Raw genomic sequence first — 72,089 nt, 5'->3', positions numbered from 1 at the left:
GAAACCAATAAGAATTAAGTGTCCTAGAAGACTATTGGGCAGTCTCCCAAGGGGTCCAATGAGCATTCAGGAGCCCCATGGCTTGCCTGATTCCTATTGGCCAGGAGGCAAAGGGGTCCAATGAGAGTTTAGTTTAATTATTTAATTATCTAAAGCTCTCACAAAAGGGGAAAGGGGGACACATGTCAGAAGGCTATCACTTATGCTGCTTAATCCCTATTGGCTTGACCTGGGGAGGTCCAATGAGGCAAAAGCCAGACTAACTTAGCAGCTAGGGCTCGCCCAAGAGAGAGAGGGGGCTGATTTTTGCTTGGCATTGACACACACACTCTCACACTTGACCATGTGTGAAGGGAAAATACTCTATCTCCTCCCAAGCTTTAATGGAGAGCTCATCACCTACTCCAAGCTTGTGAGATAGAAGCCTACATCAACACTCTCTTGGCATGTGGATGCAAATCCAACCAAGAGCCAAGCTTCAATGCATGCTCATCTTCTCTACCAAGCTAATTACTAAGCTAAGCTATGCTAATATGAGTGATTATGTGAGGAGATGTACTTCTTTCTCGTAAGATACTTCTTTTTCCTCTCAATCTACTCTCATACCCTGCTAGCTCTCACCATCTTCGAAGGTGTGTGAGGTCTTGGGTCTGAGAACGGGGATAATTCAAGTTGTGTTTGATTAAGTGTTTTGCTTGGTGTATGAAGCTTCCATCTTCATTGCACTAGCTCGTCTTGAAGGAACACAAAGAATTGTATTGTACAATGTCTCTCTTGATGGGAGAAACCATAATACAAAGCCTTTTGGAGGGGGGACCGGCTCCATGCAAATCCGGTCCTCAACTGTTGTCAATAGCTTAATTGCTCTCTCTTTTGAAAGTATTGTCGATGCTATCTAACTAGGTGTTATGCTTTTTGTTGCTCTCTCCACCCAAGCACTCTTGTAATTCTCATTAGGAATCAACTCTAATGAAATGCTCACTATGTTCATGCTAAATTCCGCTACACATAAGATTTTAGGCCATTAAATGTTACATTGGTATCAGAGCTCAAGGTTTCTCTTTTCTTGCTCAAGAAGGGAGGTCCTCAAGCTAGCTACAAATGGTTGGTATTATTAATTGCCTGTGAGTAAGTAGAATAGGGATTTTTCAGCCTTGCAGTGCGCCTGCCTTTGTGCAGTTAACGGGGCATCACCGTCGAGAGCTATGGTCTTAATAGTGGAGTCCTACGGGGCTTGCCTACGGCTTAACCACTATTGAGCTATTAGAAGCTTGACAGGAGCCGGTGCTGTTTTGGTGTCGAAAGACCCTCTCTTCTATTCCTTGCAATTAATGGTATTCGAGCCGCGGGTACAGTAGCTTGAGTGCTTTTTCTAAAGGGGTAAAGAGGAGTAGCAACTAGGGCTTGAAGTGCCAAAGTACACCTAAAAGTTGTTAGAATGGCTGACAATATTAAAGAGAGTGAAATTAATGTTGATAACTTTGATTTTGCTCATGAGCAAGCTACTAATGATGCTTCAATGCTTGTTAATTATCTTGTTTCTAGGCTTCAACAAGCCATGGGCAATCCATCTCTCCAAAGTGAAGTGCAACGGCAGCTCCGTGCTCACGGGATTCTCCAAGCTCATCACCATGACGAGAGAACACCTAGGAAGCCTCCTTGTGAGACTACCAAAAGAGGTCTCTCTCCGATTCGGGAAGAAGAAGAGAATCCATATGAAGGGCTCAAGAACTTACTTCTTGATGATGCATCTCCTTCCCAAAGGAGAACTCAAGAGCCTCCACCGAAGGAACGAGAAAGAAGCGAGTCTCCCGCCACCTCGGCGGAGATGGCTCCACAAAGACGGCGGGCTAAATGCTCTCCATCACCACCAAAGCGGAGAAGACCATCACACTCTTCTCCACGCCATAATTCAAAGAGGGATGATAAAAAGCAAGAGAAGAAAAAGGCGAGAAAGAGGACACCCTCTTCTCCATCTTCTTCATCCTCTTCCTCTTATGAAAGCTATGGTGAAGACGACAAAGATCAAGACAAGAAAAAGGCGAGAAAGAGGTCACCCTCTTCTCCACCTTCTTCAAATTCTTCATCTTCTGAAGAAAGTGATGGTGCAACTTTTGAACCATCAAAAAGAAGAGGCCATAGGAAATCCTATGCCGCATGGAAGAGGTCGTCCAAGCTGAAGAAATTCAAAGAGGGAGGGAAGAGCATCTCTTTCCTTACCTATGATGGCACCTTCGGTGCTACAGACAAAGTTTTGGCCTTTATCCAGCAATTCGATGCGGCGTTTGGAGATGAGGGCTTCACGGAGTCCTCTAAGCTACGCCATGTAGCTGTGCACTTTCAAAAGTCCGCCAGACAATGGTGGTCTAGCCTACGAGCCAACGGTGAAGCTCCACGAACATGGAAGGCTTTAAGAGCTTCCATTATGAAGCAGTTTTTGGCCACCGATGCCAAAGACAAAGTACTCACCGAATGGCGAAGCTTAAAGCTCTCTCCCAATGAATCCATCCACAAATATGTAGACAAGTTTTGGGACCTACAACTCAAAGCCACTGTCTTCAAAAAGTTGGATTTTGGAGAGCAAAAGCAACAATTTTGTGCGGGCTTAACCGAAGAAATGGCGGAGTATGTCAACTCCCAAAGGCCACGTACCATATCGGCGGTAATACACCATACTATGGTGGCCTCGCGAATCAATTTCCAAACAGGGGGTAAAAGAAATAATAAGCCCCCGAAAAACAAAGGTTCCAATGAGCCTAAGGGGAAGGACAATGTCCAAAAGTCTCCTAAGGGAAATTCCAACAAAGCTAAAGAGAAGGGAGTTTACAAAGGAAAGAATAAACTCTCTCCTGAAGAGCTTGAGCGTTATCGTAAAGATAACCGGTGTTTCAAGTGCGGCGAACAAGGGCATGCGTACCGCGCTTGTCCCCAAAAGAACAACCGCCAAGATCCTCCTAGAGCTTCTTTGGTTGAAATCCAAGAGGAGGAGATTCACCAAACTCACCACAAAGGATCTCCTCTATGCCATGCTTGGGGAAAGGTAAGAGAACATGATGCTTTTATTCTCTTTGACCCTGGTTCTACTCACAATTTCATATCTATGGAGTTAGCCACCAAGCTAGGCATACAATCCTACGAGATGGGAGATATCCTACCCGCAGACAGTGCCTTCAAGGGGCAAGAAGCTTCAGTCACTCCCTTAATCGGGAAATTGAGGCTTCATGTCCAAGGCTATGTGGACAAAGAGGATTTCTTTATCTCTCCTCTCAAGCATGAGGATGTAATCCTAGGGGCACCATGGTTTGACCGTCTGGCTGCCCATGTTAAATTTCCTGAAAGGAGAATCTCCTTTAAGTTCAGGGAAAAGGACATGTATATAGATGCTAGGGAGATGGGTAACACCATCCCCATTGTACATACACCAGCTTTCAACAAGTCAATAAAGAGCTCTATTTCCGTGTACATGATTTTTGTTAAAGATTCTCAAAATGAACCTAATGCTTTAGCAAAAGAAAATAAAAGCAACCAAAAGGAATTAGAGTTATCCAATTTTCTCAAGGGGTTTCAAGATGTCTTTATTGACGACATCCCTTCTGAGCTACCTCCTAAACGAGGTAATGACGACCATGCAATTGAACTTCTTCCAGGAAGTTCACCGCCTAACAAACCTCCTTATAGAGTTTCTCAAGCTCAACAAGAGGAGATTATGCGGCAAGTGCATGAGTTAATTGAGAAGGGCATGGTTAGGCCTAGCTCATCTCCATTTTGCTCACCTGTGCTATTAGTGCAAAAGAAAGACGGCACATATCGTATGTGTGTCGACTATAGAGCACTAAATAGGATCACTATCAAGAATAGGTTTCCCGTTCCACGGGTAGAAGACCTATTTGATAAGCTACAAGGATCGACCTACTTCAGTAGGATTGACCTAAAAAGTGGCTATCATCAAATAAGGATAGTTGATCAAGACATTGTAAAGACCGCATTTCGTACTACATTTGGTCTTTACGAATACATTGTCATGCCTTTTGGCTTGACTAATGCACCAGCCACATTTAACCGCTTGATGGAGAAGCTGTTCAGACCTCATCGAACCTTCACTGGAGTGTTCTTTGATGATATTATCATCTACTCTAATTCATTAGAGGAACATAAGCAACACCTCCAGGTAATATTTCAAGTTTTAAGAGAGAATAAACTTTATGTTAATCGAAAGAAAAGTGAATTTTTCTTGCAAGAGATTCAATATTTAGGTCACATTATCTCTCAAGATGGAATCCAAATGGATCCATCCAAGTTAGAGGTAATAAAAGGATGGCCTAAACCAAGGAATCTTCATGAACTAAGAAGCTTTATAGGTATGTGTGCATACTATAGACGCTTCATAGAAAAGTTCTCACAAATTGCGGGACCATTACATGACCTAACAAAGAAAAATGTTAGGTATACGTGGTCTGCTAAGGAGAACAATGCTTTCGAAAAGCTTAAAGAAAAGCTTATCTCTCAACCTGTGCTTACACTACCGGATCTCTCAAAACCATTTGAGGTCCAATGTGATGCTTGTGGTGATTGCCTTGGGGCTGTTTTGCTCCAAGAAGGGCACGCCATAGGCTATGAGAGTCGAAGGCTCGACCCTGTTGAGCAAGCTCTAGGCATATACGAAAAAGAACTCCTTGCAGTTCTACATGCCTTAGACTCATGGAAGCACTATTTATTGGGGACTCCTTTCATTCTGCGAACGGATCACCAAAGTCTTAAGTACTTCATGACGCAGACCAAGCTCTCCGACAAACAAGTGAGGTGGGCAAATTTCCTTTCGCAATTTCATTTTCATATTGCTCACATTGCTGGCAAGCATAATCAAGTAGCCGATGCACTCTCAAGACGACCGAGAGTGAATGCGGTTTCCATAGCAACTCACAATGATCTATCTTTAATGATAGATGAGTATGCTATTGATCCCGATTTTAGAGATGTGATTTCAGCCCTTGCCTTAGGGAAGAAAGAAGAACCATTTACTTTACAAGATGGTTATCTTCTCTATGGCAATAGACTATGCGTTACTAACTCACTACGTGAGAAAGTAATGTATGAATCTCATGCTCCCCCATATGCGGGGCATAGAGGAATTCAGTCTACCCTAAAGGGAATTGAAACATATTTCTATTGGCCTACCATGAAAGTGAACATACATGAGTATGTTTCCAAATGTGTGGTATGTCAAAAGACAAAATTTGATAGAGGGAAGCAACTTGGATTGCTTCAACCCTTGCCAATCCCTAATTCACCATGGGAGAGCATATCCATGGATTTTATCTTTGGATTGCCTAAGTCTATCCATGGGAATACGGGAATATGGACGATAGTAGACAGGTTCAGTAAACAAGCTCATTTTATACCTGTCAAAAAGACTATCAAAGCCCATCAAATGGCAACCCTCTTCATTTCACAAATTTTCAAGTACCATGGCTTGCCAATGTCCATAGTGTCGGATAGAGATCCTAGAATGACCAATAATTTCTGGAAGGGTCTCTTTGAGAATTTAGGAACAAGGCTAAACTTCTCTTCGGCCTATCATCCACAAACTGATGGCCAAAGTGAAATAGCTAACCTAACTATTCTCGATCTACTAAAAGCCTATGTAACGGAAGTAGATCAAAGATCCCAATGGGAGAAGTACTTACCCTTAGTAGAGTATGCTTACAATAACACTGTACATACTTCTACAGGAAAAGCACCTTTCGAGGTAATTGAGGGAAGATCAAAAAGTCCCTTGCTACTTAAGGTACATGGGAAGATCTTCGCTGCAGATGAGTATAGCCGAGACCTACAAGAATCTTTCCAAAAGATTAAGGATGCTATCTCTATCTCACAGCAAAGGCAAAAGGCTGCTGCTGACAAGCACAGAAGAGCCCAAGCCTTTAAAGAAAACGATTGGGTCTTGTTAAAGTTTCCCAAGGCTCGATTAAGGCACACGACGGGCAAGAATCCTACGGGCCACCAAAAGTACTATGCTAAACTAGCAAAAAGGTACTATGGTCCCTCCCAGATTCTTAGGCCAATCAATGAGATGGCCTATCAACTTAAGTTGCCCAATCATTGGCTCATACACAATGCTTTTCATGTGAGCCTCTTAAAGCCTTACAAAGGAGAGCCACCTCAAGAACCAACTATTGAAGACCCACCGGAGATCGAGGACCACGAGGAGGTGCTGCAGCCCGAGTCCATTCTCCGACATGAATACAAGGTATTAAGAGGCGGTAAGACTATCCGACGATATCTTATTAAGTTTAAGAATTATCCTTTTGAAGATGCTAGATGGATGCAAGGCATACAATTAAAGGATAACCTAAACCTTGTCAATGCTTACAATGCTTCCCAAGAGTAAGCAAATGTACAAAATGTTAAAAATGAACAAAAATTTTTGTCTTATAAGACTCTCTTTTTCTTTATTTGTGCACAAAAATGAAGTAGTATGCATGCTTAGATCAAGTTTGCGGAGACGACGTCTCCCGAACACCAAGTAGAGCTTGTCACTCTACTATGGAAGACTGATAGGACTAATGTGCAGACATGCTTGCGGCAGCCTCAGGCTCTCAAGCGCCAAATGGACTAGTCATCCATTATGGAATGATGTCGTAGGGTAACATAGGGATCCTCTACCCGCTAAGAAAAGGACTCATGCATATGCTTTATCTTCTCTACACCATAGTCGAGGACGACTATGATTTCAAGAGAGAGGTAATGTCATAATAATCAATATCTAATTCTCCTAAATGATTTTCTCATATTAAACTGATCATTTAATGTGGGGAAGTGCCAAGGGAGAAAAAGCTAGAATATTGGTTAAGTTAGCAGACCGGCCACAGTAGGGATCCAAAGGAGGGAAAATAGGGATCCAAAGGGGGGGCCATCTGCAAAAGAGCCATGTGAAACAATGGGCCAAAAAGACCCTAAGGTTCAGCCCATTAAGACTTCCAAAATGCTAAGGTTCCAAAATTCAAAGGTTGTGTCCAAAGGTCAACCCTAGGGAAAATTGGATGCTTAGTGTGTGCCCAAAAAGTCTTTCTACATCCCTACATGGGAGGGGGCGAGCCCCAAAGCTAGGGGATGAGAGAGAAAGCCACACACACACACACAGGCTCCCTTTACACAAAGGGAATGAGGGACACATGTCAGCTCCCTAGGCCAGATGCCCACAAGGTATGCCCAATTCCTATTGGAAGACCCTTGAAGTGGACCAATGAGAATTAGACTAGAGTAAATCTAGTTTAATTAATTTAAAAACATTTAATAAAAGAAACCAATAAGAATTAAGTGTCCTAGAAGACTATTGGGCAGTCTCCCAAGGGGTCCAATGAGCATTCAGGAGCCCCATGGCTTGCCTGATTCCTATTGGCCAGGAGGCAAAGGGGTCCAATGAGAGTTTAGTTTAATTATTTAATTATCTAAAGCTCTCACAAAAGGGGAAAGGGGGACACATGTCAGAAGGCTATCACTTATGCTGCTTAATCCCTATTGGCTTGACCTGGGGAGGTCCAATGAGGCAAAAGCCAGACTAACTTAGCAGCTAGGGCTCGCCCAAGAGAGAGAGGGGGCTGATTTTTGCTTGGCATTGACACACACACTCTCACACTTGACCATGTGTGAAGGGAAAATACTCTATCTCCTCCCAAGCTTTAATGGAGAGCTCATCACCTACTCCAAGCTTGTGAGATAGAAGCCTACATCAACACTCTCTTGGCATGTGGATGCAAATCCAACCAAGAGCCAAGCTTCAATGCATGCTCATCTTCTCTACCAAGCTAATTACTAAGCTAAGCTATGCTAATATGAGTGATTATGTGAGGAGATGTACTTCTTTCTCGTAAGATACTTCTTTTTCCTCTCAATCTACTCTCATACCCTGCTAGCTCTCACCATCTTCGAAGGTGTGTGAGGTCTTGGGTCTGAGAACGGGGATAATTCAAGTTGTGTTTGATTAAGTGTTTTGCTTGGTGTATGAAGCTTCCATCTTCATTGCACTAGCTCGTCTTGAAGGAACACAAAGAATTGTATTGTACAATGTCTCTCTTGATGGGAGAAACCATAATACAAAGCCTTTTGGAGGGGGGACCGGCTCCATGCAAATCCGGTCCTCAACTGTTGTCAATAGCTTAATTGCTCTCTCTTTTGAAAGTATTGTCGATGCTATCTAACTAGGTGTTATGCTTTTTGTTGCTCTCTCCACCCAAGCACTCTTGTAATTCTCATTAGGAATCAACTCTAATGAAATGCTCACTATGTTCATGCTAAATTCCGCTACACATAAGATTTTAGGCCATTAAATGTTACACATATCCTCTGGTTGCACATAGCATGACCATCAGATTCCAGTCAGATCCCATCAGTAGCATTTTTACAATGCATAGACCTTTTTTCCCTATTTTTGACATTTTTCACTTATTATTTTTAAGTGACTTTTTTGGAAAGTAGGTTGGGCAATTTTGCTAAGTTTGTATAAATAGAAACCTAGTGCTAGCACTTTCTAGCAGAAGAGGCAGCAGGAACTTCACGTTCAACAGGCACCTTCTCAGCAAGACCCCCACATCAGCAGAGCTAGCGTTTTTGCATCTGTAGGGACCTAGTGTTTCCATCCACAGGTAGCCTAGCATTTGTTGCACAGTAGATCAGCCCTGGCAGCAGCAAGACAGAACAAGAAGCCTAGAGTTTTGCATTTGTAGGACAATCGGCAGCAGTAGGACAATTTTCAGTCTTATTGTTTTTTATTTGCAGATCAGCCCCGACGTTTTGCAGATTCACTACAACGGCACACCAAGAAGCAGCAGTGTTTTCATATTTCAGCAGTCAAATATTGCAGCACAACACTCAAACCTCACAAATCTCACCTTCCCGCATCAGATCCTCGCCGCACGGTCAGATCCCTCGAAGTTTGTAGATTCAGCCCGAAAAATGCAGATTTCATCATTTGCATTTGCACCGCATCGTCGTTGCATTGTCGCCATCGACATCGTCATCGACATAGAGTCAGAATTTAGCAGCTAACAATTTGCAGATTTCAGTCCTTAGCATTTTCAGATTTCAGCCCGTCTCGTCGTCGTCCTCACAGTCGTCGACATCGTCGGCAAGTCCAAGCATTGTAGAGATTTGTGCAATCATAAGTAGACCGCTCTCACCATATCAAGTGGGGACTTCGGAGGAGGGTTTGACAACATTCTGGTGTCATATTCTTCTCTCTCTATCTCTCAATCTCAGCACTTCCATTCAGAGTGTCCATTCACTTTGTTTGTGTCCATTGCACTGTCTCACTAAAGGAACGGAAGGCTCTCCTTGTAAGTAAAAGGAACCCTTGAGCACAGTTCGGAGCACTCATCTTGAGCAAAGTTCAACATTCACTTCCACTGCACCTTACAGGGCAATTTGGATAAGTCAGTATATAAGGAAAGCTAGCGCTAGTACTTTCTGACAGAAGGGGCAGCATGGAACCAAGTTCTGGCAGTACACCTTCTCAGCAAGACCGGCAAGGGAATATAGCATTTTCAGCCAAGACGAAGAAGAAGACCTAATCAGCCCTAGCGTTTTTTCACATTGCAAGACGTGCTAGCATTTTTCAACAATAGAGCCAAATCTGTCCTAGTGTTTTTGGATCAGTCTAAATCCCTAGCATTTTGCAGATTTCAGCCTTACGACATCGCGACATGGTCCTTGCAGATCTTCACCGCATCATTTCCCCCACGACATATCAGCCCTAGTGTTAGCAGATTCTTGCAGATCTACAACGACAAGTTTTCAGCCATACAACAATCCATCATTTTCAGATTTAGACCCCAGATTAGCCAGTGTTTTGCGTTTTCAGTGTGTCATCGTCGTACCGTCAACATTGCCATCATCACCAACACAGAGTTAGAATTCAGCAGATACAAGATTTGCAAATTTCATCCCTTAGCATTTTCAGATTTCAGTCCGTCTCGTTGCCGTCCTCATCGTCGTCGACATCGTCGGCCAGTCCATTGCATTCAGACCATTGGACGAGATTTGTGCAATCAATAGCAAAGACTTCTCTCACCATCAAGAGAGGGGCCCTTGGAGGAGGGTTTGACAACATTCTGGTGTCATATTCTTCTCTCTCTATCTCTCAGTCTCAGCACATTCATTCACAGTGTTTACCACTTGTTTGTGATCATTTGAACTCTCTCACTAAAGGAAAGGAATGCTCTCCCTTCCGTAAGTACAAGGAAACCTTGAGCACAATTCGGAGAACTCATCTTGAGCAAAGTTCAACATTCACTTCCAATGCACCTTATAGTCTTGGTATGGTGTATTCGGTCAAGAAATTCAAACACTACTTGTTAGCTAACAAGTTTTTCTTTTTCGTCGACCATCAAGCCTCACTCTATTTGGTGAATAAACCGTGCAATACTGAAAGGATAGTGAAATGGTTCATCATCTTACTTGAATTTGACATCACAGTTGTAGTCAAAAAAGGCACTACACACCAAAGAGTAGATCATCTTTCAAGACTAATTACAAGGAAAGCACCAAAAGGGTAGACAATGATTTACCACATGGGTATTTATTCTTTGTAGAAATGTTTCCAAGATGGTCAGAAGATCGTATATCCTTAATGATCATAGCACATGTAGATTCCCTAATACCAATCCATATCACATCACGATTGATTGAGCAATCCGTCCCATATTAATTGTTGATTGAAAGGTTGTATTGTAAAACCAAGGATGGAATCCTACTTTTGTTCATTCATCCTGAGGAGCAAGACGCCTACTTGAGTCAAAATCATACCATAGTAGTAGGTCTACATTTTGCACATGATCAAACCTTACGACGGTTAACATGGTTGGGAGTTTACTGGCCTACCATGAAGAAAGATGTTCATCACTACGTGAATAATTTCTCATGTAAAGCAAGAGCCTCCATACCCCATGCCATGTTATTTCAAAATTCAGTGACACCATAGTGGAGTAGATACCTGGTAGAATATCTGACTAAGAGATTATTTCTATAATACATGGGTAAACGGAGATGAAGGTAAATAGAGACCGCAGCAGCTAGCTTTACAATGATTGGGAATCAGCTCTAGTGATGAGAGAAGGACCAACAATTTAGACTATGTGCCAATGAAGAGGAATGTCTTCATATCTTAGAGCAAGCACACACAGGTCTAGCAGGGGTCACTTCTCTTATGAAACCACAACCAAATCTATATTGATGACAGGCATTTGGTGGCCAACTTTGTTTGCCAATGCAAAAGAATTTATATGACTATGTGATCCATGTCAACGAGAAAAGATGCCAACAAGAATCGATAGTATGCCACTGCGACCTATGATGGGAGCACGCTGTCGAGAAATTTGCGGTCTTGCCAGGAAAGCACCGTGCTTATGGATGTGAGAGTTTGTGAGAGAACTCGACAAAAACTATATGAAGGAGTTAAACCATAGATGCCATGAAGACTAGCGTTTGGAAAGAAGTACAATCAAAGAAGCCCACCCATTCTCTCTTGCACTCACACGCACAAAGAAAGAACACAAAAGAAAATGTCAAAATAACACAAAGATGAAAACATCAAGGCTATGGCCATATCGTATCATGGGTAATATGAAAGGGTTAATAGATGAGTTAATGGCATTCAATCTTGGCTGGCCAAATAGGCTACGAATTGTTCTTTGGAATTGTAGTTTTGTGCTTACCATAATATATATATTTTGTCTAGTGATTGGGACTAATTGTGTGTACAAATCCTCTTGGTTCATAGCAAGATAACTACGCTTACGTCAAAAGAAAATTTATAGTCTATGAGAGGTAGTATGATGGGATCCGGTGATAGAAGTATTTCATTGAGCCTTTCTGGGCCAAAGAGAAACACTATACGTTGTTGAAAGTGTATTTTACGGCTAATCCATACGTTAATTCTAATAGATCGTACAGAGTGAAAGCGATAGAAATTATCATCATGTGGGTTATTCATCTAGGATAGTATGTGAGAAATGTAGATATGAGAGAAGAGAAGAGATGAGAAGTTTCCCTCCCAAGCCCTATTCTTGCCCATAGGCAATAAGGATACTGCAGGGAGAGATGTACCTATAGCAAGAGAACCTAGAGAGGATGAATTACTAAGAATGATAGAGATAGGTTTGGTTAAGGAGATGAGATTAGATACATATATATATATATATATATATATATATATATATATATATATATATATATATATATATATATATATATATCTGTTGGATTAGAGATGAAAATGAAAACAACAAGAAATCAAGAAAACATCAATGTAGAACACATCTTACTTGAAACCCTTCGGCACCATTATTGATGGGAGCGAGAAGAAGAGTGGATAATTCCACTTTGATTGATACACCAAGTGAAAGACCTTCTTTGATTAGAGTTGATCTTCCAAGGATAGCGTACAAGAATGGCTAGTCTTCCTCTAGGAGAAAGTGTAGGCTTGGGCTTATGTTAGTGGCTAAGTACAATTAGGCATTACTACTCACTCCCTCAAGAATTCCTCTCATCAATGGCTTGAATGCTTTCGTTCCTTCCAAGGAAGAAGAAGTCCCCTTTTATAGGTGAAGGGAACCCCCAAGGGTTTACACAAGAAGAGAGGAGCCAGTGTGAACAGGAATTGGAAAAGTTGGAAATGAGCTGTCCCTGCATGATGTGGGCAGACTGGGGTCCAGTATTTTAATCATATCTCCTCAACCGTGGCTCCAAATAAAAATGTAAAAAAATGGACAAAAACTTCAGCTCATTAGCTACGATTTTTATTTTAAAATCATTTTCTAATTCGAATTGGAACCTTGTGTAAAAAATTCATCAAAATAGGGTCCATTTATGGCAGCAAAAGTCTTCATGTGGTCTCCTTAGCCTAGACTTTCATTTAATTCCAAAGGACACCTCATGCCATATGACAGCATGACATTTCTCCTTGACAAAGTTTTGTAGTCATGCTTGCAATAATGCATTAAAATAAGTGTATCTTTGAAATCATGCCACCTAGTGTCCCACTAGGATTTGATTCTCTCCTAGTAGCTATTTAAAAAGAAATATAAGAAAAGTATAAAAAATACATAGAATATATATATATTGGAGTTTACCCTAGATATAGGATCTAGCTAGGGTGTGAGATGATAATGAAATAGTAGAAATAAAGAATCAATGCTTTTTGCCCCAAGTTAAAGAGGCGGAGCTATTGATGCTTTTCCCATAGTATTTTCTGATGGTAAAGTAAGGATATGTTACCCTTGAGAAAAATAATAGGATGAGATAGAAGGCTTATTATTATACTTAAATATGCATATGTACACTATAGAAAATATAATTATGTATCTAAAAAAATACAAGATAGATCTTGTAGCATGCGTTCCCACTATGTACGTGTCACAGCACGACATCCACCCCCTCTAAACCTGCACATCCTCCGGTATGTGCCACATTGTCTCTTTGTAAGATTAGATCTCTTGTACATCTTCCTTGTCTTCTTCTTCACTGGATGATTCCAGAGCTTCATGTTCACTTTGATCTTCACCTGCTTTTTTCTCTTCTTCCTCATCCATATCTTCTAGATCATTGTCTCCTCTTCTCTTAAACATTTTAATCCTTTTTCCTGTAATGGGAATCCTTACTTCTGTACCATCTAGTTCAGACAAGCTGTAAGTAGCATTTTCATGCACATGCTTTACAACATACGGTCCAAACCATCTTTTTGAGAACTTACGCATGACTGTGTGCTGGTTATCAAGGCTACTATCATACACTAAAACCCAGTCACCTTTGTCAATTGCTTTGCTCCTGAGTCGATGTCGCTTATCAAAATAGTCCTTGTTTTTCAACCTTGCATTTTTGAGTCGTTCTTTTGCAGCTTCAATGTCTCCAGGTCTTCTCTCTAGCTGCCTTATACATAGTGCAAGGAGATCTTCCCTACTAAGCCCCTCTTGCCAAGGTAGTACATTCCATGTGGGAATTGTATCCTCAATCGGCATCACTGGCTTTTGACCATGCATTAGCTCCGCAGGCATGTAGCCAGTTACTGAGCTATGTGTTGTACGATCAGCCCATAAAGCATATGGTAGCAATTTTGGCCACTCACCAACTCTTGCTTCGCAAGCCTTGGCCAAAGCTTTGATGATAGGAGGATGCCCTCTTTTACTCTTTCCATTGCCTTCAGGGTTGTAAGCTGTAGTAAGAGAAAGCTTGATCCCTAATCTAGAAAAGAACTCCCTTGCTTCTTCGGCATCCAGTTCACCTCGATCTGCAGTGATTTTTCCCACACAACCATAACGGCAAATCACCTCATCAAGAAGGAATTTGCACACAGCTTCTGTGGTCTTAGCTCTTAATGCTCTTCCTTCAACCTGGTTAGTTAGTTCCTCTCATGCAAGAACCAAGTATCTCATCTTCCAGAGTCTTAAAGGCATCGTGACTAGATCCACAACCCATTTATAGTGCATGGCTAGTGGATATGTAGGGTGCAATCCATCACGATGTCGAACATTTGAATACATTTGACAAGTTACACATGACTCTACAAATTGAGATACATCTTTATACATACCCTTCCACCAGTATTTTTCTTTCAACTTGGAGAAGGTTGCCCACACACCCCTATGTCCAGCCCATAGACTCTCATGAAACTCTTGCATGAGCTTTACTTGAGTCTCTTTTTTACATATAACCCGTTGTGGTGTAGCACCCTTTTGTTTAGGATGCTTCCACAAGTAACCATCCCTTAAAAAGTACCCATATGCTTTCATGCGTATCCTCTTGAATTCTTGTTCATACCAATCATCTTGTTTTGTTAGAGTACTCAAGTACCTTCCAATAGAAAGCCAATCACCTTCATAAAGATCTTTCAAGAACAATTCAAGTGAATTAGTCATGCAGACATTGTTACCTTTGACATGAGAGATAGAATAGAATTTTGTGCCTACATCATCTCCCTCATCAATCATTTGTGACTCATCTTCATACCTTGCCCTTGATAGCATATCTGCCATTGTATTGTCTTTACCTGCAATGTGCTTAAACTCGAGATTTAAGGACTTAATGTAGGCAATCCACCGCAACATAGCAATGTCTGGTGTTGAGCAGCTTGTAATCATCCCAAGAAGTGGTAGACAATCTGTTTCTACAACCACACATGCACCAATTAGGTACTCTTTCCCACTTTTCAAGGCTGTAACCATACCCCATAACTCTCTCTTTATCTGTGGATAGTTTCTTTGGTGAGCACTTAGTACCTTTGCTCCAAATCTTACCACATACCTGTGTCCTTCTTTGTCATCTTGCCCTATTGCCCATCCAATCCCTGTAGGACTGGTATCTACTGTCACGATCACTGGCCTTTGACACTCATAGTCTACCTTTCTCAAAGTCGTTGCTGACTGGAGTAACTCCTTTAGCTTTTTCATGGATTTTACATATGCTTCTGTCCATTTAAACTTTTGATTCTTTCTAAGCAGCTGATAAAGAGGATCAGCTACATGTGCATAATGTGGAATCCAAATAACATAGAAGACACATGCTCCCAGAAACCTTCTAACCTCAGTGATGCTAGTGCATGTTTCTTTCATTCTTTGGATGGCATCTACCTTTGATGGACAAGGTTTCCTACCATATGGCCCGTACATGTGCCCCACAATGAGCACTTCTTTGACACCAAACATAGACTTTTTCCCTGACAATGTAAGATTCACTTCTTCCAACCTAGACAAAATTTTATCACAATCATTTATGTGATTTACCACAAACCTGCGACATCCCTTGAGATCCAAAGCTTCATCTTTGTCACTTTCTTCACATCCTTTGATAGGCAAATCATCAATGAAAGGCATTGTGATTTGAGGAATAAAGTCACGTAAGACCTTCTTCATCCCATTCATCATATGTGCAACCGAGTTGGTTGCTCCCTGTGGCAAGGTACACATCCTTACCAAACCCAAAGGTGTCCTCATGGTTGTCAAGTCTCTACTTTCGATTGCAAGCTGAAATTGATCATACCCTGAATAGAGATCCTCCATTGAGTAGATTGCTCTCCCTGCAAACGCCTCTGCAAATTCATCCACAATTGGACCTGTACCTACATTTCTAATTGTCACCTTGTTCACTGGTTGCATATCTTGGATGAAGCGTAGAGAACCATTCTTCTTTGGAACTGTGAACCACCTGTTTGAGTATGGAGCACAAGAAGGCTCCAAGATTCCCATTTTGATTTTCTCATTCAGTAGCTCTACTAACTTTGGCAAATGAGCCTTTGGAACCGGAATAGGCCGCAGATTCCAAGGCACATGAGGTATTGTGAAAATTACCATAGGAGCTACAATATAAGGATCAACACATCCTATCTCATGTGGCTCAAATGCAAAAGCCTTACCATGCTTTGAAAGCATTTCTTTGAAGCACTTTGTCTCCTCTTGTGTTAGAAACTCCTCGCAACCAATCTGCAACTCTTGAAAGGACTCCTTTGTGAAGGTATGCCCGATCTTTTTAGGATTCCGTAAACTTGGTTGTAAAGAAGCCTGTTCAATCTTTTCCTTGTTGTTGGGTGGTAAGGGTGAAGCTACTGGTTTCACCCTCTTTGCTACACTCTTGTATTTAGTGTCAACATGGACTTCTGGGCCAACTGTTTGGCTTTCTTTAAAGGCTTCTATTACTTGATACATTTCCATAGAGCAAACTTCCACAACTTCATTTTCAAGATGCAAACTAGACCTCATTATAGCATCAAGCTCACCCATAGTATCTACAAAAGAAACTTGTTCACACAAACCCAAAACATTTTCAGTAGGCTTTAGCAACCCACTCTTTTTCATGCCTATTTGTACATTATGCACATATTGCCTCTCATATCTCTTCAAATCTTCAAGTTTTGTAAAACATACTGATCCATTTCTTGTTACCAAGGAGCTCATCGAGAAAGTTTCACTTATTTTTGGATCAAGCGAAACCCTTTTTCTTTCTGTACCACTGCAATCCCGCTTTACAATGGTACTTGGCCAAAACCCATCATTTCTCTATGATCATGAAACTCTTTGCTTACCTTTGGTAGAGGATGTTCTCTGAGGTTGTCACAATTTATTTCATGGTTTACACAGACTGTGAGAAATTTGACAGCTCGTTTACCATCTTTGCTACGTATTCTAGCATATGCTGAACCATCGTCCATAACCTTTGTTTCCATTCAAACTCCCACAATGTAGGGTTGTCCAAGGATGAGATGATATGAAGATGTATCCTGTACAAAGAAGTTTTGGTCAATCTTTACATCACCTATTGTTACCTTCACACCTGGACATGCTGCATACAATTCACCGGATGAATTGTTTGCCACTTTTACCATCCAGCCATGATCTGTGTCCATCGGCCATTTGCACTTGTTGTAGAGACTCTTTGACATTATGTTTATTTCTGAACCATGGTCAATCAAGGCAACAAATGGCTCTTCAAGATCACCTACCTTGACCAAAGTTTCTGTAGTAGCCCTTGCCCAATGACTTCGTGAATAGTAACTCCTAGGAATATCTTCAACTTCTTCATCATCATTTGAGAAATACACTTGCTTCACCCTCCCACTAGATTGGTAGCATCCTACCACAGCTCCATCATTCTCCTTATTTTGCAGTTGCATCCCTTGTGTCTTTGAGGTTTCCCCTTCAACCTGTGGACGAGAAACTTCAGCAAGGGTTTGCCTCTTTCTCTTGATGATGTCAATGATCTCCTCATGGAATTCACGCTTTGCAATGCCAAGAACTTCTCCCAGAGTAAACTCAATCTTGCTATTCAAGATCCTTTCCTCCAAGACTTTCTTTAAATCTGTAGCAACCTCAATATCAGATTGTAGTTTATAAGTTGGGCCTTTTGTCTTACCTTTCGTTGGCTCTTTCTTCTTTCCTGTTGTAGACTCCTCCATGAGTACTTCAGGTGGAGATGCTCCTTGTGTTGAGGGTGTTTGAGAAGGCATTGAGTCGCTTCTTCTCCCACTTCTAGAAGCTCTTTTTGATGGTCCTTCATCAGCATTCTCACGTCTGCGCTTCTCTTCTACAATTGCCTCATTTTGTTGGCATTTTGTAATGTAGGCATGCACTAACAATGAGTCCACTGGATCATTCCATCCTGTTTCTAGACGTATGCAATCACCTGCTTCATGTAGAATCTCTTTTGTAAGCTTTCCCTTTTTAGCTAATTGCATGACATTTGGCCAAATTTGACCATGATGGTCACTCACCTCTTCATCACAAAAATGTTCAATTTTTACTCCATAAGTAGCTGCCTCAACTGAAGAGGTGGCATGCTTGGTTGCCATATCTTCAACTAAGGTTTGCATCCCCCCCTTCCCAAAGTTAGTTCTCAAGGGTAGACCTGTCTCTCTTAAGTGTATTTTACCATCCTTAAAAAAGACAACATCTTTTGACAAAGCATCACTAAAATCATCACAATCCCTTCTTACATGGTCTGTACTATCACACCAAATACATCTATTAACAAACCCTTCTTTGGGCTATTGTCTTTTCCTAGGAAGTGGCCCTGATGGTTGGCTTTTTTCTTCAAGCTTTGCAAACTTCACCTTCAAGTCACGCATTCCCTTCACAAGCTCATCTAGCATGGACTCATCAAACTTAGGAGCGATAAAAGTAGGCTTTACCATTTTGTCAGAAGTTGAGGTGGAAGGACTTGTAGTGTTTACTACCATCTTGTCCCTTCTTCTTTCTCGTTTGGCAAGCAGTGAGACAGCACCTTCAACCTCATTCCAGTCGGTCTTTAGTCCTTGCTCAGCATCTTTATCTTCAAGAAGAAGCTCCAAATTTTCTTGAAACTCTTTACCTGCAGCTTGTAAGAAAAGATCTGTCTTCTCTGCATCTAGTGTGGCCCTTTCTGTCCTAGTGAGTTGTGCATAGCGCCGCTCAAATTCCCTAAGTAGCTCTGTTATTGATAGTCCTTGCTTTGGCTTGACTACCCATTCTAAGAATGTCCTTTTGGTCACTCTCTCCGAGTCCTCCATGAAATATTCCTCCTTTAAAGCTACTTTGAGTTCTTCCCAATTTCTCCCATGCCCATCTTTAATTTCCCTAACATGCTCCCTAATTTCTGGAGCAACAACTAGCTCAAAGCTTTGAATCATCTCACCTTCTGACACGCGATGCAGCTCCATCTCCTTCACATACTCGCGTAAGTACTTGGTTACATCTTTGCCATTGAACTGATCCATTCTGTTGACGACCGCTTGTATGGCCTTCGTTGTTGAAATCTCCCTTCTTTCAGTAGCATGTTGTTATTGCGTGAACATTGCAAATGCTTGAAACATTTGCATTGTTGCTGGGTCAAAATGCATACCCTGTTGCTCAACATGATCACCCATGCTTACCCACAAACTCTCACCCTAGCAGTTTCGCGTCGGGTTCAACAAAAATATGTCGAGAAATTTGCGGTCTTGCCAGGAAAGCACCGGGCTTATGGCTGTGAGAGTTTGTGACAGAACTCGACAAAAACTATATGAAGGAGTTAAACCATAGATGCCATGAAGACTAGGGTTTGGAAAGAAGTACAATCAAAAAAGCCCACCCATTCTCTCTTGCACTCACACGCACAAAGAAAGAACACAAAAGAAAATGTCAAAATAACACAAAGATGAAAACATCAAGGTTATGGTCATATCGTATCATGGGTAATATGAAAGGGTTAACAGATGAGTTAATGGCATTCAATCTTGGCTGGCCAAATAGGCTACGAATTGTTCTTTGGAATTGTAGTTTTCTGCTTACCATAATATATATATTTTGTCTAGTGATTGGGATTAATTGTGTGTACAAATCCTCTTGGTTCATAGCAAGATAACTACGCTTACGTCAAAAGAAAATTTATAGTCTATGAGAGGTAGTATGATGGGATCCGGTGATAGAAGTATTTCATTGAGCCTTTCTGGGCCAAAGAGAAACACTATACGTTGTTGAAAGTGTATTTTACGGCTAATCCATACGTTAATTCTAATAGATCGTACAGAGTGAAAGCGATAGAAATTATCATCATGTGGGTTATTCATCTAAGATAGTATGTGAGAAATGTAGATATGAGAGAAGAGAAGAGATGAAAAGTTTCCCTCCCAAGCCCTATTCTTGCCCGTAGGCAATAAGGATACTGCGGGGAGAGATGTACATGTAGCAAGAGAACCTAGAGAGGATGGATTACTAAGAATGAGAGAGATAGGTTTGGTGAAGGAGATGAGATTAGATACATATATATATATATATATATATCTGTTGGATTAGAGATGAAAATGAAAACAACAAGAAATCAGAAAACATCAATGTAGAACACATCTTACTTGAAACCCTTCGGCACCATTATTGATGGGAGTGAGAAGAAGAGTGGATAATTCCACTTTGATTGATACACCAAGTGAAAGACCTTCTTTGATTAGAATTGATCTTCCAAGGATAGCGTACAAGAATGGCTAGTCTTCCTCTAGGAGAAAGTGTAGGCTTGGGCTTATGTTAGTGGCTAAGTACAATTAGGCATTACTACTCACTCCCTCAAGAATTCCTCTCATCAATGGCTTGAATGCTTTCGTTCCTTCCAAGGAAGAAGAGGTCCCCTTTTATAGGTGAAGGGAACCCCCAAGGGTTTACACAAGAAGAGAGGAGCCAGTGTGAACAGGAATTGAAAAAGTTGGAAATGAGCTGTCCCTGCATGATGTGGGCAGACTGGGGTCCTATTTTGATCATATCTCCTCAACCGTGGCTCCAAATAAAAAAGTAAAAAAATGGACAAAAACTTCAGCTCATTAGCTACGATTTTCATTTTAAAATCGTTTTTCAATTCGGATTGGAACCTTGTGTAAAAAATTCATCAAAATAGGGTCCATTTATGGCAGCAAAAGTCTTCATGTGGTCTCCTTAGCATAGACTTTCATTTAATTCCAAAGGACACCTCATGCCATATGAAAGCATGACATTTCTCCTTGACAAAGTTTTGTAATCATGCTTGCAATAATGCATTAAAATAAGTGTATCTTTGAAATCATGCCACCTAGTATCCCACTAGGATTTGATTCTCTCCTAGTAGCTATTTAAAAAGAAATATAAGAAAAGTATAAAAAATACATAGAATATATATATATATATTGGAGTTTACCCTAGATATAGGATCTAGCTAAGGTGTGAGATGATAATGAAATAGTAGAAATAAAGAATCAATGCTTTTTGCCCCAAGTTAAAGAGGCGGAGCTATTGATGCTTTTCCCATAGTATTTTCTGATGGTAAAGTAAAGATATGTTACCCTTGAGAAAAATAATAGGATGAGATAGAAAGCTTATTATTATACTTAAATATGCATATGTACACTATAGGAAATATAATTATGTATCTAAAAAAATACAAGATAGATCTTGTAGCATGCATTCCCACTATGTACGTGTCACAGCACGACAACGCGTATTTTCTAAGTGAGGTATAGACTTTGTGAGTCTGATACAACCACTGGCATATAAAACTCGGTCACAATATATTATTGTGGCCACATATTACTTGACCAAATCGGTTGAGCCACGAGCCACTAAGAAGAACGATGCTAGACCTATTAATGCGTTCATGTACAAATGTATATTCACTAGGTACAGACTTCCTATTAATCTTGTAAGTGATCGCAGATCGTATTTTCTCAATGAGGTGATAGAACACTTTCTAAATGAGTTCATGGTAATCCATAACAAATCTGCACCCTACCATCCTCAAGAAAATGGTGAAGCAAAACCTACAAATAAGATCTTAACTTCGGTGCTTACCAAAATTGTAAACTCAGGGAGAATGGACTGGAAAATGCATCTTCATTCAGCATGTGGACATATTGAGTTTTATTCAAAATAGCATTGAACACGGTTCCTTCTAACTTGGTCTAAGGCTTAGATGCAATATTAACAATGGAGTTCTTATTTTCCACTCTCAGACTCGGGGGATTCACCATGGAAAACTTACCGCACCACATAAGTACACAGGAGGGTTATTTTTTTTACAAGTTACATAAGTGTATAAGTTACTGATAGGCCCCCAATAATTTATCTCCCAAGCTTAAAAATAAGGAAGGGGGGGTAAGAAGAAGGTCTAAGAGCCAACAGAAAGGGCTAAGAGCCATCTATTTCCACCTATTTTGGAATGGCTAAGAGCATATGTTTGTAATCCATTGAGGTGATCTAGGACGGACTCACACACGCCTATGTACAATGAAAAGGTGAGGATAGCCACAGTGTTTGAGTGATTTTGATAGGGTGAGGTAGCTCACTATGGCAATTACGGAGAGCCAAAGAACGACTATCACCATCAGTGACTGCTTTCAAGATCGAACAATTCTATTCAGTTGAGTACCGATTGATTCTAATGGACAAGCAAGAGTCTTGCCATTAGCGATTTTTTGGGCATTGTTTTTAGCACTACACATTTTAAGTGTGAATATCAAGTTGAGTTTTTGGACGTCTTAAACTCGTAAGGGCTTATCTCTAACAAGGTGTATAGATGAAACTAGCATTTTAGACATCACAACTATTCACAAAAACCCAAGATTATGGATTTTTAGGTCTGAAAAACATCTAGTTGTAAATACGATTTGAACTTCGGTGGATCTTCTATTTTATATATAGCACTAAGCATGTCTATATGAGTACAATTTTGGGGTAAGACCCAACTCGTAATTACTAAATCACTGATTAAGGGTTGATGGTCAATTATTGGCACCTTCACACTTGCAATTTCAAGGAAATAAGTCCACAAATTGCCAAAGGATAGTGGGCAATTTCAAGTTCAAAAGTAATGTAATGCCGAGGGCAAAACCCAAGTGGAGTCACGGACATAGGCCAAGGGCCAACTGCTAGTTGAGCAATTTTCCTGCAAAGTTTAAACAAGGGATTTGACCATGTCAATTTTAACCAAGGGGTTTGGATTGCAAAGGCAATACCCAAGGTTACAAGTGCAATACTACTTGCATTTCACTAATTTTTAATTAGTGTTCCTAGGCCTTTGCAGGTAGGAAATTTGGGCAGGTGCCTTTTTACTACGAAAAAGTGAACATTATGTTCAACCTCCATGTAGGCATCTAATTTGGTTTTGTTTCTATGTTATTGTTTCCCTTTCCATATAGGATACATAAACTTTGATGTTTTCTTCCATGTTTGCTCTTCAACAAAATGATAAGGTCATATAAGAGCCAAGAAATTTGTGTCGTAGTGTCCAAAATACATTTCTACATTACGCAGCTATGGACCCACTTGTAGGGTTTGATTTGGCACATGTTGTCACATGGGATACAACATGGTCTAGGAACTACGTTTGTAGTAGAAAGTGTTTAGTTTCTTTTTAGAACTATTTACACTCCTCTTTAATGTGTGCTAGGAGCATCACATTCCCCAAAAGTATTGGCAAGTATGATCATGGATATGCATGCTCCAATCTGTTTTTGGTAAATGCATGCACACTACGTGTTATGGACCCCAGTGTTTAGCGAAGGTTGATTCGGAATGGCATGCATATTCATCACATTAGTTTCTTATGCAGCATTTTGCACTCTATGTGCAGTATCTCTATGAGATTACATTTGGATCTACCAATCACCAATAGAGGTCATGGCTTGGTTTGGGTGCTTGTGAATCTTTCAAGTTAACCAAGATGGTTATTCAAGACATTGTTAATTTCTTAGCAATGTTGTACGATATTGTGATCCCCGTTTATGAGTCGTTCGAAAGACTATCTGTAAACCATGGGGAATCCCACACACCTCACTACTGTCAGTATCCAAGGGGATAAGAAGATTAAAAAATTTATGCTACTAGCAATATCCAAGGGGACAGGCAGATTAGGTAGATTACAAAGTGTAATCTTGTGCTAAAGGAAATGTGAAGTACGTACATTAGCATCAAGCAATCCAATTAGAAATCATTTATTACTCTAGTTGGAGTTTTCTTACCATAAGTTAAAGCATGTTTGCTATTAGGTTTAGTCTCTTCATGTATAATTCAGGTTCTCAACCTAGAATACTAGTTATGGTGGGGTTGTTTACTGATATGAGAAGATAACAAGTCTCGGGCTTAAACTTGGCTAATGAGTTACGACAACAAGTTAATTTCATGGAAAGTGAAAAGAGGTATTCTTTTGGGTACATCTTAGTTGTGATAACTCGTTTAGCATACTCAAGTGAGTTCTAAATGGAGTCTCCATGCTATGTTGTATATGAGCCGGCTACACCAAGATGGTTGCAAAGGGACAACAATGTGAAAAATCAGGATGTTGTTCGTGATTTCATTAAACCTCCCGCTGAACCATGTTCTAGTCAAATGAACAACTTGATCCATGAAGGATGCCAATGTGGACACATTAGTGTATCACCACTCTTGTTTTTTAGGGACAAAAACGCTTCTCCATGAAGGGAGTAATGTCATACCAAGGGTATAAACCCCTTTGGTCAAGGACTAGGCCCAAGGGGGCGGCTACTAGTGTGGATAAGAGAATGAGGCCGAGGAGTTTATATAAAGGGAGGTTGGGAGATTCATTCCAAGGCAGCCGCACCAGGGACTCTGATACCGATGTAAGACAGAGGGGATTGGAGCATGCTCATCACCACCCAACCATGCCCTATATAGGCCCTTGGCCCTCTAAACATAGGGACCCACTTGACTGCATGTCTCTCTTGGCCCTTGGCCTTGCCCGATCCTACCCTTGGCATGACAAAAAGTCTTTTGACTTTACATTTTAATAGGCTTTTCATTTCCTATGAGTTTCCATTTTCATGGGGCTTTTTATTCCTACAGTTACCATTCAGTTAAGCATTTTTTCTTTAAGGCCTTTAGATTTCTTTCCCATCCACCTTTTCAAGGTCTCATCCTTAAAGAATAGAAAGGTTTTTTCTTTTTCTGAGATGGTGTCAAGACACCGGCAAGGACGGACTAGACAAGGGGGCCGGGCTAGGCAGTGTGGAAAGGGAGTCCAACTAGGGCAAAGGGCCAGGGGATTTGCTATATAATGGGTGGTTGGTTGGTGGACTCTTAGGCTCTGATACAAATGTAATACATGGGAAGCTAGAGTCCATGGATATATAGGTTCAGATTTGTTTTTTGCTAAATGCATGCACACGAGGTGTTATGGGCCCTAGTGTTTAGCAAAGGCTGATTTGAAACAGCATGCATATTCCTCACATTGTTGCTTATGAAGCATTTTTGCACTCTATGTGCAGTATCTCCATAAGTTTACTTTTCGGTCTACCAATCACCAATAGTGGTCATGGCTCGGTTTGGATGCTTGTAGATCTTTCAAGTTAACCACGATGGTTATTCATCCAATTGTTGATTCCTCATCAATGCGGTATGATATTGTGATCCCTGTTTACCAGCCATATGGAAAGACTAGCTGTAAACCGTGGGGGAAACACACTTTTAGTATTGTCACTTATCCAAGGGGAGATGTGGATTACAAAGTGTAATCTTGTGCTAAAGGATATGCAAGTACGTACGTTAGCACCACACGATCCAATTAGTAAGCATTTATTGCTCTACTTGGAGTTTGCTTATAAGGATTAAAGCATGTTTGCGACTAGATGTAGTCTCTTCATGAATAAATCAAGTTCTCAACCTTCAACACTAGTGATGGTGGGGTTGTTTACTGCTGAAATTGGAAAACAAGTCAAGGACTTAAACTTGGCGGATAAGTATGTTAGCAAGTTACTTTCATGGAAAGTAAAAAGAGGTACTCTTTAGGGTACATCTTTTCCGTGATAACTTGTTTTGAATACTCATGTATGTTCTAAATGGAGTCTACACACAATGATATGATAGGAATCGGTAACACAAGCTGGTTGCAAATGGACAACAGTGTGGAAAATCAAGATGTTACTCTTGGTTTCATTGCACCTCCTGCAGAACCGGAACATACCTTCACATTCTCGCATTCATCCGGTGTTTCATGTAATCCGTTTACACAAGCAGTTACATGGGGACGACAATGTCATTGACCAACAGGTTTTGGTTGATTTCATTGAACCTTCTACCCTACCGTATGAACCTGAACGTGTTCTTGATTATCATGAGTTGCATACACGTCATCACGTACGTCAACAAGCCTTAATCAAGTGGAAAGACCGAACTGAAGAAGGTGCCACTTGGGAAAACATTAATGTTCTTAAAAAGAAGTTCCCCACTTTTGTTTTCGAGGACGAAAACTCTTCTTTAAGGGGGGAGTAATGTCAAGACACCGGCAAAGCCAGACTATACAAGGGCAGGGCCGGGCTACGTAGTGTGGAAAGGGAGTCCAACTAGGGCAAAGGACAAGGGGCTTTGCTATATAATGGGTGGTTGGGTGGTGGACTCTTAGGCTCTAGCTTCCCTTGTCTTACAGATGGAGAGACCTACTGACTCTATGATAGAAAAACCTATTCCTTGTTCACTTCTTTATCAAACCTGAGTATAGCTCAAAGGTTCTCTTGGGATTATTCCTATAATATTTTATGACTTCATTAATTCTTCCTCTTCCTTTACTTTTGTCTAGATTCAATTTTCTATGACCTTAAAACTCCTCTTCATCTTATGATGTGAGTCATAGTTGAGCCTTCGTAAAGGAGATTCTACTTTTGGTATTATCCTATCTAAGGCTATGTACTATTCTCATGTTTTCATTGAGTATTCCCATATGATGTATTTTAATATATTTTTATAATCCCAAGCAAGGATGAATAACTATCTATATAATAAATGTCAAACGTATTATTACAATTGATCAACATATTACACTATAATCACTATACCATGACAAGAGGGAAGGGACTATTTTATGTAGTCAACACTAATTTCTACATGTTGAAGCAACGAATGACATTACAAACATAAAAAAATAACATACTTAACTATTGCCTAGAAAACCCGAAAGATCGTGTATACACAAGATCCATAGCAAGACTCACATAAGAGAGACGGAGATCCATAGAGAGAAGAGGAGAGAATGTGGAAGTGAAACACAGGCACGCAGAGAGTAGAGAGGAGAGGACAGAAAATGAAGAAAAGGCACTGGGTGCAATCTCCCTCCATTCAAGAGTGAGCATTTTTCTCTTGTACGTATTTACGTATAAATTTCTTGAATGCTCAAAGTGATTACAAATTGTCTACCAGGACATAAAGTGAGCATAGCTCATAAAGAGCTCTTTAATTACAATTTCAAAACTTGATATTCCTTTTCATTTTTACATAGTCCGGCCCATATTTTCCACCAGTCACCTACAATAATAGTATCTATTTACCATTTCCATTACATTTTACTCCTCCATTAGGAATTCTCGGTTCCTTCTCCCACTTAATACTCTCCAAAAGTACACGATGAAAATGATATGCGATATTTGAAAGCATTAGTGTTTGAATGCCTGCAAAGTGCCCAAAAAAAAGGATTAAGCCAACAAAGATTTACTCAAAAAAGAAGATTGGAAGCTCATAAAAAACGAGGCTTGCACCTCTCACAACCTATGTAGCAAGCAAAGTCTATGCCATGAGACCATGAGTGGAGGTAGGGAGTTTTCATCACCTTGTGAGCGAGGGATGGATGACCTTGCTTGGTGCAAAAACCATGCTTGGAATTATAAACAATGAACATGGTCGCAACACCACCATAACTTGATTGTTGGGTTTGAAGAGCCTAAAGAAAGACAAGCTAATGTGGTTGCAAGACAAACCTGCCATGCAATGGATCAATACCCAACTATATTCTAGGCTCCTAAGTAATGTGAAGGTTCCCACATGATCCAAAATGCTTAGAAATTGGTTCTCAATATGTTATTTGAATTACAAACTAGATATGACACCCACTCTAGAGTGTTTTGGAGAGAGTCCCTCCTTTTGGTAGTGGTGAAAACAGTCCAAAGCCTCCTTGCCAGCCATGGTGGGCATATGTTGGACGGGGAAGCGACTCACACACCCATGAACTGCATGCAAACACTACCTAGATCAACATAATGTCAATCGAGGACACAGATGACACGATAGGCACACGACGGAAATCTCTTAAGCTTGTCAGGCTGAGACCATCCTACACATACAACACTCTGGAAGGCCAACTAAACCACAATCAAGAACCTCACTGCTCTCAACTACACCACCTAGCCACATACACACATACGGAAGGTGACTCGCCTAATCATGCCAGATTCATACGAAACTTAAGGAACACCATCCCCTCACTAGGATACACCTGTCCCTAAGCTTCTACACTCAAAATCCTCACTCTAAACCCATCTGCGGAAAACGCGTAGGATGACAGAGCAGAATTTTGAAAGTGCCCGAAACTGAAATTTATGAGTACCTATGCGTATCTTATGTCACCACAAAACTATAGACTACTAGCACGCAGAAAACAGACATCTTTTGATACACTTACGACCACAAATAGCTCGTAGATGCGTCGGCGTGTGCGCTTCGTCTCGCGTGGAATGCTTGGCGTTGTCGCGTAGCTCTCTTTGAGCCTACAGCAATGGTGCAGTCGAATCTCCAATGCGTTGAGCGAGCCGGGATTAGCGGGAGGATGAAGCTCACACTCACTCTCTTTCTCTCTCACACACAGTAGACGGCAGCGCTAAAGTTTGATTATGATTAAAAGTCCCCTTACAAAATGACCTAGGTACCTTATATACTAAGGCTACCTTAGGTTTAACCAAAAATGGGGTTGAATGGGTCAAATGGCTTTGTATTTACAATCTGGAAGTGCCATTGCACCCCGGCTTCTGGAACTAGAATAACTACTCATTACAAATGATGTTTATAGCCATAATCCGCAGCATTTCATAACTCGCAAAAGATAAGACTTTGGTACGAAACTTGATTTATGTGGTGTTGTTGACCCAGTGGTCAACATTCCCCCCTTCCGCATTCATGTCGTCCCCAACATGACCTGATTGTCAATGGCGATGTGGTCTTTGCTGTCGTTTTGTTGTTGGAAAGAAAGTATAGACTATAGCCGTTGCAGTAGCTTGTCTTGTTCGTCCAATCCGATGTACATAATCTTCACATGATTCAGAAAAATCATAATTGATGACGAACTTTATGTCTTTCACATCCATGCTCCGAGTTGCAGCATCTGTTTCTGTCATTATAGGTCTACTGCCAGATCTAAATTTAAAAAGAACCCAATTTCGTTTAACTTGACTCTTATCATCATGGATGGATAAAGCTCCATCCATCACTTGCTCCAGCAAATCTGTGAATTCGGAGTATTTGTGATTCTCAGAAACAACTTCTACAATCTATAGAATTAAGTGATTGGCTTTCTGATCTTGTGAGCCAATGACAACTTTGTAAGGATTTTGTAGAAATTGTATGGCTAAACCCTTAACTTCTTTAGGCCAAGTTGCATTCCAATGCAAAGTCTGTCTGTCAGGCCGAATCCAAGACTTAATTATTCTAATTTGAGGTTCAAAACCATGCCGAGCATTCGATGCGCATTATCAAGGACAAGATTTTGAGATCCTCTGATTACTTTTATGTCTGCTCTTCTTCATTGGGGACTTCTTTGTTCTTGTGCAATCATGTTGTTAGTGTTGTCTGCAGCTTTGTCATTGTAGGCCATTCTTCGACTCGCCATTGAGGAGAAGTATGCTATGATCTGAAATTGGTGCTCCAATTCATTTGTCAATTTATTTGAGTAGCATTTCCTTATTGTTGATGTAGAAGGAATATGTACAAGAGGGTGGTGATAGGTGTCTTTAGATTAGGGTCTGAAACCTGGATGACCAAAGGGAAAAAACCCGGTGGGAAAAAAATGCCTTTGGTATACGCTCTTATTGGAGTTGAGCAGTTGAACGTGAAGTACATGTTCATGAAAGGTGAGTGCTTGGGTGAAACACGAAAAGAGTGCCTGATGCAAGTGCCAATTATGGGACACTCTATATGCATATGAGAAATTTGTCAACAAAAGCATGCAATGTGAAAGAAGGAGATGATGGGTGTTTCAAGGAATAAATGTAGCACATGTGACATCAAAAGATGTCTCAATAGCTTCCACCTTTCCAAGAAGGGTTTTCGATGTAGAAGTTTCTCCACTCGTATCTCATTGTGCTCAGTACGTGAGTGTCTTTTGGACCTTCTCCTTCACTTCACCAGACTTAAGTACTTAGACTTCGACTCTTTTGCTCACCTATACCAGCATGAGCGACACAACGTAATTATGCTCAACTCTTCCAGCTTGAGCAGTACATAAAATAGCTAAGACGCTTAGACCACAGAGAATATTACTTGAAGCTTTGGGACTAACACCTCACTCATTTTGTGGCGTAGCTGCTCGACTCTGACTTGTATGACTTGTCGGTTGCATGTTGACACTGCTTTGTGACAAGTTCTTCGGCTGTTGTAGTGGTTGCTGAGACATACTTCGTGAAGTTTCATCGTTTCCCTGTACCTTCTTCTCTTTGTAGTGCTCAAGCCTCTCGTCAGTCTTTTCTTTATGTGGATTATGGATTTTTTTATTTTTTCTTAATAATAAACAAAGAAAATCTTAAAACAACTCAACCAAAAGAAAATCATTCAAATAGAAATCTAAATGCTATGTACACTATACACATGTCCCTAGGGGCTCATATATGGATTTTGTTCGCATACTCCTCTGTAACACTACTATGAGGTCATATACTCTAAATTTCGTCAAAAATTTATCACAATAAAACGCAAAAATTCAATGCATCTCATAAAACATTGCCCTCTAATAGTCATAATATTAGGTCCGCATTCAGAATGCCTCCCCCCTTCCTATTTGGAGTCATCCTTTACGACAGGGTATCGCAAAGGGTATGTGTTGTGCTTGGGCAATTAAAAGTTGTGCCTATGTAGGCCTTGTAATGTAGCCCTATTATGCATACACAGTCAATGCCTGGAAAAGATTTATGTTGTGCAAGATGTGGGTATAAGCAATTTGCTTATTGGCATTTGTTGGCAAGGCTTCCTATTCTAAGCAATGTAATGGTCTTTGAAGCTCCTGTATCGTTGCTTGATTGAAGCGACTTGCTCTCTTCTAACTGTACTGTAATCGTAAGAAGAATTGTAAGAATTCAAGCGGCGATGCACTGACAGTAGTTTTGTTGTTCTTCTTTGGGACCCATTTCTTTGCGATTATCGGTTGTTTTGTTGCTGGCTCTCGTTTGGGAACCCATACTTGCTCGTGCTTCGTTTGTGTTTGAAGAGACTTCTTTGGGATCCACCTTTTTGTGTGTGTTGACAATGGTCTTTGCTTCAGCCCTTGTACGCTTGGTTGGTGACGGGATTCCGGCTTTGAAAGTTGATACTGTGGTTGTTTTGGAATCCAAATGAATTCCTGAATTTTTTGTGTTTGAATCAACTTCTTTGGAGCCCAAACCTGAGTTGTGAAAGCTTGCGACTTTGTGATATTCTTACTCGTTCGTGCACGCTTTCCTTGTTTTTGTTTTGGTGTTGGATCTTGTGATTTGTCATTAGAGATCTTTGTCTTCTTGATCCATATCTGTTTTTGGCCGATCTGGCTTTTTGGTATCCAGATTTATCGAGCTTTTTGGCTTTGACTTGTTGTCCTCTTCTTTTGACCTGTCATGGTTGTTGATGAAGGGGTTGGTGATAGTGATGGCCTTAGTTGATGATAGGGGATGTCGTAAGATTCATCACTATCGCTACTATCCTCAGCAAGGTTGACTTCTTGTACTTTCCCTTGATTTTTTGGCTGGTAGTGGAAAGTTACTGTCTGTTTGCTCGTGGGTGGTAGTTTCTTGGAGGACTTTTCTAGCCCATTGATTAGAGCATTGTTAGCTCGTTGCTCTGGTCGTATTCCTCCTAGCTGAGTCTTTGCATCCTTATTAGGAGCCATGTATGAGGATGTTTGTGGTGGCTGTGTCTTCACCGAGGACTTTGGAATCCACTTTTGATGCACTTTATTCATGTAGCGATGACATTGATTTCCAGGTCGTTGATCTTCTCGAAGCTCAAAGTGTTCTACAGAGTCATAGAACTCGTCGTCTTCTTCATCTTTTGATTCTCCACATTTCTTTGTTTGCTCCTTATTTTGAGAGCTTGTTGATGTCTGGTTCTCTTTGTTTTTCTGGATTACACTCACTGCAAAATAAGGAACGAAATCATAGCCATTTTCATCACAAAACTTTGTTGTGGGAGCATCCTCCACGGCGCACACGTCCAGAGTAGCCAAGATGTGTTTCCATCCAAAAGGCTCTAACTCTTCTTCAGGAAATGGTTCTGGGATATAGTCCATATCCTCTATAATCCGCTCTAGGATACATTCCTCACGTTTCAAGCTACCACATTGTGAAGCTCCACACATCCACAGTTCTTTAGGCTTACCTAACCAAGCTGGAAGTTCTGATCCTGCTACTGTGGCGGAATCAAACTCCTCAACCGGTGTTCTCGTCACATCCCTATAGCTATGGTCCCTCAAGTTTACCTTTGTTATGGTTTCTATATGTCTCAGGTATATATGGTCATAACCCCAATCTTGGACCATTTTCAATTGTCGCATGAATGGTCTTCCCATAATGATGTCATAGTTGTTCTTCTTGCCAAAGTCAACAACAGCAAAAGTGTGTTCATATTCAATGCCACAAGAAGTAACAATTACTTTTTCTAGCAGTCCTAGGGGCTTTTCCTTGTGTCCGTCTGCAAGCTGCAGGGTCATTCGTGTGGATATCAAGGCAGGTTTTCCCCAATTTTTTCCAAACCTCTTTGGTTGCAATGGCCACACCAGCTCCACTGTCAAGGATTGCCATGGTTTTTACACCATTGAATTCCACAGGAAGGGTGGTGTTTCCGTCTTCTCCCTTGTAATACTCGCCTACCTTGTTTAATGGCACTGGCCTATTATTTAGTTGAGGCATTTCAAGCTCTTTGATGCCTTCCTCGATTTGAGTCATTGGGGTTTTTACACCAAATTTCTCTAGACATTTACCCACATTAGCCCACATGTTTGGTCTTATTATGAGCAACTCGGCTAACATTATTGTACAAGTGACTGGGGTAGATAGAATATCTACTAGCCCCTTTGAATCGATGGCCTTGTTGGGAGACAGTCTCTTTGATGGGACTACAACCACATCTGACTTGGTCTCGTACTCTCCCATGTAGGACGGTAGTGTTCTTAGCGAATGGGGTTGACTATCCATAGATTGTACAGATCCTTTCTCGCCCCAATTCGATTGCACGTTTAGATTCATTTGAGATCCAATCTCAAATTCCTCTATTGGTGGTAGAAACACTCCTCGTTCATCACTAGTCTTGTCTACTCGTCTTCTTAGGTCATCGGCTTCATTGGCCTCTCTGACTTGTTTCCACAATTCGTCAAGGCCATCTATCGCTTTACAATCCTCAGGTATATCTTGGTGAAATCCCTCGGAAGAGTTATCCGTGGTATTTAGTACTATCCTTGGTTCTAATGCTAGGTCTTTGAGGTTTGGTCTGTGCTCATGACTAGAATCTGGCTCTTATAGTTCCTGATTTGGTGGGATTACTTGTGTAGGCATGACACGGATCACATCCTCAGGTTTTGCAACAACTGGTGGTTCTAGTAAAGCTTGGGCTGTTTGAATCATTTTCTTGCACATTTCAAACCTTTGCTTTTCTAGTTCCGTATAGGGATATGTCATCCACCTGTGTTCTTGAGTTTGGTTGTTTTTGAGCCTCGCATCATAGGCTTTCAAGAGGGCATCTAATGTCTCATTAACCTTCTCTGCCAACACAGATCCTCCTGAACTAGCATTTCTCGGTTTCTCATCCGTGGATGGTTCTTCTAGAGGTTTAACCATCTGTGTAAGAGAAGGTGCATCCTTTTCCTCATGTTGTTTTATCTTCTTTTCAGCTTCGGTAGGCTTCTCAGCTAGGGATTTTTGCTCTCGTTCCCTGCGTGCTTTTATCCTAGTATTTCTAGCTTTCCAACTATTTCGTTTGCTCTTGGTTTTCTGACTAGGTGCGTCTGTCTTTGGTCCATCATATGTCTTTGGACTCACGTCACTTTCCGTGTTCTTTGTCTCTGGATTCTCATCAGCTTTCTTTTGAGCTTGTGCTCTCGTAACCACTTGAACTGGTACAACATTTTCATTTTCTGAGCTACTAGGTAGCTGAACAATCCCTGATACATTTGTCGTGATTTTTCTGATTTGGTTTGGGTTTTTCGGGCAATCAGGGATCAAGTGAGTGATGGCACACTCAAGACAATAGGCATTTACTTCAGTGATCTCCGTATGAGGACATTGTTTGACCAAGTGGTTGTCACGACTTTTGTGACAATCTGTCTCTGGTTGAGGAGATTCTTTTAGCATTTCCTCTTGGCTATAAGCAAGCTTTGACCTAGATAAGCCGCTATTTGCAATGAATTGCAATGTCCTTTCGTCCATTTCATACCTTCTTTCTTTCGAATGAAACCCAGGAGGTGGAGGTTGTACCGGCCTCACCACTCCATGTGTTTCTCTCACATTTTGTTGCTCCGAAGGGTAGTACCCACTTTGGTTGCTATGCCACATGCGTTGGTTTATTTGTTGCTTCCATCATTGGCATGTATCTCATGTCTACTTGCATTCTAGCACCTGGCAGCAGAGGTTGTTGTCCTAAGACAAGTTGTGGCCTTAAAACTCCTAGTGGTCTTGGTGCATTCCCCGTAATGTATCTAGGTGGAGTAGGTGCTTCTGGAACAGGTTGTACATACCTCTCCCTAGCATTATCCATGCTATAATAGCACTCTTCCCCCGTATGGTTCGTCCATTTTCTCTCAATTTCACACCACTTCGGCTCTCCCGAATCAGACCTTACAAGAGGAATCAATCTCTTGACCAAGTTGTCGATAAGCTTTTCTTGATCAATAGGTGTCGTTGGCTTGGCAATGGACTCACTTATCTGTGAAACACTGTGCTGAGAGGATGTGTCATCTCCTTGACTCTTTAAGTCCTTTTCTTTGTATGCCTCACAGTTATCCACTAGATAAAGAGCTTCTTTGATCAACTCGTTTAGCGTCATCCTCCTTATCATATGCAGATCCTTCTGAAGGCCCGCATGTCTCATTCCCTGGATAAAGATCAGCATCAATCGTGCTTGCGTAGGTAATTCCGCTCTCGGACAGAGCTTAACATATCTCTTGAGCCGTAATGATGCTTTGCGATTCATCCTCTTTCTATTTGAATCTATGGATTTGTGAGACCGTGTTGTGAGCAATGCCTTTTGGCGAGAATTCTTCAATAAACTCCTCAAACAACTCATCTAGGGTCTCAAAATCCCATTTTTCCACCGAGTCGAACCATGTAGCTGCATCATCTTCTAGAGTCAATCCAAATCCTGCAAACTGTGTCGCAAAATCTGAAACTTCCTCTGCTCTAATCACTCTTTTAAAAGCCGTTACGTGATCTCTCGGATCTTTATCTCTAGAGTATTTTCTGTTTACCCATTTTTGGACTTGGGATGGTCTAACTTGTTTATTGTCTACAAGTATAACCAGAGACTCTCCCCATCCTTCTCTCGTTATCGCTCTTGAAGGGAATCCTGGTGGCTCTCTTCTTGGAACTCCTATAGGAATTCTCATGTTTGGTGGAGGCATTTGTGGTCCTTCATTGACCAAATATCCACCTCTTTCTAGTACAGTCTGTGGATTTGTGCTTTCTACAACTCTGTATTCTCGTCCATACTTGTCGACAACTATAGATCTCCATTGACAGTCGACTCCGTATGTGTAGACATATAAGAGCTTGTAATCCGCTATCTCTTCTAGGTATGGATCTGAGCACCTACAAAGATTGACCTCATTGTCGTCAATGTATCTATATAGTCCTTCACTCTCATGACCAATCATCCAAATTCTCTCAACAAGATGGGTCTTTATCAATTGCAAGTTTGGAAGATCCATTGTCGGAGGATATTCCTCTATCGTCGGGATCTCCAAGCTTGTGTAAGCTGCATTTGAATCTAGGGTAGACATGATTTCATGGCTTAAGAGCTTTTGCTTGGTTCAAGTAGACTTAGTCCACTGTGTTCAAGTTCTTTGGTTAGGGAAAAGTCGAACTATGTCCAAAACCGCAACCGTTTCGTCACAATTCTCGCAAATTGTCGCTTTCAGACACCCCTAACTTGCGGATGTATTTTGAGGCCTCAAACGACGTCTTTTTCAAAGTTGAACTAAATGGTTGTCGTGGGCATGCATTTAGTTCAAGTTTTGCTCTAAGATCTGTAGAGCCGTTCTCAAGCTACGTTTTGATATAAAAACTTTTCCGATCCGATACTGTTTGTGAAAGTTATGGCCAAAATAGTGAAATGGAGTTTAGACCGATCAAAATGAGTCCAAATTCAATTTTAAAAGAAGATTTGGGATCTCTGTGACATTGTGAACACTCCTGTATGGTCAAAAGTACAGTTGGACCCTAAACTGGCTTAGAGACATCCTACGCGTAGTATGTCTATATGCTCAAAATTTAACAAAATTTGGTCTAGAGACTCCCCTTAAGTCCAGCAATACAATAGTATGCTCAGAATTTCATTTGGATTTAAAAATGGCCTTGAGACATCCTACTTTTTGCTCAGAATGACTTGAAATTTTCACCCCAGCTTCTCCTTGATGTGCTGATCACAGTGGTGTGCTCATAAGTTGGTTTGGAGTCCTAAATCAAGGTGAAGACATCCTACGCGTAGAATGTCTTTTTGCTCTTTTTCAGCTCAAACTTGTATTGTAGCTCCCCCTTGATGTACTTAACTCACAGCTATTTTTACTTTTTGATTCCGACACCTATAGGTTGGTCAAATGATCCAGAATCTGTTCCAAAAGCTTGATCCCCGGCAACGGCGCCAATGTTGGACGGGGAAGCGACTCACACACCCATGAAGTGCATGCAAACACTACCTATATCAACATAATGTCAATCGAGGACACAGATGACACGACAGGCACACGGAGGAAATCTCTTAAGCTTGTCAGGCTGAGACCATCCTACACATACAACACTCTGGAAGACCAACTAAACCACAATCAAGAACCTCACTGCTCTCAACTACACCACCTAGCCATATACGCACATACGGAAGGTAACTCGCCTAATCATGTCAGATTCATACGAAACTTAAGGAACACCATCCCCTCACTAGGATACACTTGTCCCTAAGCTTCTACACTCAAAACCCTCACTCTAAACCCATCTGTGAAAAACGCGTAGGATGACAGAGCAGAATTTTGAAAGTGCCCAAAACTGAAATTTATGAGTAACTATGTGTAGCTTATGTCGCCACGATTCTATAGACTACTAGCACGCAGAAAACAGACATCGTTTGATACACTTACGACCACAAATAGCTCGTAGATGCGTCGGCGTGTGCGCTTCGTCTCGCATGGAATGCTTGGCGTTGTCGCGTAGCTCTCCTCGAGCCTACAGCAATGGTGCAGTCGAATCTCCAATGTGTTGAGCGAGCCGGGCGTAGCGGGAGGATAAAGCTCACACTCACTCTCTTTCTCTCTCACACACAGTAGACGGCAGCGCTAAAGTTTGATTATGATTAAAAGTCCCCTTACAAAATGACCTAGGTACCTTATATACTAAGGCTACCTTAGGTTTAACCAAAAATGGGGTTGAATGGGTCAAATGGCTTTGTATTTACAATCTGGAAGTGCCATTGCACCCCGGCTTGCGGAACTAGAATAACTAGTCATTACAAATTACGTTTATAGCCATAATCCGCAGCATTTCATAACTCGCAAAAGATAAGACTTTGGTACGAAACTTGAGTTATGTTGTGTTGTTGACCCAGCGGTCAACAGCATATCCTGCAATCAGTTTCCCAAATGATGGGATTTTGAATAGAATGCTTGTCAAGACCTTATGTGCTTTCGTGAAGTACTTGAATTTGAAACACATATCAACCAAAGCAGTGCAACCAACAACCCCTGACTAGAAATTTCATCATGAATAATCTGCCCACGTGAAGGTCTTGCATAAGGCCATATGCCTTAAGGTGAACAACCCATAGCTTCATTTGTCCCAGCCATGTTGGACGTATTTTGCATTCGAGAGGGAGGATGCCTATCAGGACCTATTGTGCATTTGTTAGGGCACTAGCATTTGGCATGCATATTGACCAAAGCACCACAACATAGGACATCTTTCTTCAATAGCCCTTGATTAAAAATATCATCATGAAATCTCTCGCCCATGTGAAGGATGCTTGCAAGAAAAAGTGATTGCGTGTAGAGAGAGGCCTTGCCATTGGAGTTGGTGAAAAAAGCCGAGAGCTTCCTTCCCATACTCTACTGCAATCAATGTGTTCCAAGTGATGACATTCTAGAGAGACAAGAACTTTTCATCCTTTTGCGGCGGCACCACATTTGAAGTACATAACGACCAAAGCATTGCAACAACACATGCTCTTCCTGTCTATGCTTTCCTTGTGTATAGCGAATATTGCTTCTTCCCTACCATGGATTTGCCGCCGCTTTGTGGACACAAAACCTGTGACACTTTTCACTAGAGCAAAGAGGCCTACAGTAGAGTAATTTCTTGCCACAACCATTTGTGCATTCGACAATCAATGCATGCCAGAAGACAACATCTCGAACAAGATGCCCATCAATAACTTGTCACACTTTCATAAGGGTAACACAATTCGAATAAGCACTCAACAATGTGCACTCTAAATATGTATAAACAATGAGCCATGATCACAAGACAGCACTGGAGAGAAGATCATGTCAAGGGGGGGGGGGGGGGGGGGGGGGGAAACATATTTAAAGGAAAAAACAGATCATGTGCTGATAGCTGCCTAGACAAAATTGCCATTCTCCAAAGTAGTAGGCAGTAGTTTTTGCTTCATGTGCATCGATTAAGACAATAAGACCAAATTCCTCACATAACATTAAAGAAAGGATCCCATCAGCTTAGGAGAGAATTAGCTAAAGCTGAACTTCGTTGTCATGACAAAATGATCCGGATAATGATCAAACCCTTGAACTTAGCGATAGGCGACAAAAATGTGTTCCTTGTGTATGCTGTATGTACAGAGAGGTGACATCTTTTGTCAAAAATATACATACAAATGGGATGGGTATATATAGCTAATTCTTCCAAGATTCCTCAATCTGTCCAACAGTGGTATGTAAGATAAACCCCACCTTGAATCATAAATCTCAGTCCTACATAACCTCATCCAAGTAAATAGTCATAGCACATCCGGCATGCACAGCTAATCTTAGAAGGCAAAGAAGGGAGCTAGGGGACACCTGTATAATTCACAACAACCCATACCTAAGTTCGATATACTTGTTCTTGATCCAGCGAAAACTTCTGCTCAAAGATGATTTCACCTTCCCCTCTGCTGTGTACATCTTGTAAGAGGCGATCCGCCGCCGTCGCTTTGCTTCCGGGTTTGCTACGCTCCATGACGAGGTATTCTTCAGGCGGGGAGGCGGTGGTGCCGCACCATGCGGGTACCCGATAATGTCCATGCGGGGCTCTGAGTAGGGTATAATCTGGCCATGTGAGTACGAGAACCCCAAGTGAGAATTTGATGTTTGGAGGGTCTTCCCTGTGTTCGAAGAGAAATCTGGTCTGTACCGTGCTTCCATGGCGAGCAGCACGCAGATAGAGAAAATACGCAGACGACAAGGAATGCTCTTTCTCTGCTACCCGGTGAGAGTGGCAAAGAGCAGAAGAAGTGAAAATAGGCTAGGCTACCGATGAGATGGAGCTTGGCAGCTTAATATTAGCTTGGAAATGGAGAGCGTGGAATGAGTCGTCATCCACGCGGCTCTTTGAAGTCCGAGTAGAAGTTGAACATTTCGTTTCACGTTAGGCCGCGTCTCTCCCGTTGAAAATATGTGACGTATTTGCTCCCGACCTCATCCCGTTTAGTGTAATCCAACGTCCCCCTAACTTTTAAATTTGAAGGTGAGAACACCTACTGTGGCTTTGTTAAACAAGCTTTGAGGGGGAAAATTTACAAGGTCCAAAATTAATCCTATGAACATATCTGCTGGCCTCTTGAAAATACTCTCCGCTACATCACAAGAGATCAGGTCCACATACACCCTCAACACTACAAAATAACATCATGAGCATTCGTTGTCAACTAGTAGGAGGTACCAGCTGGGGGGAAAATAGAAAAACCACCTATTAGGTGAAAGGGGTGAAGGGAAGGGTGAAAGATTGAGTCGCTCTTTCTTGCTATTATCAGACGGACTCTCTCTCTCTCTCTCAGGTCGAGGCAACGAGGAGGCCCTTCTCTCTTTTTCTCGCTCACGCGGGACAGCAGGCCTTCTCTCTCTCTCTTTGTCGCTCACGCGGGACAGCAGGGGTCTCTCTTTCTCTGCATCGCGATACAGCAGTGTGCAATGCTCTCTCTCTCTCAGCACCTCTTCGAGGTGAAGATGATGCGCATAGCAAGAGCGATCACCTCTCTGTGTCCGGGCCAAATGCAGCAGGAATGCACGCGCAGGGTGAGGAGGTTCAAGTAGCGATGGCGAACACTAGGAGAGATTAGAAGAAAGAATAAGAATGCTTTTTTTTTTTAACGTGAAGCCAGTAGGGAGCAGTACGCACAAAAATTGTGGAAAAAATTGTGGTTGTTACGAACACCGACAAATGCATGCACATACCACACGCACACACATGCAATGCACCTTGCTAACACAACAGGAGGTGAAACTCTCTTTGGCAATGTTAAAGAGTGTCTCAGCTTCGAATTCTACCGCTTGGAAATTCAAAAATGCCAGTTGGGAGCAAGAGTGGATGGTAAAATACTGCATATACTTTGAGGAAAGGTGAGACTCTTGATGGTGGTGCTGCCTATAACAACAAAAGAAAGGAAGATGAGAACTTTAAACTCGTCTTCCATGCACCTACAATCAATAGCATCTACATCCGTAGACATTTCAGTGTAGACATTGAATAAATCTTTGAGGTCTCTTCAAATTGTTATCATGACCGTAAAGCTTAGGGAAAATTACCAAAATACCCCTCTAATTTGAGGAAATTCCCAAAATACCCCTCAAATTTAAAAAATTCCCAAAATACTATTGTATCTGTTTTGGTTGGATTGTTCAAGATTTTCTAATCTTCTTTCGTTTTTGACAATTGAGATCCGTTTTTGAGTGCTCAACATGTAATTTGTCACCAATTACCATTGCAAAAAAGGCAATTATGTCTAAAAATAATGAAGCAATTCATCTCCAAAGCCTACGTAACCAACTCAAATTGTAGTTTTAACATCTTGTACGATAGACAATCATTCTTCTTGTGAAGACCTACAAAAAAATTTATTTTTTGAGAAATTTACTCTCACAACCAGGGGTATTTTGAGAATTTTGGAAAATTTGAAGGGCATTTTGAGAATTTATGACAAAATATCGGAGGTATTTTGGGAATTTTCTCAAATTAGAGGGGTTTTTTGGTAATTTTCCCTAAAACTTATTCTCTCCCACAAACGTCGAACACATTCATATATAATTCACTTTAGCTTGCAAGTGCACGTGGAGAACATAAAAAAGGAGTAGATATGTTTGTCTCAACACAAAAGTAACATGCTAGAAGTAAGAGTGAGAAAGAAAATACAAATTTGTTGTTTCAACACTTCTTACCCAAACACATACATTTATTTAAATCCCATAACTCAGACTCTTAAGACAAAAGCACACACGTTGAAAGGTGTTTGAGTGTGTATATAACAATGTGTGTGAGATAAAAGAACAAATTTGGTGTTTCTGCACTTCGTATCCAAACACATACATTTAATCAAGCCACAGTAGGAATCATGGAAGCATAAGTGAGGAAAAGAACGTTAAGTATAAGGTCAAAATATGGTTTTGTGATGATCCAATAGAATCCTCCATGAGCCTATATGAAGAGAATATATGTTAATAATCCATTGAAGCTGAAGACGAATTAGTTGAAGCCTCTTGCTTCTCCATATCCACATTCTCATGAATGATTGGTCTTGTGAGGACTTTGAGAGCAGAGAATTGAAAATATGGAGACAATAGTGTGTCTCATGTCCTTGTTTGACTTTTGGATATACCAATCAACTCTTGGGAAGGTGGCTAGGGTGGATGCAGTCTGAGCATTGCCATGGCGAGGAGGTTCGGGCAGAAGATGAACGAGAGAGTGAGAGAGAGCAGAGATTCGACACAGAAGCCACGAAAAAAACCAACGCTACATTTTTTTGATTGAAAGAAACCTTACATATAAAGTAAAAAATGCCATGCACACTTAACTTTAACTGATCCTCCTTGCATGCATCATAAAGGGAGTTTCCCATAGGCTGACATCGAAATTCGTGAGCGCTTGGAAACCCAACAATCCCCCCCTCAAGCCTGAACTAGACAGACCACTCTCATGATACCTCGAGTTTTTGGTATACTCGGCAACCGTGAGTTTGAGGTTCTCTCACAACCAAGGATTTCTGGTATATCCATAACCTGGTGCTAGATCAATAACCCCCCCTTGAACAGATAGGGTGTAGGTCAAAAAATTAGCTACCAATAGATGGAGTTTTTGGTTCACTGTCAAACCTTGGGTTTCAGGTGTACCCAGTAACCTCACGAGAAGCGGTAACAACAGGCTGAGAACTGACAATATGGAGGTCTTACCATTTATGGATGGCAGTGTCTATATCCCGTACAAATTTTGATATGATGAAAGCTGACAAGCGTGACAATAACTGACAACAGATAATGTAAAAGAGGCTTTGACTGAAAAAGAGAATTTTGTTGACAAAAGACAAACCGTAAGTCTATCACACTTAACAAGAAAAATAGAATAAAATTTTGGATTGTGTATATGTCGAGTGTTCTGAGCAAACCGTTGAATGAGCTTTCCTTTCTTGCTGCATGAGCTTTGAATTCGAAGTCGTGTACCGCATTTTTGAAGCGAACATTCATGCATGACAGCTCATGCTACATATAAAACAACATAGCTCCAAATCTCCGCTTTTTCATCCATGTGCCTCGAGCACAACTCATATGTAAATCGAGAAATTTTCGAAACAACCTTCAACACATTGCGAACTGAAATAGTTCGAAGAGATCTCTGCCAACTGACATTCCAAGCTTGCCTTGAAGAATTGTCAGTATTTACATTAACACTTGCAAAATTTATTGCTATAGATATTTAAAACGATAAAATATCAAAATAGAGTCACCCTTCAAATTTGAGAGCTCTCTACGGATTTGTGTAGAAAGTAAAGGGGGGTTTCTTTAAAGCATTCAAAAGGAAAATTAGAGCCACGCTTCAAATTTCCTTCAAGAGAAAAACTAGAGTCACCCTTCATCAAGCATTGTTATGCTTCCAGGGCTCCTCTCTCTCTCTCTCTCTCTCTCTCATGTTAGTGTTTCACGTGAGGATCTAAAATATTTTCAATAGGTACTTTCCTCTCCTCTTTGCAAAGCATGTTCTTGGGATGGGGAGAGTAACCTTGGATGTACCAAGCATCCAACTTTTTTACGTCTATCATCTCCTTCTATTTTGGAGCTATTCAGAATCAGGGTTCACAAAAAACCAAGGTTTATTATGTTTTTAACCAGCTCAAATTGTAAAATCCCAGATAGTTTCCAACTCAAGGGGGTCACTACAATAAAAACAATACATATCACGTGGGTTTAACGTTGTGGATTATTTTATTATTTCACAATTTTACATACAAAAGGGTATTGAAAAACTATTCTTGGAAAAAACTTTACAAATTGAATTAAAAAATGCTCCTTTTTATTGGTGAGAAATTCACAGCTAAGGGTTTTATAAATAGTGTTTGAACACATGTGATATAGGTTTTACAAGTGACCTCTCCCTGAGGATTCCAAGCTTATCTTGAAAAAAACCAACAAAATTTTGCAAGTTTTAGTATAAATACCATCAATTCTTCAAAAGAGTTTTTAATGTGTCCCTTATTTACTTTGAATTACTTCAATTGCGAGAAAAGATTTGGTGCCCTCTTTGAGACCCCCTCCATCCCACCTCCCCCCCCCCCCCCCCAACTGTTTGAGGACAGATCAAACGGGCGTCCACCTAGCCGGACACGTAGCCGGACACCACATTTGTACTCTATTAAATGTCCGAGCTAGTGTAGTGATACTCTGTGTAAATCCTGATTCTAGAGTAATGGATCAATTCCCTGAGTTGTAATGCTTTCATGACATTTGTAAAAGTCCATGTGAGTTGGCCACTGGCCATTTAGAAAGCCTTAGGTATAAAAGTCAATAATTGTAATGCGAAAAAGGGAGGCTTATCTTTAGAAGAAGTGGGAGCTCAAAAAATGTACGCGCAAGCTACGAGCTGCTCCAAACTTGTAATCGACGCAACTAATGATTTGGTAATCTGTTTTCAATTCCGAAACTTGCATTGTGTTCCTCTTTCTTTGCTCTTTAATTCAAGTGTAAGCATTGTCAACTTTGTTGTGGTTCACGACTATGCGTCTATGAGCTATAATTGCAGATTTGAGTGCTTAAATCGTTGTTTTTAGTCGTTTTGACCATAGGAGAGTGTTCTTAGACCATAGGACGACAGTTCTAGATAGTTCTGCTGCCGTTTTTAGGACCTTTTTCATGATGGATCGTGATTTTGGTACCTTGTCCGATTGCGACCAGACATTGTGATCTTAGGTGTCCTAGACCTCCTCCTAAAGTTTCGTTGCATTTCGAGTCCGTTTGAGTGTTGAAATGGTGCGATGATCTAGAGCTGTGAGAAAGGACATAGGTAGATTTCCCTGATCATTGAGTGTTGGTTTGCTTATAGAGTTGTTGTGTTTGCTTGTTAAGGTTCACTTCGTGAGATTGACGATCTCATAGAGTCTCCGTGCCCCATCCGAGTCACTTTCCCTGAGTATTCACATTATGTTAGTGCCAGAAATCTATGCTACAGACGTCCGTTGCGGTAACCCACTAACATTGGCGTCGTTGTCGGGGATATGATCCGTAGATGGTGAGTGACCTAGTGCGTATTTAGAGCGTTCTTTTTCTAGGATTTTCCTTCCATTCCATTTACACCTTAGCAGTGAAGCAGCTTGACATGGGGTTTAGTGCTTGATAGAGTCTAGAAGTCGAGGACTTGCTAGATCTATTCTTGAGAAGTAAAGAGGGTTGTGAGTGAGATAGCCAAAAGCATTTCATTCTTCGATTTTCTCTATGCTTTCAGGGTGCTGTACCGTTTTTCGTTACGACTTTATTTTGTACCGTTTTGTTTGTTTTTGTTTCATGTTTCATTTCAATACTTAGGAGTAGGGTAAGTAGAAACTACCACCATCAAATTTGGGCTAAAAGATTGAGGGTAAAAAGGGTGAAATCCATATTTTGGCCAAAATGACCATAACTCCGCAATTCTGAAAATTTGATGGTAGAGACCTCAAAAGTGATCCAAATTCAAAAAATTGTGGATCAAGGGTATCAACATACTCTCTAGAATCAATCTGGAAAGTTTGGCAAGAATCTGTGGAGGAGCATGGATCGTGATCCATGTACCCCAAAAAAACCATTTTTGGTGAAAAGTGGCTAGTTATAGTGAGCATCAGTGGGAAACTGCTCTGATCAAGTTTGCTTGAAAGAAAAATTCAAAAATCACATGAGAATTGACTTTTAGGGCAAAAACAGCCAAAACAAGGATTCAAACACAAAATTGGGCAAATCATGAGATTTTGGGATCCAAATTCAGAAGGGGTGAGATTTGCAAAAACTCACTTTTTGACAAGGAAAAAGTTATCCAAATTCAAAAATATTTGGAGAATAGTGTCACCATAACATGGACTACAAGCTGACCAAGTTTCATGTCAAAATGTGGTCAAACATGGATTGCGATCCATGTACCTCATGAAAATTTTTTGAAATTCTTTTGCCTGAGATTTGAGCAGTAGATGGCTGGTACCATTTGGAACAACTTTTCCAAAAGAACCATATGCAAAAAAGTTGTAAAAAGTGGTCAAAAGAGCCAAAACTAGAACATTCTCTAAACTGTCACAACAGACTGTAGAAGTCAATTTTAGTTGGGCAAAACTGGTCCAAATCCAGAAATTTTTGTGGAGCAAGCTACAAACATCATAAGCTATCAGCACACTAAAAATTCAGATCCAAAAGTGGTGGAACATGGATCGCGATCCATATACCCCTGAGAAATTTTTGGACAAAAACTTTTCCAACCTGTAGCAGAGACCATTGTGAACAAAAGTCTCCAAAGAAATTTAGTAAAAAAAGTTCAAAAAGTGGGTGAAAAGAGCCAAAAAACTGTTCAAGGTGAAAACCCTAAAACAAACCTAGGATTTGACTTTTGTCTGGCCTAAACAAGTCCAAATCATACAAAAACCACATAGCTAGCATCAGAAGACCAAGGGGACCTCAAAAGTGATCGCGATCCATGTTCCTTTGTCACAGCCTGATACCATATTTGCACCATAGCGAGAGCCCATCACAAGGAGTCTAGTGGTCTTTTCAAAAGTGAATTTGGATGCCAAAAAGCAAGTCAAAAGGCCTGAATTACCAAGTACTCTGAGCAAGTGCAAGAACTGACCTAATTTTCAATCTAGAGGTCTATTTTCAAAAATCTTGATAACATAGGACCTCCTAATCATGTTGATTCTGATGGTACCAAAAAAAGTCAATTTGGGCTCCAAACATGGATCGCAATCCATGTACCCATAGTGACAGCTTGACCTGAAACTTTCCAGATCAGTAGTGCTTACACAAAAAACATATCCCCATGTCCAGTTTTGGAAAAAATTAAGCAAATTTGGGTCAAAAGGGAGCAAAATAGGTGACAAACTGAAAACCGCAGTGCAAACCTAGTATTGGCTATTTGACCTATCAAACCAAGTCCAAATCCAAAAAGATTTGAGATTTAGCTTGTGGACATAGTCAGGAACAAACCCCAAAGAGGACAAGTCCAGATGTGGTTGAACATGCATCGCGATCCATGTACCTCCACCTCAGAATTTGATGAAAATTGATATATAGCATGCACATGACCTTGTCTACACACAATTAAAATTTGGGAAAATTTGGAGGGAAAAATTTTTGACAAGGAATATGGATCGCGATCCATGTACCTCTTAGCATAGTGGGGGTATCTGACTTGGTGATCTTGTAGATATACTTGAGTACATTCCAAATCTCAAGTTTGAGCTAAAAATACCTTCGGGAGGCCAAGATACAAGCCAAAGTTCCTGTTTTTTGGTCCTGAGACTGTTTTGAGTGTTGTTTCAAGTGTAGTTTACCAAAATTGCTCTAACTTTTGATAGACAACTCCAAATTGAGTCAGGTATTGCTAGGAAGAAAGCTTGCGGGCAATAGCACACACCTAAAAGGTTTTGGTTTTAGAGCTGAATTTTACTAGGTTTCCTAAATCCAAACTTTTAGGGTACCCCAAGACTAGTTTCCAGAGACTAAAAAGTCAAAAATTCCTAACTTCTGAGAGACCTCATCAAGGGCAAAAGGGGATAGGTTGCACTAAGCCAAAGTGGGATTGTAAGAGACTATCTTGAGACTTTTGAGTGATCCTTAATCATGAAAAATCATCCACCACCAGGGTTCTCTACTCCACTCGAAGACATGAAAAATGCAAGAAACGCTGCAATGCCTTCAACAGGGGGATTGGGAGAATACCTAGAGGATGAGAATACCTAGAGGAGAGGCATCCTCTGATTAACAAACCAAACGTGAGATTCATAAAAGCCAATGAATCCATGAGAGTGCTTACAAATTATTCTCATGATGGCTTATACAGTTTCACAAACGGGGATCCATATACCTTCTACAGGTGTGTAGAGCCCTATGCTAGAGAGTTGACCACCCATAAGAACCTCTATGCATTCACATATACAGATGCCCACGGAGTGCAAGTTTTGATGGTAGATAAGTATGGACGTGAGTACAAACTTGTTGATCCCATTGACCTCGAGAGATATACATACAAGGGTACTCTAATCTCTACTTACTTCCAACCAAATATGATGCCAGCATACACATCAGAGAGGATTCCACCAGGATTCTCTCCAAGACAAGAGGAGAGAGTGAGAGACATTTTTCCAAGAGACCACAAATTGGTTAGATTGGTGACTGAACCACAACGATTAAGACCATATCAAGTGTTTCAATGTGTCAAGAGAAAATACGATGGGTCGAAGGACCCATATGCTCATGTCTCACTCTTCAAACAAGTTTTGAGAGCTGAACAAATTGCGGATTTGCATACTCAGTATGAGGGATTTGGGTTAACATTGGAAGGAACAGCCTTGACTTGGTTCCAACCTCTAAACAAAGACGATTTCCCAAACATAGCACAATTCTTACACGAATTTGTAGAGGAGTTCTCAAAAAGGGGAATCAAACACAACACGGTGTCCCAAATCTATGCTTTCAAACAAAAAGCGAACGAAAGAGTGAAGGAAGCTTTGCTTCACTTCAAACAATACATAGAGAGATGTCCTACATGAGAGTTTCCGCAAGATGAGAGATTATCAGTTCTCTTGATAGAGGGCTTGAGGAATGAAACTCTCAAAAAGGACCTACATTTGAAAGCATACACAATGTTAAACCAAGTCACTAGAGAAGCTCTATTTCTAGTTGACAATTGCAAGGTCTACAGAGAGGTGGCTGAAGATACAGACAACATGACTAGTAGTTCCTCTTCTCCAAAGAGCGAACCCACCACAAAGCAGAATGTTCAATCTCCTTAGGAACCAATCATTGATCAAGTGGTTGAGGGGGTGATTAGAAGAATAAACGAAGGCTACAAACAGAACCTTAATGTACGACAGCCTCAATTGAGGAGATGTAATACTTGTGGAGGGGATCATCTCACTCCATGGTGTAGAACTCAACCGAAGCCGCAAAAAAATGCTAGGGCAACAAGAACCTCTTCTGAATGATGGTAGAATAGTAGTCAACTACACTCAGCCAGCATATGTGCCACAACCCATGAGAAACGTGTACTCCATGGATGCGAATACATTCATGTTCATAGCCAATCAGCAATATGATTCGAAGAACATTCTCACAAGGCAAGAACAACCATTGGCTGGATCACGAGCTATGAAAAAAGAAGGTCCATGCTATGAATGTGGAGGTGATCATTGGGCACAAAGTTGTCCAAACAAGGGTCCACAGATAGAATTATTTGTGTTTTGTGAACGTTGTGGGATAGACCATCTACGCCAACACTGTGCTAAAAATCCAGACTACAAAGGGAAAGCAATAATGAATGTTGTAGGCGTGATGCCTTCTTCAAGCGGATCCGAGGTAGAACCCGCCATTCCTTTAAATGTGATGACTTGAGCTCAAGCTCAAAAGGCTGTCAAAAACAAACCAGCTGAAGAAGCCACATTGCCTGCCCAAACAAAAAATGAGAACATATCGGTGAGAACAGGAAGATAATTGTGGAAAGCCAAAAGGGATAAAATGAAATTGAAGAGGCTGAAGGAGAAAGCGGCTTTGGAAATTGAACCAAATCAAACAAGAGAGCAGCTTCGACAAGAGCAAGAAAGGAAAAACAACGCAAAGCGACCTAAAGAGTCAAAGACTAACTCGGGAGGTTCAGTCTTGGTCGACAAAGTCTTTGAACCTTTGGATGCGATCTTGAAATCTTATGATACTAGGTTAAAGAACAACCAAACCTAAGAGGATAGATGGCTGACGTATCCTCATCCGGGGTATGAAAAAGAGAGGTTGCAAATGTCAAGGAGCTCATCCGAAAGGCCCAAGCTCTTATGGAACCAGTTCCAGATGCTCCCAAAACGGAGGTGCTAATCCGTGAAAAAGTTCAGGAAATGGAAAGTCATGGTATTGTAAACAAAGAGGAAGAGCCGATAGTTGAGGAACCTTTAGATACAAGGAAGTAGCCAATACCACAGATGGGGTGGGCTCACAAGCAGTGATGCCTATTCCGGAGTTAGAAGAACCGTGGCCACAATCCTTATGGGAATCGATTAGAAACCAAAAAGATGGTAGTGCTACCTTATAGTCAGCATCTATCCCTGAGATAAACATGGATCATGAATTCTTCCCAAGGGATATACGATCTCTTTACGGGGATGTCGGGTCTGTCGCATCTGAAGAGAGCAAACCACGTTCTCTACAGACATTGCCATCTTTCATAGGAGAACTTGAAACAAAATTGGAGGTTAAAATGGTTCCTTCTCAGTGGAAAGCCACACCAAAAATGATGGATACCAAGAGCTTGCATGAATTGATGTCTTCTCCTATACAATGTACACTTTATCTCTTAGAACTACTAAAAATTAGACCGCATCTATGGGGCCAAATGGGCAAACACCTAGAAAAGATGGGGTTGAAAATCCCTTCACATGATCAACTTGCGGACAAAAACATAGATGACACCTCGCCTAAGAAGCCACAGACAAAGCCAGTACCGGTAAATAAGGTGTGTGACTACTGTGAAGAAGACGAAGGAAACACCACCTTACCACTTGAGTACAAAGGAGTAAAGACGGTTTCTATATTAGATAGTGGGACAGAAATTGCCATTGCGACCAAAGAGATATGGAAAAAATGGGGAAAGCCTGCTCTTAGTAAACTCGAATGAAACTGCAAATAAAAGTTAAAAGATGACTTATCTGACGTCCTCACATTATGATCTGCATCAGTTTTTGTGAATCCTTAAATGAGTTAGAGAAATGTAACAAAAACAGATGAGAAAAATCATTTGATTAAGGTCAATCAAGGCAGAGACTTGTATTGCCAAAATAAAATAAAATTGTGCAAAAACTAAGAAAGGTGAGGGTGTTGATCAATGATATGTAATTAGCAACTAGTAAAATATAACAAGGAGCAAGAAAATCTTCACTGTTTTATAAGTGCAACAAATTTTAAGCCCTACAAATGAGTTTATGACAGTTGACAACCTCGGTAGATGGAAGGAGGCACAAAATAATCATGTAGTATGAGTCATAGCAGTAACTATATGAGTTTGCAAAGGTGGTTATCACAAACCGCTCTTAGAGTAGGAGCGTGTGTAGATATGGTCGTACAATATTTTGTAATTAACCCAATCAAAAGTGTTAATCAACTTCAAATACAATGCTGACGAGATAGCTAAAAATGGGTGAAGTACTTGGGAAAATCGTGCTGCATACTCATTGGGGGGGGAAAAAAACATGGAAATTGTGCCATAAGAAGTCACAAATTATAAGTAAAATGACTACGTAAAAAGATCAATAAGAGCCTAATACTAGCTATCGAAGAGAGTGATTGAATTATTTGCTTTTATCAATACACATTAATATTGCCTAATTTCAAAGTCTAAGGACAATTGGGCATCTTAGATGCTAATTCAACTTTACAATGACGAGCGCGAGCGAATAAAATGGTTTAATACATTGTAGTATCGTGCCATGTGGGTGAGGCCAATCCTCTAGAGGATTTTGTAGCTTCATGTAGACCTTGAGATCGGGAAATCTTGAGAGTCATGAGAAGATGAGGAATTGCAAAGCCATGTGATAGGTTGCTCGATCGTAGAGGCCCTTCTAGATTGCGACAGTTTGATAATTGAAATATGTATGGGATCATTGGTACCAATGAGATCCAGTCGTATCCATGAGTTGAACTGATGATGCCCGATGGTGCCGTGGAACTTGCTGCCATGAGGAGAGATATGAGAGCAGGCTGATACACTCCTTGTGGATCTAATCCAAAGTCTGGGCACTAAAATAAAATGAGGTGTCAAAGAGTGGTGCACACTTTGTGTGCTACCAGAGCTTGAGGAGGGTTACATGGCAGAAGATGGGTGGGAACCACGAGTGGTTCAAATTATTAAAGGGGGAAATGGAAAATTTGTTTTTTTTTTTTTTTTTAAATATAAGTTGCCTGCAATGGTGGCGAGGGTATCGCACACGTGGAGCCGTCGTCGCGAAAAAGGAAACCAATGCCAAAGGAAGGGGGAGCAGAAGAGTGGATCTGCAAGAGAGCAAGGGAGCTTCGATCAGAAGGGGCCGTTGGCGGCCAGCAGCTCAGCAGGAGGTCATCAAAGGGCTGGGGGGTCCGCCAGTAATCAGCAAAAGGGTGGCTTGAGAGAATCATGGATATGTGCGTGCGTGTATCTCGATTTGAGTGTTCCAACAAGACCTGTGTGCCTTTGCTTTCAAGGCCAGGTTGGCGGTATACAAGGTGTGCTAGCCAGGGGGATGCTACGATGCTGACATCCTGATGGCCTTTGAGGAGAGGAGGACTGAAAGCGGCATGCAGGGCCCAATTTGTTGTGAGCATCAACCCGGTGTATTCTTTTGGTACCTTGGCCACCCAAGTGTTTCTTAATTAGGTTGATGACACTGCATGGATATCCTCTGAGAAGCCTCTTATAATGACAGGCGTAAATGCTGGAGGTTGAAAATTCTGTTGAGGTGTGTACTAAGAGCGCAAGCAACTGTGTGTGGTTGGCAGCCACCCCATGCAACCAAAAAGGGTGTGCGTGTAGTTGTTAGGCGAGGAAAGGGAGAGAGAGGCGAGCGCGGACTGCGGCTTGCTAAGTGACCACATCCGCAAATGCCGCATGGCGGCTAGTGGAGGAGAGAGTGAGAACGAGAGGGAAGTTGGCCAGTAATTAGGACGTTCTGGGCGCTCAAATAGATTGAGGGGGGTGAGCCATTTTCTTTGGCGCGGCTAAGGATAGAGGTGACGGGTAAAGAGTGAGAGATTGAGGGTTGGTGATTAAAAAGCTACGGTCGAAGTGTTGCATGGAAGGGAATGCATCTCCGGTTTGCATGGGCACACGAGTGGTGCAGGCCAAATGACAGCTTCCATCCCATGCTTATGCTTAGGCTGTAGTGCGTTCACCCTCCGGCAAGCCAATGGCACGGACGTGAGGTAAGGGAAGAGGGTAGCAGAGGCGGATGCGAAGTCAGGGAGTTTGCAAGATGTGCCACCCACAGAGGCTGACAACTCCTTGACTCGCTACTCATTCATATACAAAGGATGCCGCCACGGACCTCCCCTTCTGTGAGCCTCCGGAATGCAGAGACCTTCCACTCCCTTTCTGTTGCTCATGAAGGCAAGAAGGGGCTTATAGTCTATCAGGCTGCGTCATTTCACACAAAAAATGATGCGCGCCTTGTACAAGACATGGTCTCCCAGCTACGAGCCAACATCATCACTATTGCCCTTTGACACAACCATTTTTGGATTTTGTGTTAATGTGATCCCTCGTTATCCTTTGAAGACCTTAATTCGCTGCTAATCTTAATCAATCGCTTAATATGAGTGTTTATGGTTCGACAATATCATAGAACATTGAATTTTCCTTTTTCCTTTCCATATCTAATCCTATAATATGATAATGTGCTTCCCTTTCTTCGATTGACATCTCCATATCTTGGCAATTATATGCAAACCTATTACAACTTGACGATTTTTACACTTCAAACACCTACTGTTTTCAACCCACATGTAAGCACTCAAGGTAAAATACATGTTGCTACTATTATGTTAACTAGTTTTTATCGATATATTTATTTGATGTGCTTATTAAATAAAATATTGTTACTTCTGCTATCTAATCGAATCTCTAATATTAATCACAAATTAATGAAAGATTAACGTTAAAGTCTTCAAAGATTTTGCTAGAATCAAAGAGAGATCAAACAACAAAATTTAATGGAGTAGAAAAAATTAAAGAAAAACTTATCTGTAGTGCAAAATTCGCAAGAATCTATGTTCCTCGAAGCAAATCATAGAACTTGCTCGGATATCCAGTTGTGGATTCCTTTGATTTGTTTGTTACCCAGAGCGTGGCCTTGTGCTCTGATACCACTGCTACAACCTGAGGCGTGGAGAGCCCTGCAAAATACTGAAAAAAATATATTGCAAGCCATAAAACGGACAAATCTCCATACCTGGAGAATCCACGAGCACATAATCAACGCTATACGCGAACAGAGAGAGATAAAGAGTGGGAGAGAGTGATCGAACGCGTGTAGGCGCACCTCCTAGAGCGTGTAAAGAATGAGGATTCAAGAGAGCTACACAAGACAAGCACAAAGCACACAAAGATGGAAAGCTTCTTCTTCTTCTTCACAGAAAAGAGAGTACAAAATGACTAAGTGCTAAAGCTGAAAAGTAGCACATATGTACATGCGGTCACTAAGTGTGAACTCGCTAGAAGCGTACTAGGCTGGCACTATAAGTGTAGTCCAGCTGTAGAATCACTGGCAGAGATCCTCCGTGTCGGTCACCTAACGCGCCAGTGAGTAAATGCCGTAAGCGGCCAAGACCCGTAGTGGATGCCAGCTCAAGGTGTAGAGCTCGACATCTCAACACTCCCCCTCGAGCTCTGCATGTCGCAGAGTCCAAGCATAGTCCGGAAACGTCGAATCTTCTCAGCTCCGAGGGCCTTGGTAAAGATATCCGCTATCTGCTCCTCTGTGCTGACGTAGACCAAGTCGATGTCGCCCGCCAACACTCGCTCTCGAACGTAGTGGTAATGGACCTCTATGTGTTTGGTCCTGGCATGGAACACTGGGTTCCTAGCCAACTGCATGCTGCTGAGGTTGTCACAATGGATGAAAATCTGCTGGTCCACCTGCACTCCCAAGTCCTCAAGTAATGTGCGTAGCCAAGCTACCTCGCACGCCGCAACTGCTGCACCTCTGTACTCGGCCTCTGTGCTTGATAAAGCAACCGTAGGCTGCTTTTTGCTGCTCCAAGTAACAGCAGCACTCCCAAAAGAGAACATGAAGCCACTCGTAGATCTCCTATCAACAATGCTACCTGCCCAATCTGCATCTGTATACCCATACAATGTTAATGGTGCATCTGCTGCATAGAACAATGCGTAGTCAAGAGTACCTTGCACATACCTAAGTGTGCGTCGTACTCCATCCAAATGTGGCTTCCTCGGAAGTTGCATGAACTGACTCTCCAAGCCTACTGTGTAGCTCAAGTCTGGCCTCGTGATAGTCAAGTAGATTAGACTACCCACAATCTTCCTGTACATGTTGACATCCTCAACAACATCACCCTTCTCTGCACTCAGCTTTGCATTCACATCCAGGGGAATAGAAATTGGCTTACAATCAGCCATACCATACTTTGACAACATGTCCAAAGCATACTGTCTCTGTGATAGCCATACACCCTCTGGAGTCCTGATCACTTCAATGCCAAGGAAGTAGCGCAACTCGCCTAAATCTTTCATTTCAAACTCCTGTTTGAGAAGACCCTTCACATGGTCAATCTCCATAGCATTGTCACCAACAATAATAAGGTCATCTACATATATGGTAATGACCACAATCCCCACATCACTCTCACGTACATAGAGTGAATGATCAGCATGAGCTCTCCTAAAACCAATACTGACAAGATACTTGGCAATCCTGTCATACCATGCTCTAGAGCCCTGCTTCAAACCATACAAAGCTTTGAGAAGTCTGCATACATAATCTGGGTAACCTGGATCGACATAACCAGGTGGCTGATCCATATACACTTCCTCTTGCAACTCACCATTCAAGAAGGCATTCTTTACATCCATTTGATGCATAATCCATCCTCTAGATGCAGCCACTGCTATGACAGCTCTCACTGTCGTCATCTTTGCCACTGGAGCAAAGGTCTCCTCATAGTCTATGCCATACGTCTGTGCATAACCCTTTGCGACCAGCCTTGCCTTGTGACGCTCAATGTTACCATCAGCCTTATGCTTGGTTTTATACACCCATTTACAGCCAATAGCTTTCTTGCCACTTGGCAATGGCACCAACTCCCATGTGTCATTTGCTTCCAATGCAGCCATCTCTTCATTCATTGCATCATCCCAATGCACATTTCCAACTGCATCCTCAAAACATGTGGGCTCCACATCCTGCATCACCTTAGCCATGTAGGCTTGGTGATGCGCTAGATACCCATCATAAGTCAATTTCTGAACTGGATTTCTGACTCTATTAGATCTGCGCGGTCCTGGGTCACTCCTTTGCCCTCTAGCATCTTCTTGTACTTTCCTTACACCAGGTGTCCTGACAGCCGGAATTCCAAATTCCTCATCAAGACTTTTTTCAGAACCATCTGAATCCATGTCTACATGTGAAAAACCTGATGATGCATCAACCATAAAGGGAGGTTCATCAACCTTTTCCTTTCCTTTTCGTGATACATTCCCTGTACCTATTGGTGGAGTAACCTGCGTACGTAGTCTACCATTCCATGATTTCTCAACAGAGCCACGAGAAGAGGACTCTTGTGGTCCACTCAAAACCTGTGACTGTGGCCTCACATTTTGTACAACCACATCATCTTTGACATAGCCCCAATAGTGCCATGTGCATTACTGTACCAGCTGCTCATCTCATCAAAGACTACATCTCTGCTCACTCGTAATTCTCGTGTAGTAGGATTGTAGCACCTGTACCCCTTTTGTTCAAGGGAATATCCCACAAGAATACATTTCTCTGCTTTAGGATCCAATTTTCTACGCAACTCATCTGGTACATGCACGTAAGCTATGCAGCCAAACACTTTCAAGTGTTCCAAATCAGGCTTTATACCTGTAAACTTTTCCTCAGGTGTTACATCATGCACCGCAGCTGTAGGTGTCCTGTTCATAATGTACACAGCTGTATTTACAGCTTCAGCCCAGAAATGATGAGGCATGTTCTTCTCATTCATCAATGCACGTGCAACCTCTGCAATGTGCCTGTTTTTCCTTTCTGCGACCCTATTCTGCTGTGGAGTATATCTGCATGTAAACTGCCTGTGTATACCATGCATTCGCAGAAAATCTGAAAAATCATTGGAGAAGTACTCTCCCCCTCCATCTGACCTCAATGTCTTGATTTGCATATCTGTCTCCTTCTCAATCATGACTTTGAAGTCTTGAAAGTGACCAAACACTTCACTTTTGTTACGCATGAAGTAGACCCATACTTTCCTTGTATGGTCATCAATGAAAGAGACATAATACCTGCAACCATGTATACTTGCAGTATCGGTTGGACCCCAAACATCTGTGTGCACCACCTCAAGTGGCTTTTTACATACATTGCGCTCATGTGGAAATGAGCCCTTTGACTGTTTTCCAAACTGGCATGCTGCACACACTTTATGCATACCATCCACCTTGAATTTGGGCAAACCTTTTACAATCTGTTTTGATTGCATGCTGCGCAATCTCTGCTCATTGACATGGCCAATGCGTTTGTGCCAAATGTCAACATCAGCCACAACACCTGTGCCCTGTGCAAATAATGCAGCTTTTACCTCAGGCATGTCTACATTCAGCGTAAACATTCTGCCCACACATTTTCCCTCTGTGATCAGCTCACAACCATTCTGGAAATCTTCTACATAACAGCCATTTGGATTGAAGCGAACCTGCAAACCCTGCTCAACCATTTGTCCAACAGAAACAAGATTCTTTGTAATGTTTGGGACATGAAGTACATCTGCTAAGTACTTTGATTTCCCACTCTTCGTATTTAGAGGTATGTCCCCAACATGAGCAATGGGGTGAGCTGTGTCATCTCCTGTCTGCACATAGCCTGACACATCTGGTTTGCGCATATCTCTAAACCACTCTCCACGAGATGTCATGTGATTAGAGGCACCTGAATCCACATACCAAACATCATCTTGGGTGGAATTCTCTGCAGTCATTGTATTCATTACATGTTGCATAACAAACATGCGCTCGTTTTTGCTGTCATCTGCATCTCTGCTAGTAGATGCATAGTTGCCCTGTTCTCTCTTTCTACTTGCTTTTCCCTTTGGACAGTCACGTGACATGTGACCTCTTTCACCACAAGTCCAACATTCTCTACTATCTGGAGTATGTTGCTGCCTGCTTGATCCTGCACCACGACCTCTTTGACTCCCCCTGCCTTGAGACTGGTTTCCCCTGCCACTTGTATTGTTTTGATTTGATTGACCTTCCAAAAATTGGCCCCTGCAACCCCTTGGGCCTCGACCACGACCTCTACCTCTACCTCTGTTGGAGTTAGAATAGAAGGCCTGTTCAGAATTATTTCTGCCATGAGAAGAAGATGTGTCAAGGTTCTTCTCCTCAAGAATAAGCATAGAAATCAAATCTTGGAACACGGGGATGTCGTCTCTTGTATTCATGGAAGACCTAAAATGTACATACTCATCTCCTAGACCATCCAAGCATGCACGGACAATGTCATCGTCTTCCACTGAGACTTTAATAGATCCAAGAGCCTCAATGATACTCTTGATCTTCAAATCATAATCATTGATGGAGAGGTTGTTCCTCTTAACCTGATTTAGCTCCGACTTTAGTTGAAGCTTCCTGGCCTTGGTGTTCACCTCGAACACTCTGCCTAAGTTTTTCCATGCAATGGCGGGGGTTTCAGCATCCTGTAGATAGCCCATCATGCCATCTGTGATGCTCATAGAAAGCCAATACATCACTTTGCTCTGGCCTTGTTGCCAGTCCCTCAAAGCTTTCCTTTGTTCTGCTGTAGCATTTGCCTCGGGAATCTCTGGTTCCTTTTCATTGTCTCCTTCTACATAGTCCCAATAACCTTTTCCTTTTAGGAAATTTGTTATTCTGAACTTCCATGCAGGGTAGTTATTTTTCTCAAGCTTCTCAGTAACAATCTGACTGAAACCGTCAGATATCTTGAAGCACTAAGACAAAATAGCTGCAATCTGCAAAAACCTGCAAATCTGCTGAACCTGCTGTCGTGGTTCCTGTAATGCTTTCTACACTCAACGAGTGTCCACAATCAAGCGTACATACAACCACTGTACTTGTACAGTAAATCTCTGTATACTGCACTTTGGAGACCTGTTCAGAAACTTGTGCGAAAAACGAGTGTCCACAATCAAGCGTACATACAACCACTGTACTTGTACAGTAAATCTCTGTATACTGCACTTTGGAGACCTGTTTAGAAACTTGTGCGAAAAACCCCTAAAATTTTTTTCGCTGCGCGAGGCGCCTTCAGCATCTGGTCGTGGATTGCGAACGAAGGGATTGTGATGCTCTTGCTCTCTTAGCCTCTCTTGCCTGCACCAGGCTCTGATACCATGTAAAGAATGAGGATTCAAGAGAGCTACACAAGACAAGCACAAAGCACACAAAGATGGAAAGCTTCTTCTTCTTCTTCACAGAAAAGAGAGTACAAAATGACTAAGTGCTAAAGCTGAAAAGTAGCACATATGTACATGTGGTCACTAAGTGTGAACTCGCTAGAAGCGTACTAGGCTGGCACTATAAGTGTAGTCCAGCTATAGAATCACTGGCAGAGATCCTCCGTGTCGGTCACCTAACGCGCCAGTGAGTAAATGCCGTAAGCGGCCAAGACCCGTAGTGGATGCCAGCTCAAGGTGTAGAGCTCGACATCTCAACAGAGCGGAGTGCTACGCCGGCACAGCGAGAGAGAAGAGAGGAGAGGTGAGAAGAAGAACACACACTAGGTGCAATCTCCCCCCGTGCAAGAGTGACCATTTTCCTCTTGCACGTATTTAATTTATAGATTCTTGAATGGTCAAAGTGAGTACAAACTGGCTGGCCGGTCATAAATGGCCAAAGCTCATAAAGAGCACTTGAATAATCAAATATACATAAACATAATATCCTTTTGCAGTAGCCTAGCTTGGTAAGGTCTTTTCCACCTGTCAGCTGCAATAAATACTAAAATGTCAATTCTATAACAGATAGGGTGGGTAGCATCAAATGAGTCAATCACTACTCACGGCTACTTCCAAGGAAACACTAATGTTTGGGCCAAAAAGCCTAAAGTAACAGCCTGGACCTACCCACCTCAACCAACAATTTCTACAAGGAACAAGACGTCCTATCAACGAAATACAAAATACTCAGGCAAGCGAAAAAACACCAACAAAAGGCAAACAAAAAGACCTTGCGGGCAACACGAAAAGTTTGGGTACCGAAATCAAACTTCAACGAAGATACCCAACACAAACAGGTGAATCAACAGATAATTCCGATTAAGCTACTCAAAGCACAAGGATTTTATGAAGGTAACACACAAATATGGTTACCAAAAATTGTAGCTCAACCTGGAACAACAAAGATCAATCAAGAAGTACAAGGCTCCACTCAAAGGCACACAATCAACAGGAAGAGCCAACAACCAGTCACCACTCATAGTGCTAAGAACTCTAGATGGATACCTCGTCTTCAATTACAAAAGCAAGGCTTCTACAACCATCAAATTTGGATATTGAAGCCTACTATCCATCAAGTCATTGAGCAAAAGGAGTGAATACAAAAGACGGTCACACAAGGACCAAAGACAAGATGGGTTCCAAAATTGCTTGTGGAAACTCAATCTCAGAGAACACACACCTCTCAACAATCGCTTCTCATGGAAATTAACGCAAAGGCTACATCAAGCCCTATCACAGCTGAAGGACTTGTTTTACAAAGAAGTATCAACATACAACAAGCAAGTCAAGAGGAGTCAACATATGCCAACCTACTCGACAAAATGGTGGCATTCAAAGACCAACACAATGGAAGAGGTCTAAATTTCAAGAACTTATGGAATTGGGTTTCTGACCTTGAACAGGTAGGTCCAAGTCAACATTAAAAATACATGGCATAAAAGTCAGAGTCAGGCAGCTAAGCCACTAAATGAGCAAGGCATTAGTCTCAAACCTTCATGTAATATTCTCTGTGGTCTAAGCGTCTTAGTTATTCTAGGTACTACTCAGGCTGGAAGAGTTGAGCATAATTACGTTGTGTCGCTCATGCTGGTATAGGTGAGCATAAGAGTCGAAGTCGTTGTAGTATAGTGGTAAGTGAAGGAGGACGTCCAAAAGACACTCACACACTCAACACAGTGAGGTATGAGTGGAGGAGCTTCTACATCAAAAACCGTTCTTGGAAACATGGAAGCTATTAAGACATCCTTTGATGTCACATGTACACTTTTGTTCCTTGAAGCACCCATCAACTCCATCTCTTACACTGTATGCTTTTTTTTGACAGATTTTCATATGCATATAAAGTGTCCCATAATTGGCACTTGCATTAGACACTCTTTCTTTGTTTCTTCCAAGCACTCATCTTGCATGACAGGTGCTTCAAGTCCAAATTCTCAACACCAATCAGAGCGTATACCAAAGGCACTTTTTTCCCACCAGGGTTTTTCCCTTTGGTCATCCAAGTTTTAATTTAGACCTCATCATCGACTTCTTGTATATATTCCTTCTACATCAACAATAAGGAAATGGCTACCCAAATCAATCGACAATGACTTGGAGCAGAAACTGCAGGTCTCCATATGCTTATCAAGAGCATCTTTATCTTCAAGGACGACAACAAAGCTCCATCAAAAAATGGCAAGTCAAAGAATGGCCTACAACGACAAGCAATGACAAACTCCACAAAAGAGTCATCAACAACAATCAAAAGTAGCTCACACAGTGAAACACCGGCTACCTATTGTGGAAAACTCAAATTACAGTGAACATGGAAAGAAAACCTATCATAAAGTCAGCACCACAAAGAGGCTCACTTCTACAAACTCAAAAACATGAAAATCCCTCTTGATGGTGGCCAAGACTAGCAACAAAGAGGCGAATGCACAACAAGAAGAAACGTTTCCTCGAAAATCAAAGATCAAATCACATATCAACAACATGGCAGATATAAATCACTCAAGGAAGGGGGGAGCGTCATCCACGACAAAGCACTTCCCAAGCTGAAGTCCAACCTTGAAGACAAAGCTGAAGACAACCCTATGACAAGAATGCACAAGGGCGTGTCAAGGGACGACAAGAATTAGGAAGGGGGGAATGTTTGAGGACAGATCAAATAGACGTCCACTTGGTCGGACACGTAGCCGGACACCACATTTGTACTCTATTAATTGTCCGAGCTAGTGTAGTGATACTCTGTGTAAATCCTGATTCCAAAGTAATGGATCAATTCCCTGAGTTGTAATGCTGTCATGACATTTGTAAAAGTCCATCTGAGTTGGCCACTGGCCATTTAGAAAGCCCTAGGTATAAAAGTCAATAATTGTATTGTGAAAAAGGGTGGCTTATCTTTAGAAGAAGTGGGAGCTCAAAAAACGTACGCTCAAGCTACGAGCTGCTCCAAACTTGTAATCGACACAACTAATGATTTGGTAATCTGTTTTCAATTCCGAAACTTGCATTGTGTTCCTCTTTCTTTGCTCTTTAATTCAAGTGTAAGCATTATCAATTTTTTTGTGATTCATGACTATGTGTGTGTGAGCTATAATTGTAGATTTGAGTGCTTAAATTGCTATTTTTAGTCGTTTTGACCATAGGAGAGTGTTCTTAGACCATAGGCCGAGAGTTCTGGATAGTTCTAGTGCAGTTTTCAGGACCTTTTTCATGATGGATCATGATTTTGGTACCTTGTTGATTGCGACCAGACTTGCTAGGATTGTGACCTTAGGTGTCCTAGACCTCCTCCTAAAGTTTCGTTGCATTTCGAGTTCGTTCGAGTGCTGAAATGGCGCGATGACCTAGAGCTGTGAGAAAGGACATAGGCAGCTTTCCTTGATCATTGAGTGTTGGTTCCCCACACACACACACACACGCACACACGTCCTTTCATTTTGAGACAGTTCGAGTCTGGTGTTAGATAAAAAGTGGGCTTTAGTATATTTTTAATGGTCTAAAATTACAAAATCTCAGCTAGATTTCAAGTTTGCCTTAAAGTAAATCGCTAAAATTTTGTTGGTATACATACGAATAATTCCTTAAATTTTAAATTTTTATGGCCCTTGGTCTTTGAAAAGCAAAGTTGATCCACCCAAAATTGGCTTTCACAAGGATAAAAAAGTATGCCTTAACAGAAAAAGTAAAGTCAATCCCTTTCTTTAAACTTGTCAGGCTGAGAGCTGAAATGGTTCACAGATACCAAGGTTCATAGAAAAAAACATTTTGTAAAGTTTTTTTTGAAGTGAACCTAAGAATGACACGTGGATGCCTTCTCCTTGCTCAAAAAATTTAAGGTGCTTCATATATAGTATAAATTAGGTTATCTTATCGATCAACCTTGTGATAGTGACTTTTGGATAAGCAGATAGAGGCCTTTCTTTGCGCCATATTTCTACAGAGCTGAGGTAGCCCCTTGCTAGTGATGATGGAGTGCTATTTAAAACATTAAATTGAAACAAAGATTAAAATAAGCGATTGCAAAATTGACAAATCTTAAATAATTAGATTTATACAATAACACTTACAAAATCTTCGTCGGATGTAGGACCATTGTGAAATGAAATATTCCAACATGGTCTCAGGACCAAGCATCCTAGTATGTTTTGAGGATCCTGAGTACTCTTTGCAATTAGGCACAAGCTCGGGTCAAGCGTTTGCCTTTACACTTAACATGCTTGCATGGTCTAACAACCAATAATACTAGTGATTTCTTCAAACCCATCATGCTAGCATGATTTTATGGCAAGGGTGATGATCTCTCAAAGGTACTTGGTCACCCTCGTCACTATATGGCATGGCTCTGGCCAGGGGGGATCTAGGACCCAAGTTTGGGGGTGCGCGGCGGCTTTGATCTTGGTCATCGGATCACGCAGTGAACTGGGGGTGAACTCAGGGTGAACTAGGGGTGAACTCGGGGCAAAAATGGCACCCGAGTTTACTCCTAGTTCACCCCCCTAGTTCACCCATAGTTCACCCGCCTCGCGAGGTGTGGGTCGAACTTGAACGTTTTGATTGCCACACGAATGCCCTAACACCACGTTAGCACGCGTCCCTATCTATGTTGGCATGACACATGGTCATACTCTAATTTAGGCGCCCCTAGTTCACCCTTAGTTCACCCCCAGTTTACCCACCTCAAGCTTACCCACCCCTAGTTCACCCCTAGTTCACCCCATGATCCGATGGTGGAGATCAAAGCCGTCTCACGCCCCCAAATTTGGACCCTAGATCCCCTCTTACCCAGAGCCGTGCCATATAGTGACGAAGCCTGTCACTCTTTGAACATGATCAAGCTTCTTGCTCCAAGAACTACAAGAAGGCCTTAGAAGTTAGGACTATCTAACTTGATAATGAGTCCAAGAACTATCTTTGGACTATTTTCACTCTATGAATTCAAGCACAATGAGAGCTTGGTAGATCCTATATTCACATGATTGTGGAAAGATAGGAATTATTTGTATTTGAGTACCTTAAGGGCATACCTAGGTCTATTACCATACCTTTAATTAGTTAAAGGTCAAGATTCCGTTCCACACTATTAGTAAAACCAAAAGATCCCTTTCCTTGCTGCCCCACACCTGTGCCTCTTCATTGCCTTGTTGCATGAGCTGCAGGTCTTCCATGTCTTGCCCACAAATGACCCATCCTCATGGTTCATTGTCGGGTCGAAGCTTTGCCTGCTCTGCTTCTCTCCTGCATTCCCCACTTCCTCTGCGACGCATTCTTCCTCCACATCTACCCCTATCTTCGCCTCATGGCTGTTAGCTCCAGTACTCAGTAGACTCTCCACTAGCCCAGAAAAAAAAAAAAAAAAAACACACACACACAGCTTGCTCACGAGCCCATGAGATTGTACGCAAGGTCGCAGTAGCTCATTGCCATACTTTGCAAAACGCCCGCAATACCACCACCCCCGACGAGCTCCACGCCTTGGGATGCTGCGATGGCTACTCTCCTCCTACCCTCAACATAGCCTTGTCCGGCCTGCAGACAAACGAAGCACATTCGTGACCTTGCGCTGCCACCAACACACATTCCTGTCTTTGGGCTGCTACCAACATGAGACTCTCTCTCTCTCTCTCTCTCTCCATGCGGCATCCTCTCCCAAACCAAGTTACTAGAATGCCCTTCAAATTTTCCAAAATTTCCAAAAAAATCCCCCCCCCCCCGGTTGTGTGATTAAATTTCTCCGAATTTGAGTTGGTTATGTAGGCTTTGGGGACGAACTGCTTCATTATTTTGCAAGGTAATTTGTGGCAAACTACATGCCAAGGACTCAAAAAAGGATCTGGATTGTCAAAAAGGAATAAAGATTAGAAAATCTTGAAGAATCTAACCAAAATACAAGGGTATTTTGGGAATTTTTGGAAATTTGAGAGGTATTTTTAGAATTTCCACAAATTAGAGGTGTATTACGGTGATTGTTCTTTTTTTTCTTCTCAAACTACCTAAGCTAGAGAGAGAGAGAGAGAGAGAGAGAGAGAGAGAGAGAGAAATTCCAATTCTTTTCCTTGAAATTGGGGTTTTACACTATTTTATTCTATTTTGGGACATTCTCCTTTTCCCCTTTCCCTCTATCGGCATTTTTGAAAGTGAAAACACCACGATATTAAGTTGAGACACATTTTTCCCGAACATTACTGCCCTCGAAAAACATTTGTTGTTTTGAAGACAGAGAAAATTTCTCTCTTTCCCTCTCTCTATCTCATCCACGTCCATGCCCATGCGAACCTCTACCCCTAACTTCTCTTAACTAATAGCAAAGAGTATGTGGTCACAATCTTTAAAAAGGTCGAATTAACGCGAATCTGCCAGATTCTACATGGCAGCTGGCGTTCTCTCAAGCTACATGGCAGCTCTCTTCGCATGTATCGCACACGTGTAGCGACGATGCTCTCTCTCTCTCTCTCTCTCTCTCTCTCTCTCGTAGTGCCTATGTTCGTTCTGCTCCCACTGGCACGCGCGTGGGTGATGCCCTATCTGAAGCAAACGCAAATGAAGGGGCCTGCAGAGTGCGTGGGCAGCAGTTGGGACGCAGTCGTCGACACCAGCCAGGCGGAGGGAGGGGAAGCGCAAGAGGTGTTTTGGGGAGGGGCTGGTCGCGAGCAGATTGGCCATTACTGCATTGGGGGGTGGCATATGTTTTATAAACTAAGGAACTTCCAACGGCGCAGCCTGTAATGTGTTTGGGTGGCTTAGACTAACGGTCGACTGTCTCATCATTATGAACTGTCAAAAGTTCGTATCCAGGTTTTTCAGTTTTGATGGGGTGTAACCGTAAAGTGAAAGTTTCCACCGAATGGCATCTGGGCAACTTCCAGCTAATAAATTGGATAACTTACCAGTAGTATGTATGTATGCTTGAGAGTAAAAGGCATCACTTTTGTTTCTCTCAAGCCAAAGGCATCTCCAGAGATTTTGCCATAAACAAATGAAAAATTGATTGTGCGGACATACTCACTTCAATTATTGAAGAAATCACAATTCTATTCATTCATGTTGGACAAAGTAAGAATTATCTTGTAGTGAAAATTCATATATTAGAATCTTTCAATAAAGGAAAACAATGGAGTGGATGGTTCATGACTGTTGTAACAAGTATCTTATTCTATTCGATCTATTGTTGTCATGCCAAAGGCAATGCCCGGTGGTCAAGGACCAGGCCCAAGGGGCCGCAGATGCAAGTGTGGGTAGGGAATAAGGCCCAAAGGGGCTATTTAATGGGAAGTTGGGAGGTTCATTCCAAGCAGTCCCACTAGCGGCATTATACTGGTATAAGAGCTTCAGTCTATTCTAGGCAAAGTGGGTTGTGGACCTCCACTTTTAGCATGCTCATGCAACCTAGGGGGTTGTGAGGCGGGCATGGCCGCTTAGGCAGAGAGGACGAACACGAAGAAAGGGGTAACCCGTGTGCAGGGGGCTTGGGAAGGAGGAGCTTGTGGGGGCCCGAGGTGCAGGAAAGCCATCGAGGGCGGCTCAACAAGATCGCAGGGGCCGTGGGAGTGTTTTTCAACTCAGGCTCGGAGCCCGACATGCAACACACTGCTCCACCTCGCCCTTTCTTCCTTGCACGCTACCTGTTCTTCCACCACGGCTTCTTTTGAAGATGCGGGTTCACATCAAAACGCCTAAACACCTAAGGCCAAGGGCCTTAGGGCCTAATTCCATCAAGGGCAAGTGCCCACAGTTTTTTGGAACTGCATGCTTGACGGAGTTGATTCGCGGGGTTTGGCAAGGTGCCGCAAGCAAGCTGTTGGCTACTCCTTGGGAACATCGTCGGCAAGCCGGTTTTTTTGCAGTTATCAAAATTTGGGTTCACCTTTTCAAAGTCTTCAAACATTGCTACTTGGCAAGGGTTCTATGAGAAGCTTGTCGGAACACGTCCCGATTGTAACGATCTGCTAGCAGAACAACCACAGATCCAAGGGATTCAGGTTCAAAATTTTCCCAATTCAAGCATGACTTGACGTTGAAGGAAATTTTATACCTTTTAATTACGGTTACAAACCTAATTAGCACGGCTAGTTATTGGTGACGTCGATACATCATACAACTACTACGCGGTTTCTCCTTATTTGCTTTCAACACACACAATCATCATGGATAGTGCGTTTGATTTTTTGGATACGGAATTTTCCGAGAATCATGTTTTTGACTTTGAACTTCCTTCAACCGCATCTACTCCTCCTCCTTAAAGTGTGCTTGAAATTTTGGAGGATACTAGCAATTTAATCGATGAAAAAGAGTATGTTACAAGATGTGACTTTCAAATGTTTAAAGAACGGTTTCACAAATTGGTGGTTCGCATCCAATTGCTTGCTACACAGGTGGATCACCTTACGGAGCTGGTCATCTCGTGCATCCCACAAGCTACCGTATCTACACTTGTGGCAGTAGTCGAACCAGTCTCCGCCAAGGTGGCAAAGAGGAGACTTTCCACAGTAGACTTTCAGAAAGCCAAATTGCAGAAGTTATGTTTCAATTGTATGGGACAACATCAACAGAAACATTGTCCCCAGGTACTGGATTCTTAGGTCTTTTGATGGAGTTTTGCGGCTAAGTAGTCAATCAATTTCTTGGATGCTCTTCAGAGGTTATCTTCCCTTTTAGATAACCCTTTGGTTAGTTGTATAGGATAAAATACCTTGCTTAGTATAGTGTATTCAATCAAGATATAATACATAATTCTTTCTTTCTTTAAGCAATCTCGACATGGTCATTTAACTGAAAGTGTTCGACAAGGTCGATTCGCTTTTGCCATGATATTTGTATGTTAACAACCGCATCCATTCGCTATGCACATAGAAGTACTTATCTGAAGCACGACTTCCATAATTGACAAATTTTGTATTGAGACTTCCCACGTTTGGCATATGCTATGAGCATACAAACTCAGGAGGGATTTGATACTATACTTGCATGATATTTCATTACCTGTTAGACGAGCGTAAATGATACCTGAGGGTGTATATGATACATGTGACGTGTAGCAGAAGTGGCTAGTAGCCATATTCTAATGAGTTTTTCTTTGGAAGGTAACGGGTCACATCCAAATGACCAGGCTAGACAGTTCTCAAATTTTCCATGTTTTTACTTTTACTTGGAAACTATTGTTGATGTGCAAAGCAAAGTGCTTTGACAGTTTTACACAAAGCAAGGCTTCCCACTTGTGCTAATATAATTCTCATTGACTTGGAATCACAGGCTTTGGCACATAAGTTTGGGAGAGTGGTAAAGTAGGGATATCTCCTCACATTTTATGTGTGACAACATTCAATTATAATGTATCCCTACCCGTACAGACTGTGCAAGGCACGTGTGGCTTTGGCTCTCACGTTTGAACCATCACTCTTGCCAAGGGCTTACCACTCTGCATGCAAGGCATGCTAGCTAGCTAGGTGGAATGAATTCCACCACATTTTGGTTTACGCTTTCGCTATAACACCACACTCTATCAAGGACAATATGCATTATGGATTGTTTCACATGATTTTCATTTATGTTTCTTCGATTGTTGTTAATGCACAACACCACTAAAAGGAACCTAAGACTTGGGCTTGATTCACAGGCAAAGTGCCCTGTTCAAGTCATCCTCGTACAGTTACGACCCCATACAAGGTAGATGGGTCAAGATTTGACTTGTGTTATTTGTTACCTCTCTCGATGAGAGAGTCATACAGACAAATTGTTGCATACTTATCGGATAAGCTACAAGCTAGGCATAAGATGCGTAAGAGCATGCAGATTGGGTACAAGAGCGTCATACAGGTAGATTGTTGCATACTTATAGGATAAGTTGCAAGCCAGGCATAAGATGCGTAAGAGAACGCAGATTGGGTACACACTCCAACACCTTAAAGAAAGTTCCTGAGCCCAGTATGCTCTTCTTCTCTCTCTTTCTTATTTCTCTCAAAGAATAATGAAAACTTTCTAAGAATCTTTTGATACATGTTTTTCTCATGAGTCAGCCTGAGCCAAGGTGTTCTAACTCTCAATTAGAAAGTGGCCAAGACGCTGTAGAGGGGGAAAGGGGAGCATGCCCAGCGCGTTAACACGGCTGCCTCCTATAGCCCAGGGCACACACTGCACCCCAATCCACTGAAAGACCAACTTCGAACGACGCACCGTCGACCAACCGACTCAAAACAGTGTCGCTTCAACGTGCGCGCACCTGCGCGGAGCACCACATGACAACGCACACACCCTTGCAGCGGTTCTGTGCTCTCCCACATACTCAAATCACCGCACTCTCTCTCTCTCTCTCTCTCTCTCTCTCTCTCTCTCTCTCTCTCTCTCTACACCACTTCGTCGGGGGGGCAACACTTGACACACACACCCGCATGCACACACACGAGAGCCGAAGAGCAGGGGGGAAAGGGGGACGATACGACACCAAAATCAAATGCAATGGGGGCTTCTCTTCTTCATTCACACCAGAAATAGGTACAACACCGTCGCCGCAACCGGCGCACACCAAAACAAACACCAAGGGCGAGCCCCGCTCGAGCCATACACAAAGGTTTTCATGAGACCTGCTCCTCGTGAGCTTTCCCCAGCTTCTAATGAGCGAGCCCTCGAAAGCCTTTTCCTCTGCAAGGTGCTTGCTCTTTTTGCGCCGCTTCACGGACCATGCCTCTCGGCTTCGACTACTGAGCCCGAGCGTATGAAGATCTTCCTCCCTTTTTCCTTCGCCAAGAAGCTCCTTCCTCTCGTGCGGCTCCGATCCGCCAAGCGCACCCCAGAAAACACCTTCTCCTCTTCATTCTTTCTTTCTCCCAGCTCCAAAGCCAAGGCCCAAGGAAAATCCCACAGCTTGAAAAAACCTCCTTTCCTTCTTCTTCAGCCCAAGAAAAAAACCAAGGAAAAACCAAAACCCTCGAAACCGCCGCCTTCTCTCTTCTTTTCCTCTTCGTTTCTCCTTTTGGCAAAGAAAAAAAAAGGCTTATTTTGTTGGAAGTAGCGCCTGGCGCCACTGCCCTTAAGCTTTCTTTTGGGAGTTTTTTTCTTTATTGCTTTTGAGCAAACTCCACCCTAGCTAAGGACAACCTTATTTGCCCTTTTTGAATTTATAGCCAAGGGGGTTTTAGGCCCAGTTTTCCCACACCGTCAGTGCTCATATGTGCACGAGTTTGTTGAATCCCCTTCTCTCCAAGCCACACCTCTCGAGAATTTTTTCCGTATTCCGAATATTCCCAATCCTCCCACTGCAAGTCGCCCAATTGGAAAAAAAATCAAGCTTGCCCCCTTCTTCTGCCGTGATTGTCTGTCCACTTGAAGTGGGCGCATCTCGATGCCCCTGACTCCGATCGGCCATCCGCCAATTTTGACTGACCCTCCACGTTGCATGCGATTTTCCAGGACCCGAGCGAGCTCAAAGATATCTTTTTCATCATGCCTATCGACGTGGCCCGGTGAGCACGTACGCGACCCCCGACAAATATTCCTCAGGCCATAACTTGCTCGTTTGAGCTCTGAATGGCAAACTGAAAAGATCGGCATGCTCCACAGCTTGAGCTTTACGCGCGTATCCAATGATACCAGTTTTTGCCACCTGTCTGTACCTGCCGTGCCCGTCGGGACCTGCGAAGCCTTCTAACTTCGGACTGACATATCTTTCACACCGAAGCCCCATTTGACGAGCCGTCTGGACGAGCTTCTAGAGCATCTTTAACACCACATTACGGGGCCCATTCCACGCATCTTGAACACTTTGACTTGCAGTCCCAATCAGCCCACTTCGAAGGCCCCCTGCCCTAAAAAAACACTTTAAGCATGCATTTCCGTTGCCACTGTCCTGCTGAGGTCTCCCACACTGGCTTTAGCCCTCTACCATGCACCTGTTAGCACCCTTTGCACTGCATAGCACACTTTATAGCGCGGACCAACTTTGGCTGCACCATCATTGCCCACCCCCCTGTTGAACATTCATGTTCGACCAAAAGTAGCTTTATTGAACTTGAAACTTGCAACACTCTGCAAACACCCAAGCACGCTGGAAAACACACCACCATATGTACAATATGTATAATATGTACAAAAGTGTATGTCTCTTACTCTTGAGTCCCTTCAAGTGGGTTGCCCAACCCCCCTGGTCATCATTTGATGTACATCGGGCATCACTCCCGTATCAAAGTACAGCTTGAGCCGTACACCATTTACCCTGTGCCTGAGAAGCTTACCATTGGCTCTCACCAGCTGATAGGTCCCATTTGGAAAGGCCTTTTGCACTTTGTACAGACCCGTCCATTTCTTTTTGAACTTCTTCTGGAAGGTGAAGTCCAAGTAGCTCTCATACTTCATTACTAGATCCCCTTCTTCTATCTTTTTTTCTAACAGACTCTCATTGACTTTGGCCATTCTCCTTTCTCGCTGCTTTACGTAGTAGTATGCTGCTGCCTCTCTATCCATCTGCAATGCCTCAAGGCCGACAATCCTATCTTGTAAGATAGCTTGTGGAGTGGCATTGATGCACCACATACCTTTTAAAGCACCCAGCTGTGCATGCACTGGCAGCACTGCCTCCTTACCATAAACCAACTCAAATGGAGTAAAGTTGGTGGCCACTTTGTAGGACGTCCTATAGGCCCATAGACACTTTTCTAGATTGATCTCCCATTCTGCCTGAAGTGGTGTTACACTTAAAGCCGGGAAAGTGGATCATGAAGTGGGTGATAGAGTTGCAGGAATTCGAGTTTGAGTTCAAAATTGACCACACAAGTAGGTCCCATTTGGCGGACATTTTGGTCAGCAAAGCAGTGGATTTGCCAATTTATCCAAGAGTAGTACGAGATGACGCCAAAGAGGAGCCTGACCTGATTGGAGCTTTTACCATGTGGTTTGATGGTGCATATAGGAGGGTGATAAAGAAAGCTGGTGGAGGTGTGGTGATACACGATCCACACGGCAAGGTAATCTTCTCAAAAGCCTATGATTTAGAGGATGTCCATACCAACAATGAAGCATAATAT

General features: G+C 41.9%; 1 protein-coding gene across 1 annotated transcript; it reads right to left on the bottom strand.

Annotated features, from left to right (window-relative positions):
- Positions 1-38,975: 38,975 nt before the first annotated feature.
- LOC147464203 (uncharacterized) lies at positions 38,976-39,727 on the bottom strand. Its single transcript, XM_086513625.1, has one exon. The coding sequence runs from the start codon at positions 39,577-39,579 to the stop codon at positions 39,244-39,246; it is 336 nt and encodes a 111-aa protein (XP_086369751.1). The 5' UTR covers positions 39,580-39,727; the 3' UTR covers positions 38,976-39,243.
- Positions 39,728-72,089: the final 32,362 nt, after the last annotated feature.

This window comes from Adiantum capillus-veneris, chromosome 1 (genome assembly GCF_014529385.1).
Source record: "Adiantum capillus-veneris isolate H3 chromosome 1, ASM1452938v2, whole genome shotgun sequence".
In the NCBI taxonomy this organism is placed as follows: Eukaryota; Viridiplantae; Streptophyta; class Polypodiopsida; order Polypodiales; family Pteridaceae; genus Adiantum; species Adiantum capillus-veneris.
The sequence above is the reverse complement of the archived record's forward strand: the minus strand, read 5'-3'. Positions and strand labels throughout refer to the sequence as shown.

Coding starts and splice junctions, on each gene's coding strand:
- LOC147464203 (XM_086513625.1), bottom strand. CDS start 39,579: ATGGAAGCACGGTACAGACCAGATTTCTCTTCGAACACAGGGAAGACC.